The sequence below is a fragment of the Diplotaxodon limnothrissa genome, linkage group LG5 (genome assembly GCF_057381915.1).
Source record: "Diplotaxodon limnothrissa isolate DT_005_m linkage group LG5, D_limnothrissa_male_GT1.1, whole genome shotgun sequence".
In the NCBI taxonomy this organism is placed as follows: Eukaryota; Metazoa; Chordata; class Actinopteri; order Cichliformes; family Cichlidae; genus Diplotaxodon; species Diplotaxodon limnothrissa.
In genome coordinates, this window is record NC_140600.1 from 5,736,626 (window position 1) to 5,808,714 (window position 72,089).

The window sequence follows — 72,089 nt, forward strand, 5'->3', positions numbered from 1 at the left end:
AATAAGACTAAAATGTGGAGCTGCTTCAGTGTTTCTGTCAGTTTGTGCAGATCTAGACTCATCAGTAATGTTTGTAGTGTGAGTGCATTTTAAAAACAATTTGTGCAAACTGCACTACGAGGTGGAATATTTGCAAAATCATGACTACTTTGTGATATTTTGTCTCAAAAATTAACCCTATGAAATTATCATTACCATTAGGATGAAATTATTGTGTCTCCAACATTTTAACGTTAGACATATAATTCTAACAGCCTCTGTAAACTAATATCCTGGCTTGCTCGAGGCTGCTGTTTTCTCTGACACCTTCAATCAAAAATAGAAATGCTGCTCTGAGACCGAGATAACTAATAGTGCTGCATGTTGTGCAGTTAGTTTCCAAAAAACGTTATTCATGGTTACATACAGTTTTAGACTGATGTGGGCCAAAGCCTAGCATAGCCTGTAACGTTATTGTGACGGACACATTTTATAAGTTAACTTGGCTTTAAGTGACTTACAGGTTTCTTTGAAAAACACTTTCTTATATCCAGGTTCTTCCTTTTTGCTGCCATCCTCCTCTCCTCCTTGCAGGTCCTCGCAGCGCAGGCTTGCCGCTGCTAAAACTAAACAGAGCTCCCTGAGAGGCACAGCCAATCACATTGCCCATATTTGTCACATGAGGTAGAACTCCAGTAATTTAACGCTTTCTGCACCGCTGGGTGAATGAGACGCTGACAGATCGTTTTTTTCTTTTTCTTTTTATCGATCAAATTATTGGTGGGGACATGTCCCTTCCGTCCATGCCAAATCTACGCCCTTGCTTTATATACTGAAAATGATATCTTAAATTTAGATGAATAATTGTGAAATTACATCACAGGTGAAATTCTTTACAGCTTTACATCGGTTGTACAGTTCCATTGTTTTGTTTTGTTTTTTAAATTCTATCGCAATAGAGCCCAAATGCCTTTGTTTTTACTTTGGGGACAGTGGCTCTGTAGCTTCTGGATAAACAAACTACCAGACTACAAAATGCAAATTGAGGGGTGCTCGTGGTCACGTGACGCAATTGGACCGTTCCCCATGACCAACGTGTCAGGTTGCTAAGTTAGCTAGTAAGCTAGCTGCACTTAGCTGACCAAATGATGTGGCTCGAAGAAGAAGATGCCGCTTTGCGACGTGCCAGCGATAAGACTGTTAGCTGGAAGAGATGAATCGACTATGTCAAAAATTGTAAAGACAGCTACGTACTCGGACGACAGGCAAACAACGGTAAGCTGGGCCTTTTCTAGTCACTGTGCTGGCTTCAGCTAATACAGCAGAGTAAGCTAATCAGCTAGCGGTAAGTCCTCATCTTGCAGCATCAGCACCACCGGGCCAGCGTTACCCAACTCTCCGGAGTCCGTCCTGGCCAAAACAACAGTGTGTCTCACACAAATTCTGATACATGTAAGATAGTGCTTGTGATGTTTAAGCCAATCGCATCGTTCATAACTATAATATTAATGTAACCATTAAGAGCCAAGCGTTAATTGTTAACGCTGATAGCGGGACCGAGGAAATCGGAGCTATAACCTCAGCAACCGCTGACAGCATGCTGTTTGTACGGGGACAAATCTGCGTTTTATATCAGGGTGCTAACAGCAATGGGGGCAGGAGGTAGATGATGAGCTCAGCAGGTCAGCGTAAAGATTCTCTTGAAAGCTTAGGAAGGCAGCATGTTCACGTTGGTGTGGAAAAAAAGAAACTTGTCAGTGTGCTGCTATGTTTGCTCAGACGGTTATTATTATTACAGAATGTAGTTCTCTGTTTAAATGTGCTCACTCCGGTAAATCTTTCTTCATTTTAATGCCAGGCTCATCTAATAGCCGGTATTTCTTCAGTGTTAAAAGAGTGAAATGTATGTTGTTATCAGGAGGTGGAGTAGGTGGTGGTTCAGTCCTTGGCTCCCCCAGTCTGCATGCCAAATATCCTTGGGCAAGATACTAACCCCAAGTTGCTCTGTGATGCATCTATCGGAGTATGAATGTATGTGAATGTTAGCTAGAAAGCACTTAAGTTGTTTTAAGTTAACTGTTACTTTAGGAGTGTTTGCATTCATAAATAATAATAAAAAAAATAGAGCTTTTGAAAAGGTTTCCCGGTTTCTTCTTTTTCCTTACCTACATTTTACATATAAACCATCTCAGCAGGAGGAAAAGGAAAAGTTTCACATGTTAAAATATAAATGGTCATTCAAAATCTAGCGATAGGTCTGGGTCGCTAAAGAATGACATCTGGTCCAGATCTGGAACAATGTCTGCCTACTCTAGAGTTGGCCTGTGCTCTAAAGTAACGTCTGTGACTAAAATTAATAAATGATAATAATAATGATTCATAATAATCCTTAAAACAGATAGTACAGCAGCACTTAAGTTGAGGCTACAAAAATTGCAAACTGGATAATAGCAAACCATCGATTTGCTCTGCTCATATACTTTATTGAAGATCTTTTTCTAAATCTGTGCCACATAATGGTTCATTCCTGTGAACAACTTTATAACAAGCACATTGTATTTCAGCAGCGTGGTATTGAGCTGTAATTTCATGCATGATATGGTCCATCCTATCACAGCTGACAGGGTAAAATGCAGGTTACACCCTTGCCAGTCAGTCGCGTGGCTAACAGATGGGCAGCCATTCACACTCACACCTACAGACAGTTTCAAATCACCAGTTAGCCTACATTATAATGCCAAAAGTATTCGCTTGTCTGCCTTCACACAGATATGAGCTTGACTGCCATCCCACTCTTAATCCATAGGGTTTAATATGATGTTGGTCCGCCCATTGCAGCTATAACAGCTGGTAAGGCAATCCTTACCAGAAGAGTTGAAGCTGTGTTTACGTGTGGGAATTTGTAACCATTCTTCCCGAAGCACATTTGTGAGGTCTGACAGTGATTTTGGATGAGAAAGTCACCTCTGTAGTTCATGCCAAAGGTGTCCTGTCGGGTTGAAGTAGGGCTCTGTGCAGGCCAGTTCAGTTGTTCCACACCAAACTAACTTATCATGTCTTTATGGCCCTTGTTTTGTTCACTGGTGCACAGTAATGTTGGAACAAGAAGGAGCCATTCCCAAACTGTTCTCACAAATATCATCCAAAATTTCTTGCTATAGCATTAATAGATTATTTTCACTAGAACGAAGCTGAGCTCAACTTCTGAAAAACAACCCCACACCGTAATCCCCCTTCCTAACTTAACACTTGGCACAATGCTGTCAGACAAGTACTGTTCTCCTGGCAACCATCAAATCCAGATTCATCCATTGAATTTGTTACTCCAGAGAAAGCATCTCCACTCTTCTAGAGTCCAGTGGTGGCTTGGTGTACACCACAGCATCTGATGCTTTGCATTGGTTGGTGATGTAAAGCATGGATGCAGCTGCTCAGCCATGGAAGCCTATTCCATGAAGCGCTCTAAGCACTGTTCTCGAGCTAATCTGAAGGCCACATAAAGTTTGGAGGTCTTAGGTGTATTGACTCAGCAGAAGGCTGTGGACCTGTGCACACTATGTGACTCAGCATCTGCTAACCCCACGCTGTGATTTTACATGGCCTACTACTTTGTGGCTGAGTTGTTGTCATTCCCAGTCACTTCCATAATGCCAATAACAGCTGACTGTAGACTATTTAGTAGTGAGGAAATTTCAAAGCTGGTTCATCCTGTCACAGTACCGTGCTGAAGTTCACTGAGCTCATGAGAGTGACATATTCTTTCACAGATGTTTGTAGAAGCAGCCTGCATGCATAGATGCTTGATTTTATGCGCCTGTGGACATGGAAGTGATTGGAACACCTAAATTTAGGTGATTTAGGTTGAGTGAATACATTTCACAATATAGTGTAGCATGCTTGTCCTTGGACTGTGAGAGGAAGCAGGAGACAACCCAACATGCATGGAGAGCACACTCAAACTTCACATTTAAACTAGGATCTCAGCACAGCGACGAGAGAGAGGGGGCCAGGCTATGCAACCGGATTTGTTAATCACCAGTTGTTAGCCAGCGCACTAGAAAAGACGAATATATGAACGGAGACACAGAGTTGTGCTATATTCTTATGGAGGCTGTTTACTCTGCTGGCTGACTTGTTTCCAGATTAGTCACATTACCGTAACTGAAACATGGTGTGAGGAAAACCATTTAATGGGCCATATTTCTTTATTAGCACTCAGTGGAAGCGACTGTCACATCCCACACTCATTAGCTGGTAACGCTCAGCTTTCACACACTGGGTCATGTCCACCAACACACCAGCTTCCCAGAGGAGCTTATGGATACGGCACAAATGCGTGAGGCGTTTTGGCTGATTTGTGTCTAATACTCTGTTGAGTGAAGAGATTTATTCACAGTGGCTTCGTTAGATCAGTTTCACATAACTGTTAATATTTGATACACATGCGTCACGTTGGTCATGAAGAACAGCTTCTCACTCACCAGCTTGTTATCGAGAGCTTCCTATAAACAAAGCCAAGCAGTGTCAGGCTCCAGCCCAGCAGAGTCTTGAACTGATTGGATAGGCTACCTATCCAAAACACAGGCTGAAGGTGGAAGCACTTCAGCCTGTGTCATACTGAAAAGACAGGCTATAACTTTACACTGTCAATTATTCAGAGACGTTAGGAGTCTCAACAATAGTGTCCTAAACGTGGAATGCTTTCAAATGTGTTTAAAAAAAAAAAAAAAAACAACCCTGAAGGGATTGAAATCTCTTAAATGACAGAAGCGGCTGCCTGAATGTTTACTCTTCCTGTTTGCAGTACTAGTCAAATACTTATTTTTAGGCCTCACAAACACAGACTGCTGGATGCACCAGAGTTTTTACACTTTCAGTCTGCCTGTAGGGTGCATGTGTATTTGGTACTAGACATGAGTCGACGTGTTCACAAAGAATTGGTGGATGCATGAGTCTTGCGCTCAGTGACTGATAGAACTGTAAGACTGGTTAGATCACTCCTCAGTACCTTGTGATTTATTTTGCTGGAAAAATAAGAGCAAAATTTTCAGCATTCTGAAAAAACAGACAGGTTAGAATGATTTGAACATTTTGTTGGTGCACATTATGTTCACGAGATTGCTTGCTATTTTTTATTATGTGTTCAAAGCTGAGCTTGTGTTTTACAGCTTAGCACAGACTTGGTTGTTATCGTGCAGCCATCATTAGTACACACTTGTTGAGCTATTCACTCTTCTTTTATATAGATAGATAGATAGATAGATAGGTGTGTGTGTTTGTGTGGCAAAAAAGCAGGCCATTAAGGCCATTAGTAAATCTGGCCTGCAGCCTCGTTGCTCTTTGATTAAGCTCTCTGCATTAACTTCAGGGAGGAAGGAAAAGTCAAAGGTCAGGGAATCATTTGCCCATCAAAAAGTCAGCATGTGCGATACAGTGACCCTGCTCAATTTTTGATGGGTCTCACTGAGGCAGACAGCCTGAAAGGTGCAGAGTTTCACTCCTCCAGCAGTAGTTAGCACACGATGTTGAAGGCCTATTAGAGCTCTGGGTGTAACGTGAGAGATGGTTGGTCCCCAAAGTTAAATCGACACTCTGGAAGATTGGTGTGGCACAACTGTGATATCAGGCTACATGTTCAAGTAAGGTATTGGTGCTCTGAAAGAGGATGTGGTCACCTGAATAATTGATAAATGTGTCATCAGTCTTGTAAAACAGGAGAAATCGGAACTTATTGAAGTGGATTTGGAACAAATTATCATGCAGCGATTTTACTGCGTGCTCATCTTGTAGTCTTTGTGATTCTCATACTTTGTAATGCAGCAGCTGCTGCTGTTGTCCCCAGGCTGTATGCACCTGCTCCCAGAGGTGCAGTGGTCAGACCAACACACAATCTGCTGACACGGTGGCTCAGTTTGCACATTTCCCTCTCTCCCCTGGGCTCTCCTGCCAGGCAACGCTCTTATATCTCATCCGTGTGCACACCTTGTCACTGTTTGTGTTATCGGCACGAGAAAAGCTCCTGCTATGTTTTTTTTTCTCCTCCCACCTGCGTTTGACACAATGTTTATTCCCACCTTTCAGCCCGTGCCATGGCAGCAGGTGTCAGCATACTGAGTGACCTGCCTAACTCCATCGGTGGAGCCCGCAGTGGAGAGACCAGCACAGAGATGGAGGCAGGTAGGAGAGCTCTGCACCACACAAACAACACAGGAACAACACCTGCTTTTTATTTGGCAAGGAGATGGCACAGGACTGAGTTAGGAGTGAATTTCACATCTGGTTGGGTTTTCTTTAATGTAGGTTTACGGAGCATCAAGATAATCCTTATTTTATTCTCAGCTCTTATACGCAAAACAGATGAATGAAAATGTGTGTGGTGTACTGTATGTAACAGGTGGATGAAATGAGAGTGTGTTGTCTGACTATTCCAAAACTTGTTGAATGATTAGAGAGCCACTCAATTCATAATTGTCGATTCAAAGGTCACTTTGAGTTTCAAAAAACAAATATGGTGGTCGAAAACCTATGTTGGAGTCCAAAATCAGAGGCTGATGTAATGGTGGCTGGTTCCATCTTTTTAATACTGTCACTGTTGATAATGGGTTGGGAGTATGTAGAGGCAAATATATTGGGAAGTGAAGTTACGTTCCTGTCTCATTGTGTGTCAAATTGTGAGTTTACAAGCCTGGGGATTTTCACAGTGTGTACCAGCAATCTTTTTTCCAATATACACTATGTGAAGTAAAGTACTGGACAAGCAACAGGTTACATCTACAGGAGCTGCTCTGCCGTGGAAACCCACGCCATGAAGCTCCCAACATGCTGATGTTAATGCCAGAGGAGGTTTGGAACTTTGCATTTACTGAGTGTTGGCAACTTTCATGCACTATGCACCTCAGCACTTGGTGAGACTACTCTTTAAACTTTACGGGATTTTTCCCTGCAAAGTTGAGCAGCTGTGGGTCGTAAACAATTAAATCCTGCAATAAAACCACTTGGAACCCCTAGAAGAGAAGACATTTCACAGACTGACTTGTTCCAACTGTGACATCCTTTTTATGCTACTGTGCTTGAATTTGGTTTATTCTAAAGAGCTCACTATTCTTCCACAGATGTTTGTAAAGACAGACTGCATGCCTAGGTGTTTGATTTCACACACCTGTGGTACTGGGACTGTGGGCCAAACTCTTGTCCATGTCATGTAAGTTTGTGGTGTGTGATTTCTAAACTCAGTGAGTAAGGAGGCAGTGTTAGTAATGTCAGGGCTGCAGATGTGCAGACCCCAAATCATCATCAGATTTATAACACGTGTTACCTGGAGAGGTACGTTTTCACTGAGCCAAGAAAGAAGAAGAAAGTTATATAGGGTCCGAGTGAGAAGGCACAAGACAGACAGCTTTCCAAAGCGATTCCACTGCTGTGACAACCGTTTAATAAATATCTAAAAAGTGATGCGCAGGCTGAAAAAACAGAGGTTCCTAATAGTGAATCACTAACTCAATCACTCAAGTTAAAAGTCTAATTCTCCAGTATCCATATGATAGTACCAAGAAATATAAATGCAATTTATATATTGATTAATATGAATGTTTGTCTGAATGTTTTTGGCTTTCTGTGATAGTTTTAGTACTGTCAGATGTCTGCCTGGTTGCACTGACTGAAAGACTGTAAGACAGACTGATCTGTGAAATATTACAGTAGGAAGTATGAAGGTGGCAGATTTTCAGCCGGTGTTGTTGAGGCTCTGTCCCTTGCAGCTAGTGAAAGCAGCTCTCACTTTTTTGTCAGCCAGCCGTCCTGCTGCTCCCATACACTCACAGAGCCCACAGTATCACTTCACCTTTTGGATGCAGTTTAGTGGTAGACTAGCTGATGAACTGTAGCGCAGCCTTCAACCACAGCTTGTTGTCTTCATTTTAACCAGTGCATTCACGTTGTTACAGCAGTTGAGTTTGTGTTTGATTTGTTGATGCAAAGACATAATTGCTCTTGTATGTGTGTTACATGTGTGTTATATATATATATACAAGAGACATGCATGTATATGTCTCTTGCATTGCTTTAGATTAATATAATGTGGGAAATATGATTCGGGCCAATAACAAGGATTTCATTTAAGCTATCCTGTGTATAATTGACGATTACATTACGTTAATATGAATAGGAACTCACCTGGCTCTCCAGTACAGTTTTCTGCTGAATATATTTGGATCCAGTGCACTTGGTTAATAATGATCCAATCAAAAGCAGAAAAAGGTGTGCCATTGTACCTGCTGACCAGTGCCGTGTGTTCGTGGCTACTGTAGATGTACAGCTTTAAAAACCAAACAAGTGTGACATTTTACAAGCAGCCTGCCTGCCTCAGATCTGTGACATGGTGTGTGTGCGCACTGTGTGAGAACAACATAAGCCCCTGTCCCACCTCCCACTGACGACTTTGGAGATGGTTGTCATGGTGACACTTCAAATGCTACTGATGAACTGATCAGCAATGGGCGATTGTTGAGCCATGATTCATCATGGGCACAGAAGTGCTGAGCCAGGAGCCTTTGTTAGCACAGAGGCGCTGGCTGTGGTGTGCAGGCAGCAGCACTATAGGATGCAGCAGCATCAAGCACGCCGCTCCTTCGCCGGTGAGATGTTGGCCAGAGTGAAGTGGCATGACCGCAGGCGCTCTGCCTCGGACATCCTGCTGAGGGTTCTGCAGCGGCAGTGCAGATCTGCCCTGGAGTTCCTCTCCTCCTCCTCCTCCCACACGGTCATGGTGGCTGTCAGCATGAACCAGCCTCAGTCCGTCACCCAGTGCAAGACCAGCAGATGTAACCACACTGAAGAAAATGAGAAATGTTGCAATTTCTATGATATCTTCTTCTGCAAATGAAGAATTTCCTTATGTTTCTTTTTGTACCATTAGCCAATACAAGGGTCCCTACTGCAAAGTACACCAAGATGGGTGAGACCCTGAGGCATGTCATCCCCGGTCACATGCAGTGCTCCATGGCCTGTGGAGGGAAAGCCTGCAAATATGAGAACCCCTCTCGCTGGAGTGATGAGGAGCAAGCCATCAAGGGACTCTACTCATCCTGGTATGTCGATATCTTAGAGTGTCCATGTAGTTTAAAGTGGGCAGATGTACAGATGTACTGTTCCTCTAGTGGAATGTTAAATAGCCGCATTTAATAGCCATATTAAATGGCCATTAACATGGCCACAATTTCAAATAATGAGGGCAGTGTATGTTTAAGTAAACCCTGTGAGGGTTGTCATCTCAGCCACACAGCTCTGACTCTTAGCAGGGCAACCAATCAAAAGGAAGTAGAGTTAAAGGGAGAAGAAGCTAAAACAACTTGTGTCAGGCATAGAATAAAGTGAGGGACTGCACCAAACGTTCAGTATTAGATACTGAATAGTTTTTAGTATTGATATTGACCATCTTGCTGTTTTTACTTGTTCAACCTTTCATCTTCTCTTATTACAGGATTACTGACAACTTGCTAGCTATGGCAAGGCCTTCCACTGAGATCATAGAGAAATATAACATAATTGAACAATTTCAAAGGTCCATTCTATTTCTTTCACATCTCATTTAAAATGAACATCGTTATAAACAGAAGAACTGTGAGACATAGAACAGCTCTGTGTGTCTGTGTTGACTTGTTTTGTGGACTGCTGTGCTCAGGTGTGGTTTGAAAACCGTTATTAACCTGCAGCGACCTGGAGAACATGCCAGCTGTGGAAACCCACTGGAGCAAGAGAGCGGCTTCACTTACCGACCTGAAACTTTCATGGAGGCAGGCAGTAAGTTCTCATATCTACTTATTGCTTATACACTGAACTGCCCCAAACATGGCCAAAAACGGTGTGCACGAGTAGTTGTGTGACTAGGTAATACCCTTTTATAATCATGGTGGAATAGCTTGTTTGACGGCCTCATTTCTAAAACTCTTAATGTCCACCACACTTAACTTTGCAGCTGGGCTTCATTCATGAGGTTAGCAAGGTTTGGCTAAACAAGTTGCAAATATAAATTCCATTCCTTCAGCAGATAATGTATAGTTCAGTTAAAACATGTGCAAAAAAACTGTACAAAAGCACAAAAAAAGAACAATTACAGTTATTCACTGTTATCATACAACACTGTGAAAAATTCTTATGCCACCCCTCATTCCTCTGTGCTCTGCTTCCACGTAACCAGACATTCTTTGTCAAGTTTTTTAAGCAGTCTTGAGCAATTATTGTATAGTTTTTTTTTTTAATGTGCTAAGCACATGTGCACCTTTATAGAGCTGTTGTAATCTTGTTATACTGTGTATAATGACAATGAAGGCTTTCAGTTCAGTTCAATTCAATTCAGTAGTCGACCAGACCTACTGAAGGTCTTTTAAAGACTTTTCAATTTCCGTCCAGTGCTTGTACCTAGGGCTGGGCCATATTATACCGTTCACAATAAATGACAATAAAGTTTCTGATTCTGAAAAAAAAAAAAAAAAAAAAAAAAATGATCGGGGACCATTCTTAATTTCGTTGTTCTCATGACAATGACAATAAAGTTTCAGGCGACTGTCCCACTCTGCCTGAAGTCCTCCACCATAGTCCCCTTGCCTAAGAAGCCCCACATCACCGGCCTGAATGACTACAGACCGGTGGCACTCACCCCAGTGGTAATGAAATGCTTTGAGAAGCTGGTCCGCAGACACATCACAGCAGCCCTGCCCCGCAGCCTGGATCCACACCAGTTTGCCTACAGAGCAAACCGGTCCACGGAAGACGCTGTAGCCACAGCACTCCATGCTGCATTAACTCACCTGGAAGAGCATGGTAGCTATGTGCGGATGCTCTTCGTGGATTACTGCTCAGCTTTTAACACCATCCTTCCACACAAACTGGTGGCCAAGCTACAAGACCTGGGGCTTCCATACAGCACCTGCATGTGGATCAATAGCTTCCTCTCGGGCCGTAGACAGAGAGTCAGAGTTGGCCATCACACATCCTCAGCCCTGAGTCTCAGCACTGGCTCACCCCAGGGCTGTGTGCTCAGTCCACTGCTCTACTCTCTCTACACACACGACTGCACTCCTCGCCACCACAGCAACATCTTTGTGAAATTTGCAGATGACACCACAGTGGTGGGGCTCATTTCCAAGGAAGACGAGTCTACGTACAGAGACGAGGTGGAGCAGCTGACGTCATGGTGTAAGGCCAATAACCTCCTCCTCAACACTTCAAAAACCAAAGAACTCATAATAGACTTCAGAAGGAAAAAGGCAGAGATCCAACCACTATTCATAAATGGGGACTGTGTAGAAAGGGTGGCAAGCTTCCGCTTCCTGGGAGTCAATATAGAGGAGAACCTTTCCTGGAGTGTGAACACCTCCGAGCTGCTGAAAAAGGCCCAACAGAGACTGTACTTCCTGAGAATTCTCAGGAGGAATAACATCACACAGAGACTGCTGGTGTCCTTCTACAGAGCCACCATTGAGAGTGTTCTAACTTACTGCATATGCATCTGGTACACTAGCTGCACAGGGGCTCAGAGGAAAGCACTCCAAGGGATCATTAACACCGCCCAAAAGATCACTGGCTGCCCTCTCCCCACACTGGAAGTTCTACACAATGCCCACTGTTTTAAAAAGGCCCAAAACATCATAAAAGACACCTCACATCCTGGCCACTCCCTGTTCGAACTGTTGCCCTCAGGCAGACGGTACAGGGCAATCAGAGCAAGGACTAATAGACTCAAACACAGCTGTTATCCAACTGCAATAACACATCTGAATACTACAAAAAAAATGTCCATCACGCCACTCTTGTGTTAATCTATGCACGGTCTGAAGCATGTGTGTGGGAATGTATGTGAATGTTTTACTGTTATATCTTATTAGTATTTTAAGTATTCTATCTATTTTATTTATTGAATTTTATTGTTTTATTTATATTTTGATATTGCTAGGGATGATGCAATGATCGGGGACCATTCTTAATTTCGTTGTTCTCATGACAATGACAATAAAGTTTCTGATTCTGATAATGTTAGGCAACGATAGGAAAATGAAATATCGCGATAGAATATGAGTAAAACGCGCATGCGCAGTGCCTTTGTTTTCATACGCACATGGCCGATTGTTGAGTGAAACAGATGAACCAGAATTGGTTTGTAAAAATGGTGCAACTTCAGTGATGTGGAACTGGTTTGGTGTTTGTCCGTCAGATACACAACAAAGCACATTTTTTTGCAGAACATGCAAGCGGCCGTCGTTATTGTCGTATTTGTCGGACTAAGATGCTCTTAAATCTGGGAGTAATCTGGGTCCTAAACTCCGTATGCAACACTGCAGCATCACTTAGAGTTAAAAACTGTCTAAATTCTTTCATCTTTAATAAAACGATCAGCATTGCTGCTTTACCAGGGGTAACTATGAAGTTTAACTTCCAGGCATCCATGAAAACATAATTTATTACATTTAACGGAGTTAGAAGTTAGCAGGAAGCTAGCGGAAGTTAGCTCGCTAGTTTCGCTAGTTACCTAAACATGATATAGCATGTTCTGACTGAGAGATTTCTGAAAAAATTCAAACGTACAGCTCTGCTATCACTTCCAACATAAATGAAGATAGGAAACTAAACAGCAGTGACGTTTGTAGGGTTACTGAAGTTGGGCTAGTTGGTATATAATGATGTGCTACGTGATCGCTAGCGACACAGCTATGTTAGCATAACATAAACAGTGAAGCTGGAGGACGAACACTAACACTTTTCCACTTATAAAAGTTAACGTGAAGGTTCCTCATGGTTAGAGACAAATGCAATCGCATGGCAGGATGCTGTAAACGGACCAAACTTCAGTCAGGAGAACAACTGAGATAATCCATCCACAATACGAGGTTAGTCATTAATATACTGCAACAACATGGGAATAGAGCAGCTGCCAGAGAATTCAACATTAATGAATCAATGGTACAGAAGTGGAGGAAGCAAGAAGAAGGAGTTTAATAAAGTTTGATTTATCTGACTGTTTTGTTTCGCTTAATGTGCCTTATAATCCTGTGCACCTTATTGTCCGAAAAATACGTGCTGCACACTGCAGTTTAATGTTGCAAAGCACCTCTTTTTAACTTCAGTGGATATTATACATGGTTATGCTCAGGATATGTCAGCCCATTTCTACTGGAAATGCCTTTTGGTTAAACTTTTAGCAAGGAATTTGCATTTGCACTGTTACATTTTTATAAAGCTTTAATGTACATAAAAACCAGCTTCTTAAGTGAAAATAAATGGAAGGTTGTCTTTTTGCGCTAGTAATGTTGTGGAGTTGTATTTTGTCTCGCATCAATTATATCGTCAGTTATATCGTTATCACAAATTTTCAAATATATATCGTGATAAATATTTTTGGCCATATCGCCCTGCTCTACTTGTACTTCATCATTTATTTGTTAAGCCACTCAACACTGACTTATGAACGTTAACTTTGTATTATTGTACGGGCTTTACCTTACAATATAAAGCACCTTAAGGCAACTGTTGTTGTGATTTGGTGCTACATTATATAAATAAAATTGAATTGAGTTGAATCAATTTTTCAAGCATAAAAAGCCCCCAAACTCAAGGGATGTGTGTTGTGTCTACACATATAAGACAACTTGGCAAAGAAATAATCTTTTTTAAACTTTAATGTTTAGGTACATTGTTACTAGTCTGAAAAATTTCAAAGGTATTATGTTTGACGTCATCAGATAGGATTTTACAACCAACAAATTGCTTCCCAAAGAGTGACTGGCTGAAAACTTGGCATATCTCAGCATAGTGTGCAGTGTGTCCTTACATTTTATTTAAGAAACTGGATAAGTGGAGGACAAAAGAGAACATGTCAGGCCTAAAAGAAATATGTATACAGCAGATGAACAGTGTGTGAGAGTCATGCCTTTAAACAATAGGAAAAAATCTAGAAACCTGAGAGATTGGTCTGTTCGCAAAAGACCCAAAAGAACTGACCTCAGTGGAATGGTAGCCATGTTTTTTTTTTTTCAAGAAGTCATTTTATGGAATGGCACAAGTTGAGGTTAAAACATGCCAAAAATGGAAATCTTTGTTTGAAATGATTGTCACCAGACAGAGGAGGTCAGGACGAAGGTATAACAATGATTATCTACAGCCATCTAAAGCACGGTGGAGGCTCAGTCATGGTTTTGGGGCTGCAATTTAGCCTGTGGTGTTGGGGATCAAAATGAATGTAGAAGACTACAGTCATATTTTGATCCACCATGCAAAAGTGTCTGATTGGCAACAGCTTTATTTTTCAACATGACAGTGATTCCAAAGACCTGCCAATGCAGTAAAAGCGTAACTGGATAGAAAAACACACAGCGGATTACTATCAGTGGTGGATTGGCCCGATGTGTTAAAGGCCTTTCAAGCTCAGAATTGTTCAGACTTTGTTTTTGCCTTTGGGCTGCAACGATTCTTCGAGTAATTTGAATGATTCCATTATAAAAAAACCTCGACACAAGGTCTGTGCTTTCATGTGTTGTTTAGTGCACGGCTCTGTAGCGTGTTGATGTGTTAGACGGTGTAAACGCCAGTGTTTTATTAGCTAAAAACAGACCTGCAATACAAACGTATTTAGGAGCAGCGTGTGGGCAAGAAGTCTGACATGAAGTTAGGGGTGGGCGGTATAAACGGTATACGGTAGAAACGATATGAATTTGGCCAATGGTAGAGATTTTGACACTATCACGATAGCGCATGTTGATGGTGACATCAAGCTTCGCCTTTTTCGGTCAAAAGCATCGCAGCAGCAGCTGCAAACAATATCATCTGCAAATTATGCCGTGCGAAGGTAATAGCGATGAGACGAAACACGTTTTGGAATATGAGAAAAGCCAAAAACTGCACTTCCTCTTCTCTCGCAGCTTCTCTATTCCCACGTTGTTGCAGTATATTAATGACTAACTGGATTTCTCAGTTGTTCTCTTGACTGAAGTTTGATCCATTTACAGCATCCTGCCATGCAATTGCATTTGTCCCATCGGGAACCCTCACGTTAACTTTCATCGAGTGGAAAAAAGTTAGTGTTCATCCTCCAGCTTCACTGTGGTTATATTATGCTAACATAGCTGTGTAGCTAGTGAATTTAGACAGTTTTTAAATCTCAGTGATGCCACAGTGTTCGTTTGACTTTGGGACCTGAAGCGTACGGAGTTTTGGACCCAGATTCCTCCGCAAGGCTCCTGACTATGGTAGCCATAATGCTCCGACAATCCATCAAGCGGTGTGGCTTTGTAGCTTACCAAAATCGTATTTTGAGCGTCGTGTACCACATAAAATGAGTTTGAAGGTCAGTAAGCACAACCAGAATTCATAAATAAGGCGCACTGTCGATTTTTGAGAAAATTAAAGGATTTTAACTGCGCCTTATAGTGCGGAAAATATGGTATACACAAGAAAAGAATATATCGAGATATATATTGTTACCGCACATGTTTCAGATTATACTGCGATATGGATTTTAGGCCATATCCCCCCCCCCCCCCCCCACGTTAAGCCCACTCAGGGCCCAGTTTGAAACAAAGACACAAAGGCAGCAGTGACGATGACGCTGGCACAGTTTACACAAGAGTGAAGAGGCGGAGCGGTTACTGAGACGGTTTGTTTTTTTTATGATGTTGTACGCAGTCAAACAATTTCTAGAATGGAAGCCAAAGAGAAGTTAATTCTGGAAGACCTTTTTATTAATAAGACAAAAGTATTTCTTATCTGATTAATTGATAGATTACTCGATAACTAAAATTATTGTTAGCTGCAGCCCTAATAAATAAATATATACTGTATTTCAATATGATACTAATACTGTTTGTTCTCATTTTAATAAGTTGCTGCACCTTCAAGGGGTGGCTCAAGACGTGGTAAATGGACTGGTTCTTAATTAGAGCTTTTATCGCCCATTTGCACTTTTTTCTGTATAAGTGCTTTCAGTCTAACATTCACAGTCCAACGGATGCATCGAAGAGCAGCTTGGCGTTAGTGTCTAGCCCAAGGATATTTGGCATGCAGACTGGAGCAGAAAGGAATTGAACCACCAACCTTCTGATTAGTAGGTGACCTGTCCTGCCTCCTGAGCTGCAGTGTTCAGATAGACTATTGCAACATTACACTGTTATTGTGTCACTGACAGCTTAATATACTCCTGGTTCTGTTTAAACTGTCCGTCTTTTAAAGAGCTGTTTCTCATACACCACTGACGTGTGTATCAGTAGCTTTTTGATTGGATCCTTCTGGAAGTGGCCCTAACAGCAGATTTACTTGGCACCAACAGCTATTGAAAACGTTGTGAGGATGTAGAATGAAAAGTGACAGATGTGGGGTTTTTCTTAATGAATCAATGGTTCGGCCCTGATTAGGTAGATTTGTAGATTCTTAAGAGGGGAGACCATTCTTAACATAGAAGATCATGTGACCAGATAGTAATAATGGAAAAAGTATACATTTAGTTTTCTTGAGCCTGAGTTATGGTACAAGGTATGCAGTTAGTGGAGCAGGTGACAGGCTAAGGTAGATTTAACATTTCCCTCAGTACCATCTGTGTTGTGTTTTGCCTACATGCAGTCCCTAGTAACCAAGTAATTGCAGGGGGATTGATTTCATTCCTCCTTCTTCCTAATAGGCTCTCCTGGGATTCTGACAATGTCACCTCATCAAAACGTGCATTTTGCGTACCCCAATGTTTTATTTGACAGTCTGTAAAAAGTCTCAAGTCTAAACACTTGGCTTTAATCTTAATATTGGTCTTTGTCGTGCAACGTTTTTCACTCCTTGAGAAGCAAATCTTATGAAAAGTGCCAAAGCAACAATCGTGTGAGTCTGTTAATCACCTGATCACGTATCATGTTAACATTTTCCCTTTGTGTCAAAGATCTTTACAGAGATGTTGGAAGTGGCGGCTGTAAACTAGTCTTTGAGGTGTGTTTCTAAAATGATTGATAGTTCCTGTATTTTGTATAGAAAATATGCATCATTCAGTGTAAGACTAAGGCTCCTTTATGTGTTTTGAATCGCTTTTCAGCAACAACTAGTTCAAGTTCAACAAGTTATTAAAAATCCACCAAGCTTTAATCAGTGGTTTATATTTAACCAAATAATAATGGAAGGAGAGCCTTTCCATAGAATGGATTGATCCTCTAACAACACATTATTCTGGGAGTTGAATTTAAATGGTAGCAGTAAGTATATTTTCGAGGAAACACAGTTTTATCTTGGGGTAATAAAATGTGCTTAATGTATTACAAAACTGTATTACGCTGTCAATATTTATCTAACAAAACCCAAGCACAAAAGCTGAAGCAGTGGTTGACAAACTTGAGTACACCATGAATCAGTAGCTTAGAAACACCTTTACCAACAGTAATAGTTTCGTGTAGGGCTTCATTAGTCTTTCATGTCTTTTTTTTTTTTTTTAGCTCACTTTTCTTTACAACATTGCTTCAGTTCATTGTGGTTTGCAGGCATTGCTTTATATGTGGCTTTCTTCATGTCTTATTGCAGCGTCTCAATTGGGTTCTGGTGTGGACTTTGACTGGGCCATTGCAACACTTGAATTCTCGGGACACAGTCTAAAACGCTGATATACAGAGCAGTTCATAATTGGTTCAATGCCTTCAAGATGCCCATGTCTTGTGGTTGCAAAATCAGCTCAAGTGATTGAAGTTTGTGCCAAACATGTTTATGGTCAAACATGTCCACTCAAGACATTTCCTGAAAAAGGTGTCAAAACTATTACAGCATTCCGCTTTTAGAGTTTACGCTTCAACCCAGGTAGCTCTGGAGGAATGTTAGGGGAAAATCACGCTCTGCTTTGGTGCAGAAAATGCAACAATGACTGAGGAAGTTATTCAGAACTAATTATATTCATCCTAAACACAAGTAACAAAATAATTTATTCATCTAAAAAATAATTTCTATAATACATTGCTGTTTATAACACTTACAATCTTATTCATGCACAAGATTGATTTATTCCAAGTTACTTCAAGTTGTATGTTTTACAACTCTATTATTGAACCTGGCTGACTGCGCCAGTCACACTAGACTGGAGACCAGTTGGTAAATACTTGGGAACCACTAGTTGTAAGAGAAAAATTTCTGTTTCTCGAGCAGTTGACAGTTGCTGGCAGTTGCTGGGAAATGGATTGTTGAAGTCCCATTCACACAAACCTGAAGACCAGGCTGTGACCCCTCTGATAACCAACAGTTGCTAGGGTGTGTATTCTGTGAATGGTGCCTGGAGGTTGCTGGAAGAGGTTTACAGTGCTGGATCTTGTTTTCCGATAATTTGAATGGAAGATGCCTACTACCTTGCAAACACTCACAAACTACCAAGTGGTAGTGTGAGTGTAGCACAAACTGGAAATGGCGACCATTCAACTTCAAAGTAAAATATGCACCTTTTAAAATGTATTTGTTGCAGTGGTGCAATACTTTACTTTGAAGGTGAACATTCTCTGTTTTTTGTTTGTCATACTGTTTCACTACTGCTCGGAGAGAAAATTGCATTTGCAGACAAGTCAGTGGCTTTGTTGCGACTCATGGTGACGACAGTAGTCTGCTAGCAACCAAAGCAATCACAAGGTTTTTGGTGCAGTACCTACTAGGAAGTCCAGGAAACCTCCAGCAACCACTTAAGAACCAGTCAGAGAATTCACATTTAGATTAGATTAGATTAGATAGAACTTTATTAATCCCTCGGGTGGGTTCCTCTGGGAAATTCGATTTCCAAAAAAGCACAGCACCGACAGAAGTTAGAGTTACAGAATATTATATATATATATATATACACACACACACACACACACACACACACACACACACACACACACACACACACACACACACACAGAGAGACAATATAAATAAAATATACGAAGGGGATAAATAGAATAAATAGGAATAAAAATAAAAATACAAGTGAATTGCACATTTCAAGTATTGAGTCTATTGCACCGTTGACTATTTACAAAAGTATTGCACAAAAGGTATTGCACAGTGAGGTGAAGAGGCACTACAGCTTATTTCTTCCTGGAGACCAGAAATTGCCAGGGGATTGCTGGCTAATCTCTAGGCCTGTGGGACTGAGACCTTGTTTAATTAGCAAGCTAGTTTTGGAGGGAAAGAAAAAACAAGTAAAACTACCACCAACTTGTCATTGCTGCTCTTGTTTATTAGATTATCTTAACTGATTTAGGGTGCAATGTTTGCATCTCTCGGCTGGTCTGGGAACACCTTGGTGTTGCTCCGGACAAGCTAGAGGAGGTGAGTGGGGAGAGGGAGGTCTGGGCTTCTCTGCTTAGGCTGGTGCCCCCGTGACCTGGCTCCGGATAAGCAGAAGAAGATGGATGGATGTTTGTGACCATGTACTGCACAAACAATTAAAAACTCCTTTTGATTCTAATCTCTGGCTTTTTATCTTTCAGTATATTATTACAATTTTGGATGGAAAGATTATGGTGTGGCATCTCTGACTACAATCCTTGACATGGTAAAAGTCATGTCATTTGCTGTCCAAGAAGGGAAGATGGCTGTCCACTGCCATGCTGGCCTTGGAAGAACAGGTTTGCAACACGAGCAGTCTGGAATCGCTCAAATCTGCATTTGTACTTTATAAATATATCAGTTTTTTAATTTGTATTTTGCATCATTCAGGTGTGTTGTTGGCTTGTTATTTGGTCTTTACAACTCGTATGAACGCTGACCAAGCCATCCTGTTTGTGCGAGCCAAAAGACCCAACTCCATCCAAACCAGAGGCCAGCTTCTCTGTGTCAGGGAGTTTGCCCAGTTCCTTGTTCCTCTTCGAAGTGTCTTCTCCTGCGCTGAACCCAAAGCAGGTGCTGTTACTTTGTCCCAGTATCTCACCCGTCAACGACACCTGCTACATGGCTACGAGGCTCGGCAGATGAAGAACGTGCCAAAGATTGTCCAGCTGGTGTGCAGGCTGCTAATTGACATCGCAGCCAACAGACAGGTGGTGATTGAGGAGGAATGGTTGGAGATTCCCGACCTCACGGCTGAGGTAGAGAAGACGGTGTCCCAGCAGGCCCTTCAACAGCTTGGGAAGGAAATGAAAGGGAAAGGGATTCCCCTTCTATGTAGTTCATCCCATCCTCTTAGTCCAGCACTGATACAGCCTAGACTTGCTAACGATCAGCCTCTAATTAGTGACAATGAGCTTGACCCCTTGTGGAGGCAGCAGAATGGAGAGAGCCCCCAGCGATCTTCTCTGTGCGAAAACAGGAGCTACAGCGATTCTGTTCTTCACAAGCTGGGGCAATGCCAGCATCCTTTAGGAAATCTGAAGAACAACCAACCAATCAACTGCCTGATCAAACATTCCTTGTCTCACAGCAGCCTTACTGCCTGTAACCCTTCCAGATTTTGCAACCTCTCTACTCAGAACATTTTTAAGAACAATCAGAACTCCAGTATAGAAACAAAGGAAGACCTTGGATCTCCCATTTTAAAAAGACCGCTCCGTGAAGGCCATCAGAGTTTGCCTTTAGATTTCTCTGAGGACAGTAGAAGATCCCACTGCAATGCCACACTGCCTGCCTTAGCAGTCAAGAGCAAACTGGTAGCTGGTAAGGAGAATGTGTCAATGGGTGGAAGTGCAGATGACTTCTCAGAGGTTCCTTTCATCACCCTCCAGTCTGAGTTCTCACCAGAGAGCAGGTGCCTCGTGGTGGCAAAAGCTCTGGCCCTGGAACTGACAGACAAGGATCTCACCTCCAAGGTGTCAGTGTGGCAGGTGAGCCCCACCTAACTTGTGCAGGGACTATTACACTTACTTTCCAGCCAGATTTCCAACCTGCTTAACCAGATTTTCTAAACATTACAATCTCAAATTGTAAATTGCACCACCTTAAGTGCAACTTTGGACTGTCTCATAGTCGATACGCTCTCCGGCTAAATTCTTACTTTTCATGCAATTGCTAGAAAAGCTATCTATGACTCTTCATAAGGGAAGGATGATAGATTAGCAACCTTCCAGGATTAGCCTGTTATTTTTAGCAGCGGGAGGAAGAGAGTACCTTTGACCAATAGGGTTTTGAAAAGAGTGCTCTGTCTTTACAGCTTTGGGCTTACCCATCTTTGTGTTGACTGCTAGGTCTACTGTGTGACCTCAAACCATAATTGTTTTTAATGACATCCACAGCTTGTTGCTTTGTGTTTGAACAGAGGTCATGCTAGGATTAGCCAAAACAGTGATAATACATACATGTGACCGACTAGATTCCAGGACCTCGAGGCACCAGTGCTAACCATTGTACTGTGCTGCTCTAATTTTGTCATGCTAGCAAACAGGAACTTCCATTCATGTGATTTTTGTCAGTAATAATGTTAGCAAGCAAGATAAAGGTAGCTAGCTAGGTATAGCTTAGATGTGCTCCCAGAATCTAGCTAATAAACTAAATTAAAAATGGGCAGCTCAGTTAAATAATCAGATTAAGATCACAGTGGTATTTGCTCCATGTGTAGTTTTAGTGTGTTAGCAGACCTACCAGTTTTAGCTTACATTTGCCAAAAAAAGACAGCTCTGGGTCTCATGTATCATAGATTGTCTTGCAGTGTATTTAGAATCACACTGTCGTTACCATAGGAGATGCGTGTTGAGTTAATCTAGTTCTCATTTTTTTTATAAAAAAAACTGTTGTACATAGTTTAACTTGAACCTGGAACTGTGTTCTTACTGGCACTTCATTTCAGTCATTTCATTGTCAGTCTGTTTTGTGTTGTGCAGATGGAGCTGAACTCCAGAGAGGGAACATGGGAGAGGCTGTGCAAGGAGAGAGACCCTCTGGTCCTATCTAGTCTGATGTGGTCATGGGTGGAGCAGCTTAAGGATCCAGTCATCAGCAGTGAGGATATAAAAGCCCTCACTGAAAGGAATGTAAACCCACAGAACGCCCTCGATTCACTGGAAAAGGTAGACTGTGTCAAATATCTTCCAAGCATTGCTGTCTAAACCAAACAGGGATAGCAGACTTTGTTAAACAGCTGAATGACGTGAAAGGTTGCACTGCATATTAAAAGAAAATATTTCTTTTAACTTTGAAAAATCAAAGCTACTGTAGTGAAATGTACACAAGAAAACATGGAGCATGAAATTGGCTTAATTAGTTTTTTTAATGTCTTGAAATCCCAACAAAGAAAGTTCTGAATTGGTTTTAAAAAAGTTTGTAAAAAAAATGGCCCAGTCTGTTAATGGAACTATTGTCCTTCTGTTCAAGACCCTTTGACTCAGTAATGGGCTTGAAGAATTAGTCCCATGATGCCTTTAATTAAGCTGATAATGTAATTTTGCTTAACATCAATACTAGATATTCAAAAAAGTCTGCAGTAAGGCTCAGGAGTAGTATTTGACTTCCACTGGGTGGTGTATGTCAATAAGTCAGTAAGTGAGGAGGACAATGAAAATGTATTGTTTGTCTAACTTGTTTAAATTGTGAGGCTGTTTGGAACAAGTGTAACTCAAGTTATTTTGTTATAGCTACAATTATAGCTACAATTTACAGATGTCCCCTAAACCCATCACATGTAAGCAATCGTTAAGTTGTTGCTCTCAAATGGCGACACCTACAAAAACAGTGCCAAATTAGTTCATCTTAACTTGCATTCATAAAACTACTTAACTACAAACACGGTTGAAGCTACTGGAATTTCACTCACAAAAGTGAAGCACAAACTAATCTGATCATAGTATTTTTCAGATAACTGCATTGGACGTGCTCCACGAGGCACCAACAACACAAACAAAGTTGTGTCTCCCTGTTTGCTGAGTCTTGAACTTTCGGTCACTTCCCCGAGTCGTGACCATAGGTGAAGGATGGGGCGCAGATCATCAAGTAAATCGAGAGCTTCACTTTTAGACTCTCTTTTCACCACGACAGACCGGTGCAGCGTCCGCACCACTGCAGCCGCAGCACCAGTTCTTCTATCGATCTCCTCTTCCCTTCCCTCTCACTCGTGAACAAGACCCTGAGGAAACTTAAACTCCTCGACTTGGGGCATTAACTTGTCCCTGACCCAGAGTGAGCACTCCCCACTTTTCCATCTGAGGACCATTGCCTCAAGCTTGGAGGTGCTGATTCTCATTCCTGCCACTTCACACCCGGCTGTGAACCACTCCAGTGTGAGTAGGAGGTCATCCTTCTAGAACCACATCGTCTGCGAAAAGCAGAGACAAATTTCTGAGACCACCTAAGTGGAAACATTCTGCCACGAGGCTATGCATAGAAATTCTGTCCATAAAAATTAGTAACGGAATCAGTGACAAAGGGCAGCCCTGGCAGAGTCTAACCCCCAGCCAGTCCGACTTATTACCAGTGTTCTGACAAACCATCCTACTTTGGCAAAATGTCCTACCGTAAGTAGTTTATGCACATTTGTGCTGTCACAGAGTAATTCCAGCACCAGTTTAAGTAGGTATGACGGTTTGCCACTTAACTTTGCTCATCAGATTATGCTTGTAGCTCATTTTCATACAGCCAGGATGGTTTGCCACTTCATTTTACCCGTTAAAGTATGCTTGTAGGTGACATTCACAAAGGTAGCATGGTTTGGCACTTAATTTTACCCGTCAGAGTATTTTTCTAGCTGATATTCACAAAGGTAGGACGGTTCGCCACTTAATTTCATGTTGTGCGCATGCGCTGAAACAACGGGTAGGATGGTTTGCCAGGTTGATGGATTTCCAGAACACCGGCTGTGTGAACCAAGATCTTGCCATGGTTGTTTAACGACCGTGACAACGGGCCAGACACCCCATACTCCTGAAGAAGAATACTCCACAGAATACTCTGAGGGACATAGTTGAACACCTCGAAGTCCACAAAATACATGTAGACTGGCGCCGGTTTAGCTCAGTTGGATGAGCAGGTGACCATATGCCGCATGGATGAGAGCGGCCGATCTGGGTTTGAGTCTGACCCGTGGCCCTTTGCCGCATGTCTTCCACTATCTCTTTCCTGTCAGTCTTCACTTTATCTGTCTAATAAAGCCAGAAAGAGGCCAAATAAAAAGGATGTTAAAATGCCATTAAATAGCAAATTTAGAGGCCGTTTTAAAAAACCAGGGTTGACATCTATGGATAGTTTCCACCTTAGTAACAAGATGGTGGGTTTTTTATAACTCACCATTCATAGGATGCTTCATCTCAGCTAGTTCAGTTACTGAACAGGGCCGCTCCACTATATTATAGTCTCTAATGGAATAAACGGACTGGTAAGGTCATTGCAGGGAATAATTGGGTATTAGCAGATATGTGTGTCTGTACATTGCACTTGGTTTTTGGATGTAGCTTGCTAACCAATCTTGCTAAGATTCAGATTCATCCCTCGCAGATTAGCGACAATTTAACTGCTATCCTGACACACCCAGTGTCTCACCCAGCACTATGTGATCCTGTAATGTGACACAGTATGGTCTCCTTCCTTTTGATAGGGTCACCGGCTCACTTTGCTGTGCATCCTCGACTGTGCTGCTCATCTCCTGCCAGTGCCTAAAGAATTGGAGACCAGTTTTCTTAACCAAACCATTAAAGTGTTTACTAAGGTGAGCTTTAACAAACAGCATGTATTGAACATGTTTACTTAAGTGTTTACTGGGCATGATGCAGTGCAGTTTGCTTTGCAGATGGACCCTGGCTCAGAGGAGAACAAGTCTCTGTATGCAACACTGAAAGCAATCCTGACTCTCATTCTTCACGAGCTGCATGACAAAGCTGTTCAGGAGAATGAAGCCTCCTGATTGGCATTGCCCCAATCAGCCTGCCGAGAAGAAGACTCCCAAACGAGGTTCCACTTTTATTTGTGGGCATTACTGCATTAGAAGCCACCTCTTGCACCCGACGCTGCTGAGATCTGCCAGTCATGTAGTGTTTGAAGCTAAGTGTTTTTTCATTCTGTTTCCTTTGAAGCTTGTAATTGACTCTGAGTACTGCTACTCTGTGTTAATGTGCCACTGTGCTCACTCTGAACGTTTTGTTGGTTACCTGTTCTTTGTCTGAGACTAGATCTTGCTTTATTATCTAACTCATAGCTGTTAGGGACATGATGAAGAAACATTTCATTACATGAATGTAATGTTATTTAAATGTGTGACTCAGCTCTCTGGGTTCTTGGTGGGGAGGGGTTATTTAAACCAAAATATGTTTTACACTGTGCACATGCTGCAATGTGTCTTATTTATTCAGATGTTCTTTTTTGAAATGCACAAGTCGATAGAATTGCTATAACCTGATAAGTTGCTTTGTTGCTGTAGAATGTAAGGCGTTCTCTTAGTGTTAAACTGTGGCTGTTACAGCAGTGCAAACTCACCAGGCCACAGTGCGTTTTCTTTTTCAATCAATTTTATGTACTTAATACTGTTTACCAAAAAAATCCTCCGTGTATTGTTGTGTCATTCATTCATTTGTAAAACATCAATCTGCCTCAACTCCTGCATTTAGCACTCTGCCTCGACTCACATGGCCTCTGTTTGGACTCATTTTGTGTAATTTTGACTCGCGCGTGTGTGTGTGTGTGTGTGTGTGTGTGTGTGGCTATTGACAAAAATCTTCCACCTCATCGCTTATATACGGACAAAATTCAGTGTAGATGCAAGCTGAGGGTGATATACTAATGGTACTGTAGTAATACGAAGAACATGACACGTTGGGCTGTGGAGGATTTTCAACAAGCACTATTTTTTCATTGTTCCAACGGGTTACTTGGAGAAATAAAGATAACTGACTGAGTCTTGTTTGAGTGTTTGTTTGTTTTTTACTGGGGGTGGGTGTTGTGTTCCCCAAATTGCTCCTGGGCTGGTTTTTGACTTACTGGAAGAGGCTGCTGCCTGTGGGGAGTACTTTTACAATGGCAAGTGAGCTTGGTTTTCTAGCAAGAAGTTTCACTGTTTTTCGCTACACCAATAAATAGTTTAATGTTGAGGCTAAACATGTACAACATTTTAAAAAACTATACTATAAATCAGAAAAAAACCCCTCAAAATTAAATTTGTTAGTGGCAAGCAGAAGATCAGTCAGCCTTGACTTAAAGCAAGTGTCGGAGCATCTGGGAGGGTGAGACGTTGTAGGAGTTAAGTAACTCCTAAAGATGGCAGTAATGTAACATTAAGGATTCTACTGTTAAACCCTCGAAGAAGACGTAGCAGCTTCACGAACCACGAAGAAGAAGCAGTCAGAGGGTGGCGGATTCTTTCGACATGGCAGGTAGGTGGGTATAATTTGTTAATTATACATTTTGGATACACATTTCTTAGTAGTTGGGGTAGTATTCTTTCAAGCATACATGTAAAGACTCGGTAGTGCTGCAGAGGCCGCTGCCGCACTTTAGCCTGGCGTTTGCCTTTTGGGACTTCCATGCTGGAACGTGCTGCTAGCTGCTAGCCCGACAGGGTTAGCTAGCCATTAGTAAGGAGTGGTTATTATCGGGCGCAGAATGAAGAGTACGGGGGCGACTGGAGCGCTTCACGCGTCTCTTCTTATTAAGCACTGAGCGGGACTTTACCAGCGAGGGAAATGGGCATATGGGATCTTGTGCTTCTTCTGTTTCTGCTAAACATTAAGCCTCTACACTGGGCAGCTTTGACTGTATTTTAAGAGCAAACACTGGGCAGGGAGCAGTTTCATGTTGGGAAGAGGTACTTCCTTTCTAATGGACACGTTAAGCTCTTCAGGGTTAAAGGGTCTTTGCGTGTAAAATCATTTGACTGTAGTAGTCAATGCCCTCATTTATGAGGCTATTCATTCTTCAAGCAAACAAGAGTTTAAAAAAGACCCTTATTGTGTTTTCCTAGCTGTCTTTAATCATATTTAATATGGGTATTTCAGTTTACATCATAGTGTAATATGTGCATGTAAGCCCTCTAAACAAAAGCTAGGGCTTTGGACTGATCTAACTGCTCAGGTTCACAGTTTTCTCGTTGGATCTTTATGATGTCGCTGAGCTTGGAGCTCTCTAATATGGTCATCTCAGGCACGTGCTTGCCCCACCCACCTGCTGCAGATGAGGTGAGGTGCTGCACCAAGGCCTGAACAGTGTGTGGGACAGACACAGCTGTCTGGTCTGCCTGCTGTCTGGAAAATTATGAGTGCTGTTTATCTGACTTCTAATTTTTTTTTCTTTTCCCCTGGCTCAAGTCTTTGGGAGGCAGATGTAAGCAGGGTTGGCCTAAATGTAGTTAATGCAATGAGTCTGTGATGATGAAGCAATTTTAAGTATTCATTTCTGAAGGCCAGAACCTCATTCATCATATTTATGGAGCACGCGTTCACAATAGCCATCTCAAATTGCTTTATATTTTAAGATCTAGCCTACAATATGGGAGAGAGCCTCATCGATCAGGAGATCCCCTATGAACAAGAACTTGATGACAGAGGAAAGAAAAACGCCCTTTGAACAGGAAGAGACCTCTGACAGAACCAGTCTCAGAGGGGAAGCCCTCTGCTCTGACTGGGTGTGAGGTTTGGGGAAACTCTGAGTAAGTACACCCTGAGTTAACGAAAACTCTGGGTTTTCGGTTTCACAAAGCGAGTTTAGATTAATTCTGAGTGAGTTACTATGACGACACACTCCGTGAAGCTAACCTGCCCCCTAGCAGGTTTACTTCAACTAACCCTGACGTTCTCCGCCTCTTTGTCAGAAACCTGACTGTAGGAAGTGTCAGACATGGCGTGCTCCTTCCTTGAAGAGCCAGTAGATGTTGAAGCCCAAATTCTCCGCAGAGCTCTCCGCCGGGAGAGAATGATTAGAGCGCGTTTGGACATTTTATCATTTCCTGATGATTTCCTGTGTGAACGTTACCGTTTTTCAGCACAATCTATAATTTATTTGAATAACATCCTCAGGCCTAATATTGCTCATGTGACACATCGCGGACATCCTCTCAGTTCTGTACATATTATTTGTATTGCACTTCGGTTTTTTGCAAACGGGAGCTTTCTGTATAATATTGGTGACGCTGAGCACGTTTCCAAGGCTACCGTCTGTCGGGCAGTCAGGAATGTTACAGTTGCACTGAAACGTCTCCTGTACTCGTTTGTGGTGTTCCCCGGTCATAGACCCACAAGATTTATCAAAGAGGGATGCCACAAAATTGCAGGTATCAGGATGAACGAAACTTAATTCATGATGTGGTGATATTTGAACTACTACTTAAATTTTACATTTATTCTCACGGTTCCCAGGCGTGATTGGCTGTATAGATGGCACTCACATTCCAATCATTGCTCCTTCAGTAAATGAAGGAGACTATGTGAACAGGAAGTCTTTCCACAGCATTAATGTGCAGGTACATAGTTCCCTGTAGCATTTCAAACTAACAAATTATTTCGTTATAGTAATGGATGCTAATTTGTGTTCTCTGCACTGTGAAGATCATATGTGATGCTGCCAACATTATCACAAATGTGGAAGCCAACTGCTCAGCCTCTGTGAGTGGTGGTGGTGGAGGACCCCCACCTGTTTTTCGGGCCTCCGCTTTTTTTTCTGTTGGCTATAACGGGTCACATTTGAGCATACAGAGTAAGCAAATATGTACTTGTAATGTGCTCAGATAATTTCAATAAGTGCTTACAGAGGGGAAATTAATGTAGCCACTAACTGCAATTGATTTACATGGGACAAACAGACCAAGCACTATGGCTCATAATACAATTACACCTTACCTGTTTGGACTATATTTTTATATTTCATTTTTACTTGCTGCCAGGAACGTTTGGGGCCTGTTGGGTTGCACCTGCGCTCACATCACATCACAAAATAAAATGTATGAAATAAAAAATAAAATAAAATATAATAAAATAACGTGTTAAATGGGTGGAAATCCCTCGATCAATGTTTAAATTAACACTCACGCATTGACTCTGTCGGCTTTGTTTTGCCATGCATGCTCCCTTTCTTTTGCAGCTGAGGCTGTTACTTTTTTTCCGCAAAATTTGCATGTTATCGGCATATGCTGCCATCAGAATTTCGGCCTCAAGCGCTGTAAAATACATTGACTGCGCCTTCTTTCCCTCCGTCTCCATGGTGACTCGCTTAATCTGTGCTCCACTAATCAGGGCTTGATGTATCCTCGTGCGCGCGCTTAACTTGGGGTTAAAGCAACTCCGCGTTGACTGAACTAATTGTTATCAGCCTTTCTGAAACCGAATATTCCGAGTTGGACAGTTCGGGGTTACTCAACCCTGAGTATCGTTTTTCACTCTGAGTTTTCTAAACCGGCTTCCTGAAATAGGGCCCTGAAAAGCAAAACCGATACGGAGGTGCCTTAAACCTGGAATGTCTTACATGACCAACAGGAGTCCTGACTTGTTTGGTTGCAAACATTCACTTCAGTCCAGTTTTAATTATATACCACCAGTTCATAACAACAGTCACCTCAACATTCTTTATATTGGAAAGTAACAATATCAGAAAGAAATCCCGACAATCACAAGACCCCTATAAGAGCAAGCACTTGGTGACAGTGGTAAGGAAAAACTCCTTTTCAACAGGAAGAAACCTCCGGCATGAAGAGGACATTGACTTTGCTGATGGGTGTCGATCTTGTCCTACTGTGAGGTTGAGAATATTGAGAAACTCACAGACTCTGCTCATTCATTGGCTAAAGACTTGTGAGCAAACTCTCGCCTACTTGTCGACGTGGAAACTATAAGGCTGGAGCTATAATGGCTTGCTTAGACGCATGCATTCAGTTGTGCATACCTGGAATTAGTCCTTCCCATTTCTCTTTGTTCAAGTCTGTTTGGAGTAGCCTAAAGGACACATGATTAGTCAGTGTGTTGAAATGCAGTGCGTCATGCATGTCACTCAGATAGTTGTGAACACAGAAACTGTAACCTCTGGGGAACTCTGCTGTTAGAGTCGTTGTACTGTAGGGACACACAGTGTCCCTCAGTTTCTTAGTCATATCCATCATCCTGTCCCCTCCCATTCTCCTTGGGTGATGTCATGGTACCGGTATCCAACTTTCGTGTACTGTCGACGTGTCTTTGGGCTGTAAAATGCCTTCCACCTTACAGGCGCTGCCTGTTTGTGATGAGGTTGATCAACACGCACAGTAAAGCAATGCAAGTCATTGGTAAAGATGTTTGTAATCCCAAGCAGTTTCTAAGTATTTTATCATGCGCGTGTTAGACTCGACCCTAAAGAATGCTGAAGGTTTGTTGTTGTTTTTGCAGTTTAAGATACAATGTCCCCAAAACACTGTCATAATATCCACAACCTTCACTTTAATCAGCTGTGCACACACAGTTTGATAGGCTGGCACAGGACATGTGGCTCAGGGTGAAAGAGAAAACAAAGCGCGGTAAAGAACATTTGTAATCTCTCTTTGAAAAATGTAATTAGATTGTGACTAATTTTTCTTACAGTTGTTAGTTAATCTGAACCTGCAATAATGTATAATACCAGCAGTGTTTCACTGTGAGGCAGTATAAACTAAATAAATCCCAGAAGTGTAATAAACTAGGAAAAACAGTTAAAGACAGCAGTGCATTTTCAGCATTAAAAATTTCCTCAGAGGAAAACTGCTCGTCTCCTTTTTTGTCAACACTCACCTCGCTGTTTAACTTTATTGGAATTGTCATCAAAGAAGCTGACTGGGGTCTTGCATTGGGATAACACACTGGCATTTGTATCTACTGATTACCCAGTTCTAACCCAGTACCAGTGTTGGTGAAGCTGCAGTCCTCGCTCTGCAGCAGAGACTCAGAATGTTATTTGCAGAGGTCCACAGAAAGGTTATTGTCACAGGTGTAACATGAACGTTTGCTGTTAGCTTTCTGTGTTAGCTCTTCCACTAACAACTGGTCTGCTGCTGCTGAAGAAAAACAGAAATGAATTAAACAGATCAGCCTGTCGGCGTAGATACCTCATCAACTTTTTGTCTCTCTTTCAAATTTTTAACTCGTGTATCCTCAGCCCTGCATTCAGTGTGAGCTCTGTGTGGTGGCTGGTCAGTTGAAATGTACAGTGCGAGCAAGTTCAGAACTCCTGTCCGTTTACTCACAGAGTACAGGCTCCCCCTGGAATGTTGTGGCAACATCCCATAATGAACAGTTGATTGTTATTATAAACAAGCAGGGACTGAAATTAACCAAATGGTGTGTTGGCACAGCTTGACCTCCACCATGTTAGTTTGCAGTCTCCATCTACATCAGAGGTGGGGAACTCCAGGCCTCGAGGGCCGGTGTCCTGCAGGCTTTAGATGTCCTTGATCTGACACAGCTGATTTAAATGGCTAAATGACCTCCTCCACATCTCTTGAAGTTCTCCAGAGGCCTGTTAATGAACTAATCATGTGATTCAGGTGTGCTGACCCCGGGTGAGATCTAAAACCTGCAGGACACCGGCCCTTGAGGCCTGCAGTTGCCCACCCCTGATCTACATGAAGTGTTCTGGATGGGCTACAGCAGGGGTGGGCAATCTCAGTCCACGAGGGCTGGTGTCCTGCAGGTTTTAGATCTCACCCTGGGTCAGTGATTAGTTCATTAACAGGCCTCTGGAGAACTTCAAGAGATGTGGAGGAGGTCATTTAGCCATTTAAATCAGCTGTGTCGGATCAAGGACACATCTAAAGCCTGCAGGACACCGGCCCTCGTGGACTGAGATTGCCCCCCCTGGGCTACAGTGTGACCTCAGTTTTTGGTCCAGTATAATGATGGAATGGTTCACTCTGTGTGTTTTGTTATCTTTATCAGTCTGTTGGTGACTGTCATTGTTCACAAAACTCTGCATTTTGGAGTCTGTTTGTTGGCTCAGTGGACTTGGTCTGCAGGTGGATGTCCTGCAAGTGTTCACATTGATGCCAATTCAGCACTCAGCTCGAGGGAAGGTACTGAAACATTACCTTCTGTTAAAGGTTACTAAGCTGTGCATTTGAATCCAATCTGAACGTTGTGATGTGGTCACATGTGGCACCATGAACAGGCAGGCAGATGTAGAGCCACCGTCCAGCTGCGCAGGACACTTGCAGTTCAGTGGGCAGATGGTATACTCGGCTTTCTTTCACTGCAGCCTCTGGTGTTTGTCTCCTCACCGTGCTCTCTGTCTCCACAGGCTTCACTGCTTCACATCTCTGGGATCAGTCGGGTCCTTGTTAAAGCCAACAGCATGTGCACAGTGGGATGAGGTAGTAGGTTGTATAGTTTTAGGGTCATACCCACACTGGGAGATAACTATTCAACCTACTGTCTTTCCCAAAGTGCCAAGCAGACATCTCAATGGTCCCTGTGTGGATTCCGGAGGTCTTCTCCCTCAGCGGTGTGTTCGTGGATTCAGATGTTGCTCTGTATTCTGCTGCTCGTCCAGTGTGAGGTAGTAGATTGTGTAGTTTTAGGATAGTGATTTTGCCCTCTTTAGGAGATAACTATACAATCTATTGCCTTCCCTGAAGAGTGGACTCTCTCAAGCTCTCCTTCATCTGTGGAATAATTTTCATAATGTAAGAGTTTTTGTGTTATCGTATTTATGAGGTGTTAACATATATACTCATATTTATATGTTAACACCTCGTATTCCTTATGTTCTTATAACTCTGTTTTTATTCTTGGTTCATTTCTTGTTGCAGACTGCAGTTTGGGTTCTGTCCTGTGTATGTCCTTAATGTATTACAGAGCTGACAAAACTGACTTTAAAAAATGATAATAATGTTGAACAGTGTTGTGTATCTGTATTGTTTGTGACCTGAGCAGCAGAATGATGAACTAGGACTGTATTTCCACACCTATAAAAGGGATCTGTTTTCCGGATACGTTTTTTTTCCTGTTGCTTCTTTTTAATACGCTCTGATATGTTGGACGCTGGACTGTGGATTGATGTATAAATTCGTAACTTTGTTTTGTTTGTGTTTCTTGAGCTTCCCAATAAAATCTGACCCAGTAATTAAAACAAAGTGGAGTGCTGTGCTATGAATGTACATGAAGGAACTAATCTAAAGGTCCTTAAGGTAATATTTAAAAGACAAAAGGGGAAAAAACACTTCACCTGCAGTTTCAGTGACAGGGAGGGCCTAGAGCCTCTCCCACCTACCACAGGGCGAGAGGCCCTACACCTTGGACAGGTCGCCAGTCTGTCGCAGGGCTAACACAGGCAGGCAGCCATTCACACTCACATTGACACCTAAGAGCAATTTAGATTCGCCAGTTAACCTACGCTTCTTTTACACTTTGTGCAAATTCCTGCTGAAGCGTTTCCCCCGTCCTATCTTTTCCCCAGTTTTGCAGTGATGTGCTGACTCCAGCTTCTTTTAATGGAAATCCAAGGATCCCTTTTAGATTTGGGGATAGGGTGCATCTTGGCATCATTATTCCAAAATATTTCTGCTATTTGGAGTTGTGATGATGGAGAATTCTGTGCAAAATGTCCATAATTCTTCAGCTGGGTTAAGATCTGGTGACTTGGAAGCCCAAACAATCTGATTAGAATGACTGTTGTGCTGTTCAAACCATTTACTGAGCACTACTGCCCTAAAAATATAATCACACACACAGCATAACACAGCCACTGGTTCTGTTTACTGTACAGTCAATAAAAAATCTCATCTGGTCAGAGGAGACTTAGTTGGTTGATGCACATTCAGTTTATAGCAAACACATTTCCTTAATGATTAATTATCTGAATAAATAAATATTTGATTTTATCATTTTGCACATTTCAGTTGAATTTTACTCAAAGTTTTCTCTTCAAGTTTCTTGAGGGTGTAGGGTAGTGTTTTGGGTTTTTTCTTTGTTACGTGTTTGTAGTTAGGAAATCTCTGCACACTAACGATGAAGGCAGCATTTCCCACCATTGTGTGTGCTGTTGTTTACTTGGAGGTAGAAGTGCGAAAACAGCTTTTTGTTCAATGTTAGGTTCACATGTGTGCCAGCAGATGGCGCTAGAGCGCTTTGACGGCTCCACACCAGATGTGCTTGTAATGACAGTTTTTAAACAAATAAAACATTTTATGGCTTAAGTTATGTTTCTAGGCTTGTTTTTCCCCCATGACACAGAAACTGCACGACAAGCCAAAGACTTTTTATTTAAATCTTTTTTTTTCCCCAGTTTTGAAGTTTGAATTTCCAACTGAATTTGCTTTTTAACTGTTTCAAAATATTTAGTTTGACGATCAGACTTCAACTCAAATGCTCCATTATTCTCTGGTGGGTAAAATTCTCTGCTTATTTACTAAGTAAAAGCAGCCTCGAAAACACATAATATAAATGCGCTGTTACAAGCATCCAAAATGACAAACGTTCAAATATAAAGTTCCTCGGTACTCAGAAAAGTGTTCTTGATGTTTGAACCTTACTGTGCAGAACGTTACATGCTCACAGTTTAACAATCTCACTTTAACACCTCAGACTCATATTTACATTGTATCCACTATTTATCCGCTTGTGCAATGAAAATAATTGAAGGTTTAACTGATGAACAGATATGTGTGCCATCTAATGAATTTCTGGCTTTGTATGGATTTTTTTCCCCCAAAGAAATCCAGTACTTATAGTACCACAAATTTTAAAACTGGGGGGAAAATAACATCCTAAAACCACTGTTATACTGAGCCTAAGCACTTAATTCAAGTAAATAACTAAAGTAATGAAATTCATTCGGGGGTCCTTGGCTGTGTAGCACTGACTCAAGGGGGACTGACTGCTCTTTAGCAGTCTCTATTAATGACCAATGTTAAAATAATGTTCAGTCAAAATATTTACCTTTCAGCTTTAATGAATTAAAAGTTGCACACGGACCTGAAATACTCATGTAAATACATTTGCCGCAAAACTGTTCATAATGTAATAAAGACACTGACAGCTGACTGACTGAGAATTGGGGTCTAAAAAACGCAAAACCAGCTCAACAAAATGTGAGCAACGACAAAGAACAAAGTGAGAAACTGCAAAAAAAGACACAACGAAAACACAACAGATGAAAAGAAATTCAAACATGCAAAACGGCTACAAAATACAAACATAATTTCATATCGTTTTCAATCATTCATATTCATATTATGATTGTAAGATGATGCCGTTTGACTTCAGATAAAGACGCAAAAAACCCTACAAAATGACTCAAAATGAGCACAAAGACACAAATGACATCACAAGTCTAAAATGACTGTACACATAAAACAACTACAACTAGATACAGCATCTTGGAAAACACACAACATGACTACAAATAGCTCCAAAACAAGACAAACAAACAAACAAACAAACAAAAACCCTAACGTAATAATAATAATAATAATAAAAACACTACTGCCAAGAGACAAAAACCTTTAAAGAGACTCAAAATGTCCACAGTGACACTAAATAACTGCAGGTGCAAAAAAATGACTACCAAGACACACAATCAACTACAAAAACACAAAATGACCGCAAAGACACGCACACATATTACGCACAGCTAAAGATGACAAAGGAATATAAATACTATATATATATATAAGTCTGACAGAGTGAGCCCCGTAATCCGTTCATTTGGGCTGAGGTGTGTGTGTGTGTGTGTGTGTGTGTGTGTGTGTCGGTGGGAGGGGCTTTTATTTTACTGCTAAATAAAAAGTAACGGTGCCCGGCCGGCTGCCAGTCTGCGGTGTCGCGGGTGACCTGTGGTTTAGGATGAGCCGCCGCGTGTGAGTGTAAGGACGTGACGGCTCCGCGTGTTTACCACACGGGTCTGCGGGAGCCGCAGCGTGTACCTGCAGGCTGTGTGAGAGCGTGTGTGAGCGGCTCGGAGGCAGATCTTCCACAGAACACGCCCTAGTAGAAAAGGTAGACACACACACCCACGGCGAGAGAGAGACGCACACAAACACACTCACACTGAGCCTGATCACCGAGGAGCCGAGCTGCCTTACCTGTACACAACAGCCCCAATGCTCCCCTGCAGGCTGCCACCTCCAGCGCACTGTCACCAGATGAGAGCAGGGCGCGTTTACTTCCACACACTCTGGACTTATCGTATATTTACGCGCGGGGCTCTGAACACCTGGAGAGCCTGCGGGACTCAGCAGGAGGAGTAAAGCTGGGTGTTGTTGCAACAGCGGAGCGTTCATCCACCGGCAGGGCTGAGTACCATGAACAGGAATACGCGGCGCTGGATTTTCCATTTTTTCCTGTGCCTCGGGATAGTGTATCTGAAAATCGGGTGAGTGCTCAGGTGTATTTGTTCTGTTGTTCGTGTCTCAGATCAAAAGGGAGATTCTCCAGACACACACACACACCGGGGTCTGCTGGGTGCTGGGGTCTTTTATGGTTTCAGTGTGTACATGTGTTGTTACAGAATCCCACGCACCTGCCCCCCCTGCATCCACTCACACGTGGTGTTCTCAGAAAGAGCCGCAGAAGGGAAACGCCACATTTCTAACCTGTCACCTTCATCGCAGGGGGCTGTCGTCGGTGGTGGCGCTGGGAGCGAGCATCATCTGTAACAAGATCCCCGGCTTGGCCCCGCGTCAGAGGACTATCTGTCAGAGTCGACCCGACGCGATCATAGTGATCGGGGAAGGAGTTCAGATGGGAATCAATGAGTGTCAGTTTCAGTTCAGGCACGGCCGCTGGAACTGCTCAGCCCTGGGGGAGAGGACCGTGTTCGGGAAAGAACTCAGAGTGGGTATGTAGTTGTACACGCTGTACCTCAGTGACGCGCTCAGTTTAGGAGTAGAGGCTGATTCAGGGGGGCGGTTGGCTTTTGTCTTTCAGTGGCATATAAATAGAATAATACTAAATATAATTATAATGCCATCATAACACTACTGAATGTTGTATCTATATCTGAATAATACTCATATTCTAATTTCCTAAAGCACTTCTGTAAAAATAATTGATCTTTGCCTGCTTTAAAGGGTTCCATCTCTCTTGTCACCTGGTTCAGGTGGACTTTTAGTAGAAATAGTTTGTCACTATTATTATTATTAACATCACATTAATGTTAAGATTTTCTGCAGATATTGAAATAAATGTTTGTGTCTCTGAGCCCCACTTTTGTCTTCTCTTTCCCCTCTGTCGATCAAGACAGGTGGCTGCCTCTCGCCCAGAAGTGTCTTTCTGTCAAAAGGGAGTTCTTCCTCCCACCTGTCACCAAGTGCTTCTCACAGGGCGATCAAGTTGGGGTTTTCTCTCTTTCTATTCATCCCCCCCCCCCCCCCAAAAAAAAATGCTGGTGGCAGATGACTCCCCCTCTGTGAGCCTGGTTCTATTGTGAGCCTGGTTCTACTGGAGTTCTTCCTCACAGGGAATTGCTTGAATGTTGAGGTTCTCTCTCTATTATTGTAGAGACTTACCTGAACATTTAAAGTGCCTGGAGGCTGTTGCTGTTGTGAACTTGCACCAGAGATTTTAGCATGATAATTAAACAACAAGTTTACATGTCTGTAAGCTTTGTTCTTTTGTGGTCGGCTTTAGCGCCGGAGGTAGAGCAGGTCATCTGCTGTTTGGAAGGTTGGTGGTTCGATCCCTGGCTCCTCCTGTCTGTGTGTTAAAGTATCCACAAGTTGCTCCTGATGTCTCCATCTGAGTGCGAATGTCATTTATAGAGTGCTCAAGTAGAAAGGCACAATATAAGAACCAGTCCATTTACATAGTGAGAACCCTTTAAAACAGATATGTGAATAAATGTCAACTAATAAAATAATTATTACACAATATTTTCTTTAGCTTGTGTGTTATCTTTAGTACATTTCCAGTATCATTCTAGCAGATACAGGGGAAGTAAGCTGGATACTGATTGTTTTATATTGCTTTTAATTCTCCAAAAACATTTGGAGGAGACATTCCTCCGAGGTACTCGAACTCTGACACTTGGACAGATGTCTGTAAGTTTGAAGCCCAGGCGCACTGCGTCTGCTCTCAGTGGGAAAATAAGCCCCTGATTTGATCCTGTGTGTGGAACAAAGCTGGAGGCGATGCTCGCTCCAGAGACAGCACTGTGGATAAATGAGTTTTTAACAGGCCGGTATTCTGCTGTCCTGTCCTTTAAGTTCAGCCTGTCATCTCAGACGGAGAGCTGAGGGTGTCGTTTTTCATGTTGTGTGTATTATAGCTCACGCTGAGCTGTGGTTGCTGCGTTGTGCATGACATACTGGTTTGAATGAGTGCACCAACCCATTTTCTTTGACCACTTATTTAATGTGATGCATTTGACGGCTGCAAGATACACATACCTACATGCTCTCTTCTTCTTTTTTTATCCACTGTCAGTGCGACTGCCTTCATGTATGTTCATAAAATACACCCCTCTCCCCCACCCACACCTCCCAAAGCTTCAAGTTCAGACAAGTACTTACTTCTAGGTTTACAAATTTACCTCCCGGTTCTGCAGCTTTGGCAAAAGACGCTGTATGTAGAATGATTTTTAGTTCAGTGCTTCAGGGCAGAGCAGCACTCTTTATCATCAGATTAAAGTCAGCGAGTAAAGATGAGTGCAGATCTTTTCAGAAAAGCACAACTGCAAAAGGCTGCTTGGGTCCGGCTCCCCAACACCTTGTCTATGTGAATCTATTGTTTTGTTTCAGTGAGCTGGAATGCTGATAACTGACAGAATACACCAATTTGGGATCATTGTTGGCAGCAATGCAGGAGGGTACAGTAGTTTGGCATTAGATTCAAGCATCCTCCCCACCCACCAAGTTGGCTGCTTGATGTAGAGAGTGAGTACGGGCTTCTCCTTTCTTGGCTGCACGGGCAAGCGATTGGACAGAAGAAAATATCTCTAGATCACAAATGTAAAGCCAGGATGTTGCTTTCTGTGATGTCCCATCTACTTTGAGATGGTCCTAGACTGATAGTGAGAATCAGGACTCATTGTGCATGTGCTCCAGCAAGCTTCAACAGCTGCACAGAAGTGTGTGTGTGTGTGTGTGTGTGTGTGTGTGTGTGTGTGTGTGCGTGCATATAAAGACAAGCTGTGCAATGTCGGAAAAGTCTCTGTGGCAGTTCAATCTCTTAACATCCACTAGCTCATTTGGGACAGGTCCAGGGGGACAAGTATGTGGTTAGGAAAATCAACCAAGTTAAACCTGGAGTAGAGTCAATGACAACGAATGTGCTGGCAAATGTCACTCAGGGCTTCAGTGGAAAGAAAACAAAACAGGAACCCTGAAATGAACATCAGAACGAGGCAGACAAGATCTACTACACAGTTTTATTTACATAAAACAAGTGACTAGGGTTAGGGCGACGAGGATCAGCTTTAAGTTAAACTACATGTTAGGGTGAGGCACTGAAACTGACTTGTTAGAGCTAGAATTAAGCATTAGAACTGCAGAAAGGTATCGCAGAAGGAGAAGTGGTTACAGTTAGACAAGTGTTACAATATGACAGAAGCAAAACCCAGCTCCTGATGAGAGTTGGGTTGTTGGGTTGTTCTGGGACAAAATGTTACCTTTCAAATAAAGTCTCATACATTACATCACTACATATAGTGATTTTCTTTTAAAGGTATCCCATCTGCTTGTCCCATATAGGTCAAAATGCCTCTAAATAATACCCCTAACCTGGGACGGGTCACCTGGCAGAGGTTAAGAAGTTAGTAGTTGAATATGATGACTTTATTGGCCATTTCTGGATGCTTTCCCATGTGCTCAGAAATGATCTCCGCCTTTAATTAAAAAACTACAGCTGAAGAACTTGGATTTATGGAGTGGAAATCCATCCACGTAGGGAGGTTGTGCATGCCTCTCAGATTCCCCTCCGCAGGGTGGATCCTGGAGAGATGGCGGCTGGGACAAGGGCCAAAGCCGATGCCCGAGCTTTTAATCTCTGATCTGCCTCTACTGTTTCATTATGCTCATCTGATCAGTGAATTAGTGTAATTACTCCTGCACTTACAGTAGTATCCCACCTAACCATACTTCATTACACATTCAATACAAGTTGCTTGAAAATACCTTCCTTTATTAAAGGTGTTCACTATTAGAGCTGTTAGAGGTACGCTTCCTGCTGAAGTTTATCTGCTTAAAGAGAGCTTGATTAATGAAGGGGACTTGGCTCGGCTTGTGTATTTCATGATTTGGTTTGAGGCAACTATGAAAGGTATGTAAGGAGGTTTGACAGTGCCTGAAATAGTGAATCCTGTTGTCTGTGATAGTGATTAGAAATGTCTTTCCTCTTTATCGCAGGCAGTAAGGAGGCTGCTTTCACCTACGCTATCATAGCCGCAGGGGTCGCCCATGCAGTCACAGCGGCCTGCACCCAGGGGAGCCTGAGTGGCTGCGGTTGTGACAAGGAGAAACAGGGTTTCTACAACCAGCAGGAGGGCTGGAAGTGGGGTGGCTGTTCTGCGGACATCCACTATGGACTGAGTTTCTCCAAGGTGTTTGTGGATGCGCGGGAGATCAAGCAGAGCGCCAGGACACTCATGAATTTACACAACAATGAAGTGGGACGCAAGGTAGGTTTATACATCGTCACCACCTGACGGCAAGCGTTCTGACAGAGCTTCATGCACGGTTGTAATAAAGCCATGCAAACGGTATATCACAATGTGCAAGACAATGTAGGCAAATCAGAAATGACATACACACCGTCTCACATGCTGTTAATGGGGTACAGCCTGGACATGACAGCAGTCTGCAGGCAATCCGATTTCAAACAGCCCACATTTGCTCCCCTAATACCTCAGGCCAACTGATGTTAAGTTTAAAGTTTGTGTCACTCCCTGCATGGATCTCATGGGGGTTCAGCTTTTAAGCGAAGCAACCTGAGATCAGTGTTGACAGCAGCACTGAAACCTGATTCAGCAGCATGGCTTGATTGTAATGTAACTACTAACAGTTGTAATGTGGATTGCTCACACTATAACTGATATCAGATCCAGCACTCTTTACAACCAACACATGTAATTAGGCAAACGCTTCCATATCCGCACCTACAGGCAGTTCAGAGTTTGTAGTTCTTTGTTAAAAAGACAAAAATCTGAAAATGCTAACATGGTGTTGTAGTGTGTACAGAGAAAATGTAACTTTGCCAATTAAACAAGAAGAATAGCAAGAAGAAACAACAATGTGGGCTTTATTAGGGAAACTGTAAATGAGACTTTTTTGACTTTTTTCTCTGATTAAACTGGAGAAAAAAAATCAGAGAAAGTATCTGAAAGTGATGAAACTCAAACAACAGTTGCACACAGAGTGGTGGATGAGGTAAATGTTAGAATTTGTTATACCCACAGCAGCGAGAGCAGCAAGTTTTAGTTGTTTGAGTATACTTGAGTCAAAGATAGCACCCACTCAGTTTAATAATGATTGCTCAACAAGGCACATACCTGTCTTCTTTTTGCATGTTCTACATTCTTCATGTGTCTTTTCCAATATAATGTCTATGGAGAAAATGCTGTTTTGCCCACATTTTGAGTTCTATTACCTTCATTTGTGTTACCTGCAAGCGGCGCACAGAGGTCTCCCAAAACTGTGAAAGCAGTTTGACATCTGCTTAAAACTGAAATCTGTTGTTATCTATTGTGTTTTTAACACTGTGTCCAAAACACCAGAATGTTCTCATGGAAACAAGGGTTTTAATGATTATTTCTTTAATCTTTATTGGTTTTCTGTCGTAAGCTTCAGTGAGCTCTACAAACACATTCATCTTAGAAATAGAATTAACGGTTTGGCATTAAAAATGGTGAACCTCATCCCCTTATTTACCCATACAGTACTTTCCTTCCATGCATACACAAATTTATCTGTCACACACATCTGCATCGAGGGTTATTTCTATCTTGGACACTTTAACATGCAAAGTGGAGGATAACAACACAACATTTCAATGAATGGACAACCTGCCCCACTGTAAAATATAGTACTGGTTCCTACTGTTTAGTCTTTGTTAAAATCTTAATGGCTCATATCAACATGAAGGTAAAAAACGGTTGTTTTTTTTACATAGAAATTTCATTATCAGGAGCCACTGAGGGCATCGTGTGGTCATTGCAAAACTAGTGCAAATATCATTTTGAGAACACGAACTCATGAAGTAATAGTGTTTTCAAAGAAACAAATTAGGGTAAACCCAAGACGACCATATTATTATTATTATTATTATTATTATTGTTAATTTATTTCAAACATGTAAACAATATACAGGTACATTTAGTAAAGAAAATAAGAGAGAGAGAAAAAAATACTATACAAAAGTCAATACATTTCAACATAGCTACCGTCCTGATTCATTTACATGTTGAAAGGGAGTGGGAAGAATTACACACTTATTTAATCCCACCCCTTTGCCAGAAGTTAGCAGTTAATATTTTGTCATCTTTCTTACTGATATAATCTGTAATAAAACAGTGAACAGATTTCTGATATAAAATCACATCATGAAATTTTTTAAATAGAGACATTCACTTAATTTCAATATTTTCCCTTTCTTTATAGTTCGAGAAGATCATATTTTTTAACTCTTTTTGAACTGTTTTATGTTTGGACGTTGCTTTAATTCCGTATTCAAACTGTTCCACAGTTTCACTCCATGCACAGAAACACAAAAGCTTTTTCTTGTAGTACGTACCTTCCCTGTTTTGAAGTTACAAAAACCCCTTAAATTGTAACTTCCTTCTTTCAAAAAAACATACTCTGAATATTACCTGGCAGTTCTTTAGTTTTTGCTTTGAATAGAATTTGTGCTGTTTGGAATTTCACTAGTTCGGCAATTTTCAATATTTCAGACTGCAAAATTGTGAGTTTGTATGTTCCTATAACCTGCTCTGTGGATGATTCGAACTGCTTTTTTGATATGGAAGAGCATTACCCCGATGCTGATATCATTAGCAGCAGACAGCAGTAAGGAGCCAGACGACCGACTGATCAATAGAAAAGACTGTCCTCAAAACTGAACCACAAGAAAACAGTCCATTGAAAAAGCACTGGAAGGCATCAAAGGCACATCCTGCTCCTACTATTAAAGTGGACATGAAAGTCTGCATGCTTTAACCTTAATTTACACCACGGAGTCCAACTCTAAAAACAATGTCACAGATTTAACACTGTCCATGAAGCTAGATTTAAAAATTTTTATGGTGTTTAGAGCATGTGTAGTGCCATCTTGTCAAGTACGGACAATTCAATTCAATTTTCAATATTTATACAGTGCAAATAACAACGACAGTCACTTCAAGGTGCTTTATATTGTAAGGTAGACCCTACAATAATCCATACAGAGAAAACCCAACAATCATATGACCCCCTATGAGCAAGCACTTTGGCGACAGTGGGAAGGAAAAACCCCCTTTAACAGGAAGAAACCTCCAGCAGAACCAGGCTCAGGGAGGGGCGGGGTCATCTGCTGCGACCGGTTAGGGAGAGAGAAGGAAGACAGGATAAAAGACATGCTGTGGAAGAGAGACAGAGATTAACAACAAGTATCTAGAAAACAAGAAATTGCTGTCAGTAGGTTGGTTGGTTACTACTAATACTGCTACACCAGTTTATGTTAGCTAACTAGTGACAGAAACAATTATTAATTGGAAAGTAAGTAAGTAAGCTTCTTCACTGTTGGCTAGCTGCACTGAAATGGGAGAATCCTGCTGGGCTTTGTTGAACACTTTATAGATCAGGGTCTTTGATTATTTCTTGTTGGGCCAGACAAATATAGAAAACCATTACATCATGTCAGACCTGAAATCTGATTTTAAAAAAGAGAACTTGTAAGCTTAATATTTCCATTTTTATCAAATGCCACTGAAGAATCCTTACCTTTAAACATAAGCTTCGTTTCTTCCTCCATCTCTGAGTGAAGTTATCTTGCACTGTATTCTTTTCCTTGGAAATAAAGCAGCCATACTTTTAGCTAGCAGATGCACTGTGGGACAACCTGCACACAACATTTTGTGTGTTCGTTGAGGTGATGGAAACATTGTATTTGATGTTAATGTTTCTCCTTTTATGCTCACACCTATTCAGTAGCACTTGCTAGACGCTATACCATGAATTGTGTTCATCTGCATCAAAAGCACTGTTCTATAGCACCATAAATGATGAACAAATTAGGGCAGTGCCTGCTGAGTGCCTGTTTAAATTAAACTTATACTTAAAATTGTCTCCAGTACAGCGCTTATGAAGTAAATTAGTAAATAATAGTTATAGAGTAAGATAAATGTTTTTGTTTAAGGCTGTGAGCATGATTATTTCAATTTAATTCAATTTTACTGTATTGATTACACATTCAGATGACCTCCTATGACACTGCACTTGGAGACAGCGGGAAAGAAAAACTCCTTTCAACACAAAGAAACCTCCTGTAGAACCAGGCTAAGGGAGGCGAGCCTTCTGGTGTGTTGGGGGAGAAGATAGGACAAAAGACACACTGTGGAAGAGAGCCAGATAACTAATGATTAAACACAATAGTTGCGTAGAAGCACATTGAGAGTGTTTATACAGCTAAGCAACAGCAACTAAGGGGTGATTCAGGGTCTAGCCCTAACTATAAGCTTTATTCAAAAGGAACGTTTTAGCCTAATCTTAAAAGTAGAGGGGGTGCCTGTCTCCAAAATGCAAATTGGGAGCTGGTTTCACAGAAGGGCCTGAAAGCTGGAGGCTCTGCCTCCCACTCTATTTAGGAAAACTCTAGAAACCACAATTAAACCAGCGATCTGAAGCAAGGAGCTCTATTGATAGAATAGGTAGTGCCAGATTATTCAAGACCTTTCTTTTGAGGAAGGCGATTTTAAATTCAGTTTTGCTAGTGAACAGATCCTAATATTGGAGAAATATCAGTGTCAGTATTCTCACTACAGCATGCTGTAAGCAGTCCTAAATATTTGTTTGTTGCACAATGGAGGACATAGTCTGGTCAAAAATGACTCAGAGATTCCTCACAGTGTTACTGGAGCCCAGGGTAATGCCATCAGAATATGTCTCTGTTTAGACAATATGTTTCTGAGATTTTTAATGCAAAGCACAATAACTTCCGTTTATATTTAGATGCAAGAAATCAGAGGTCATCCAGGTCTTTATGCTTTTAAGACATGTCTGTAGTTTAACTAGATGGGTAGATAAAGCTGGGCATCATCTGCATAACAATGAAAAAGTAGCTATGCTGTTCTAATAACACTGCCTAAGGGAAGCATGTATAATGTAAACTGAATGAGTCCTAGCACAGAACCCTGTGGAACTCCATAATTAAGTTAATGTATGAAGAAGACTCCACATTTATATGAAGAAATTGTAGTCTATTAGACATTATTCAAACCACTGCATCACAGTACTTTTGATACCTATGTTTATGCTCTAATCTCTCTAATACAATATTGTGGTCAGTGTTATTGAAGGCTGACACGTCAACCATAGAAATGAGTGGATATTAGTATACTATTAACTAAGACAGCTGTTTAAAGTGATGACTTTTTACGTAGTGGTTTAATTAAAGCCTGCACTACATAGTCCATTAAGACAGATAAAGACTGAAGCATTAATAAATGGTAGAGCTTCTTTGAACAGTAGTAATGGGATCTAATAGACAGGTTGATGGTTTGGCGGATGTAATTATTCTGTTGAAAATTTGGGCATTTCAAGTCTTTGGAGACTGATTGACCTTTGAAGAATTTCAAGGAACATTAGTTCAACGCTGGCCTTACTATTCAGCCTGAGAGGTTGCTGCTTGCTCTGGTATCTCAACTGTTGAATAGCCTGCATTAATTTTTTATATAAATGCTGATGGTTCAGCCAGAATAAATCCTACTGAATTTTGTTATGCCCTGACTATGTCCACACATGGATGGTCATTGAAATTTTGTCAAGATAAAATATATGCTCCTTTATTTAATCTCTAACTTTTCTGAAACCGGTAATACGAACTCCAAGATGTTTAGGAAATATTTGCATTTTCAACAAGCTAAGGTTTTATAATGACCACAACATTGTGCAAATGCATCATTATGGAGGATGCTCTTGAGATTTCTCTAGTGTAGTTGATTTTAGACCTGTGGTTGGACACACAGGCAAATTAAAAATGTATCAGGACCTATTTAGCTTCAAACTTTTTTTTTTCTTGCAGTTTAATGGCATTTTGGTACTAGAATAGTATTAAAAGCTAATAGATGAAGAGATATGAAGAAAGTTAATTGTAGTCAAACAAAAATAAAAAGGAAATCCTGCTCAGTCTTTTATGCAGTTCAACTGAATCAAATATTCGTTTCTGTTCAATGACATGCATCAGATCATGTAACTGACCATGAGATGAGATTATTTTAGGATGTGTATAGAGTTGATGAAAACCTAATTTCTATGTATTAAAGACAGAAATAGCAGTTCCTGCAGACCCTTACCTTACATGCATCAAATGAAAAATCTAAGCAAATCTTTGTCAAAATTTCTCTGTGTGCACAGCTTTACTTTAGAGGAATGCATCTAAAATGTTGTTTGCAGAAGGCTGTGCGAAGTCTCTCGGGATGAGGCTTCATATTTTAGGCCTGACATCAGTCACAATGTGATACAGTGCGTGGATCTCTTAATATACACTTACTAAACTGATACCTCTGTAATTATTGTAGGAAAGCTTTCATGTTTAATTGGAGATAATGTCAGTCTGTGTGACTTGAGTGCCAACCTTCCAATTTCTTGAGAAGAATAAACAAGAGTGTAAAAGGTGCCACAGGAGGCTTACGGGGCTTCTGTTAGACAAACAATGGCATCTTCACTGGGATTTCACTTCACTGAACTCCATGAATTAAATGTTTGCCGGGTCTCGGGGGCATGACCACACTAAGCTGTATGCATCCAAGGCTTTTGACAATTACCCCACGAGACTCCAGAAAGTCTGAGGCCACATCAGAGTAGAATAATTAAAAAGCAGGGTGAGGCTTCTCTAATGCATGCAAGGGTTCCCACTCAGTGAGGAGGAAGAAGGGTAAGTTGATGTCATTCAGCCAGAAGCACAGACAGAGTCCCCTGGCTGTAGTAACAAATACACTGAAAGGTTCCACTCCTAAACTGTAATTCAATTCATTTCAACGACTACGGATACTCAAGATTGTCTTTTGAAGCTCATCCTGACTCGTAAAAATGGCACATGTATTGCTGGTAGCTATAGACTGACATACTGTAGCAGCTCTGAGATCCCTGGAATGCTTGTATTCATTTGGAATGCTAGAAAATGTTTGTCTCAACCTGTTGAAGCGTTAGACTCCCCCGCCCCACCGACTCATTATGGAAATACAGCAACAAACAGTCTACCGAAATTGTATAAGATGACAAAAATTATGCACACTTCTTTTATCAGGAGGCATGCATTAGTTATAAAATAACAATTTTTCAATGGCTTAAGTTTGAAAAGATTGCTTCATCTGAGCTTTTCCTCTATAGGTCCTGGAGAAGAGCATGCACCTAGAGTGCAAGTGTCATGGGGTTTCTGGATCCTGCACCACGAAGACATGTTGGACGACACTCCCCAAATTCCGTCAGCTGGGATACATGCTCAAAGACAAGTACAACCACGCTGTTCACGTGGAGCCTGTGCGCGCCAGGCGGAACAAGCGCCCCGCCTTCCTGAAGATCAAGAAACCACACTCCTACCGCAAGCCCAAGGACATGGAGCTAGTCTACATCGAGAGGTCTCCCAACTACTGCGAGGCTGACCCTCTGACCGGAAGCATGGGGACGCAGGGCCGTCTGTGTAACAAAACAGCTCAGCAGCCCAACAGCTGTGACCTGATGTGCTGTGGTCGGGGATACAACACACATCAGTACTCGCGTGTTTGGCAGTGCAACTGCAAGTTCCTGTGGTGCTGCTATGTCAAGTGCAACACGTGCAGTGAGAGGACAGAAGTGTATACCTGTAAATAGATATGTTTACTGGACATTCCTTTGTGTTGTTCGTGGGTTTCAGTATCTGTGGAGAGACTGCCTTGCTGCCCTTGTGTTACAGCAATCACAGCTTTTTCATTCAACTTTGTCGATTATAATGATGCCAATGGACATCTGCCACGACACTGGACTTGAGCTATCAGCTTCACAAATGTTCTTTTTGTGTTTTAAATTGATTGACATTTTGTGCTGCATGCTTAACGTTTTCACAGGCCGTACTGGTCTACTGGCATGACTCACCTTAAACAGTAGGCCTAACAGGTTTTTATTTTATTTTATTTTTCTTTTGTTAATCGACTAATAATTTATTTGATGAGAAAACTACTGATCATTTCGAAGATTCACTGCAACTAAATCTAGTAAAGGTTTGGTGGTGTAGATTCCGGTTTTTAGAAAAGAAAAAAGAAACGGGCACTTAAGGTTTTTCTTTGTTACTTTTTTTTGAAGACTTAAACACTGGATATAAAAACTCAAACAGTCTGAACTAACCAATAGTGAATATTTGGGAAACTACAGCAGAACATTAAACTACTGATTATGGGTCAAGTATGATAGTATTGTTTTCTACTTGTTCTCTGTCCCATTTCCTCTTCACTTTGCTGCTAGTTGTCTGGAAAGGTGTGGTCGAGCAGCCACATTTGTAGTTAACCCCAGGAGCAAATGCAAGCTTCCAGATCTAAATCCCCATGTTGCTGGTTAATAGAAAATATTTTGTAAGAGTTTATTTTTATATAAATATTTCTTTATTTATTTCCCATCTTTGTTTAAGATGTGTTTTCCCTTTATGTTAGTAACTGTGTGTGTTACTGATTTCAGGAAATGACCCACTACAATTTAAATATAAGTCCTGCACACTTGCTAACACGTTTATTTAGTCACAACATTTTGGTCTGACTGACCTTCAGGAGGTACATTGTATGTCTGTATATTCACACACACACGCACACGCGCACACACACACACACACACACACACACACACACACACACACACACACACACACACACACACACACACACACACACGTGTGTGTGTATTCATATCCTTGCGGGGACATCTCATTGACGTAATGCTTTCCCTGACCACTTACCCTAACCATGAAAAATGAATGCCTAACCCTAACCTTTACCCTAAACCTAACCATACTGTAACCCTGACACTAAAACCACATTTTGAGTCTTCAATCCTCTGGGGATGGGCATTTTGGTCCCCAAGTATACAAGTAAAGTAAACTTCCGACTTTTGGTCCCCACAAAGACATCTAAACAGGTACACACACACACTGCTGTGAAAAAGTATTTGTCCACTTTCAGATTTTGTTTCGGGTCAGCTAACAAATTGTAATCTTAGACAAAGAAAAATTATGATTTGATTTATTATAGGTAAAAAAAAATCTGACTCTGTGTGAAAAGTCAGTGTTAATGATTTAACAATAAGAAAGAGACTGGGCAAGGCACGTCTCAGATTTGCCAAAAATGCCCTGATGATCTCCAAGACTTGGGTTAGGGTAGGGAAAATATCCTGTGGAATATTACTCTGTTTGAGCTCTGTTACTTTTTGTGTAAAAATAAATGTAGCATCATACCAGCAGACAGACAGGGTGGTGGTAGTGTGATGGTCTGGAACAGTGTGAATTCTGCTCTCTACCAGAAAATCCTGAAGGATAATGTCCGGCCATCAGTCCATGCCCTGAACTGCAAGCACATTTGAGTTATGAAGCAGGACAATGACAAAGAGTGGGCCAAAATTCCTCCCCAGTAATGCGAAAGACTCATTGGCAGTTATCGCAAATGCTTGATTGCAGTTCTTACAGCCAAGGGTGGCACAACCAGTTATTAGGTTTAGGGGGCAATTACCTTGTCACACAAGGCAAGGTAGGTTTAGATAACCTTTTCTTTCCCTCAATAAATTAAAACACAACTTAAAAATTGTTTGTCTAATATTGTTTAATGTATGAAACATTTAAATGTGACAAATATGCAGAAAACTAAGAAGTCAAGAAAGAGGCAAATACTTTTTTCACCCCACTGCATATAATAATCACTTAATGGATGACACTTCCCATGTGTATATGCCATTATTCAGATAAAAAACCATTAGTCTGACATGTTTCAAAGCTAATCATAACACATATACAACTACTCTCCTCTACAGAAACATCCGCACAGATGGAAATGGTACAATGGCTAATCGTTGTTGAATGAGTTATCTTTAAATTGTTGTGGCAATTTTCCCTCGATGCACCTGTTAACCATTCAAATGTACAGAGGTTTTTTGAACTATGAAATCATTCACTGAAACACTGTTTTAAAGATGTGCCTTTATCCTTGTTAGCACAATATAATTCTTTTACACTGAAATGTGTGTTCAGGAAAATGCTAATATTACCTTCAGGATAGGTGTTCCATGAATGTTTCTTTTGTCTGTATTATTAAAAAAAATACCATTACAGTTTCATCTTATCTGAACTTTACAAGCTTCTTTATTCCTTAATTAAGCAGGCCTAGATAAGGGTCGCTGATTCCCTGGCTGGTCGTTAGGGGAAAATGCGTACACTGCAACCAGTTGTGAATGGATGCTAGAGGTTGCTGGCAGTCACTAAGGCGAACGTGATCAAAAAGACGTATACAGTGTTGCACTGAAAGCCTCCTCACCATTGCTTTGGTCGCTAGCAGGTTGCTATGGTCACTAGTAGTCACATGGAAGACTAAGTTGTCTTCAAACACTCATCATTTACTCTAGAAAAAGTGTGACACAGACCTCCAATGGAGACTATTCACCTTAAAAGTAAAAAGTTCTCGACGTTTTTGTATTAGCATAACCTTTTCCACTTCTAGTTTTAGCTATACCTTCTCAATTGTTTAAAGTTTTGTAAGTGCTTGCAGACAAATCATGCAAACTATGGGAGACCATGGCAGTCTACTAGTGACCAAAGCAATCACAAGGAAGTTTTTGGTGCAGCACTTTCTTTGCAACCAATTTCACATGGTGATATCAAGCAACCTCGGGCAACCATTCACCACTCAGTTGGTTACTTAGACTTTTTCCACTTGCAGCTAGAAGTTGTCAGGGGGTTACTGGCCCCAAGACCTGTGTGACTGATGCCTTAGTTACCTAGCTAGGTAGCTTGTTTAGCTAACCCTTTAGCTAAATAAATCAAACACAGATTTTGTTAGCATGCAACATCAATCAACTATGAAATGCCTGTGGCACAGATTCTAGTTTTGTGTTATCGTTCAGCTTCATTATAAGTTATATTATAAATTCCTATTCATTTTCTCCATTGAAGTTTCAGAAACTCCGTGTAAAATCCGTTTTGAACGTATCCAGCCAACTATCAGGTGAATCATGACCATAAAAAGAATTTTGATCTGCATCAAAAAGAAAAAGAAAAACAAAAAGGTCAAAGGTAAAAAACCTTTTCAAAGTAAAGAAATTACAACTACTGCCAGTCCCAAATTCCACAGCTTCTAGCCTTCCTAAATCAGCCTTCTTGAATTTAATTTTTTTAGCTACTATAGTGTTGCAGAACAATATTTTATACTAATAAGTTTTAAATATTTATAGTTTGTGATGTGTGTAGAGTAAGTGCAGTCTATGTACTGTGCTACACTCATGGCTGTACACGGTTTCTGAACCAGATTGCAACAAGTTTAAACATCTATGGTAATAGTAACTCCACCAATCAGAGACATTGAGTTTAGAATATACGATTATAGATAAAATGGTTCTTTTCCAAAGCATCGCCAATAAAACAAGTCTTTGTTAAAACAAGGCTTCTGCGTATACGATTGTTTCACAATGTCACAGCTTGTATTAAGTTTACTTTGGATGGTAACAACATAATTACAACACGCAACCATAATCAATTTTTACTTGAGGAAAATCACTCTTGAGCTCAATATGTCATACTCCCATCTTTTTATGAGAAACTACATTTCACTTGCAAAACAATTTAAAATAAAATTTGGCTTCTGGAAATTGTGTAATTAGATTTGTTCAAGTTTCATCACATGAGATTTGATTCAGTTACAAAAATCGCATGTTATTAAAATGATCTGTATCAGAGTTCATGGGTGACTTCATGTAAAACCGTGCTTCTCAGCTCTTGTCATGGTTTATTTGGGTAAATTAATGTCTCAGAATTATCAGCAGGAATTCATTTTATGTTTAATGCACATATTTCAAGCTTTGCGGTTACTGTGAGGATAGTTTGGAGCAAAGTGGGTGTTACTGACAGCCGTGGTGCCGTGCAGAGGGTGTCACAGCAGCGTTGTTCCTCAGTGAGCAGTGGGAGTGTGGAGCTGCTGGCTGATAGATCACTCTGACATCTGCTTCATTCAGCCCTCAACAACGTTGCTACAACAACCAAACCGTGCCCCACAAAAATGTTCCTCCTCTCATCGAGAGGCCAGGCTGCCATTAACAAAATGGTAACCATGAAAATCCCAGATAAAATCTGCATGCTGTTTATTTTCTGGAAATGGCAAAAGGGGAAGAAAGTGGGGAGGGGGCTTTACAATTGGCAAGAGGATGATGTCAAGAAGGATTTCAATCTGAGCAACAGAAAAGATCTTAACTCCATGAATAATTGGCACAAAACATTCCTCAGCTAAACATTGCCTCAATAGTGTGACGCTTTCAAAAGGCAGCTGGCCAAACAGCCTTGGTTAGAGTAACACAGAGGCTCTGTCACTAAGAGCTCAACAACACTGTCCAAGTGTCTCACACAGCACAGCCTTGTTCAAATTTCAGTTTTGATAATAATATGACTTCCATCTAATTCTGTGAACATACAGCAGACACAAAAGAGGAGTTGAGGAACTGAAACCTAAGTATAGTTATTGTGTTTGCATCTGTGAAGGAGTTTGACTATTCCTCCCTTTCCTTCAGATTTTATGTGTATCCCTTAAATATTTGTTTCCACTTCTGTTAATGCCACTTATACTTTGTCTCAGGACATGGTACGTCTTAAATGAGGAACTGTGCTAACTATTGTGGTAACGTGTAGTATCCTGACCAACTAGCAAGAAGCCAGTAACTACACTTTTATTGTCACTCTACTATAAATAGCACCAAGCCAAAACGGGCAAACTATAAAAGGTTTGATCTTCAAATCACAGGGAATATGGACCATTTAGAGTTTCCAACACCACACATTCTGTAATATCCACGTCAACATGACAATTTCTCATCATTTCTCTCATCTAGATGCCCATGCTGAATGTGCTGCATAAAAGTTTTACTGGTTTGAGGTGTCAACTAATGAGAAAAATGTTAAATATGAGGACTTATTAACTTCTATAACTAGAAAATTTGCTTAAAGGCTCAGCAGACTGCATTGTTTGCGTGTGGCTGTATGGTATGTTAGGTAAGTTTTCTGTGAAAAAAAATCACAGAAAAATCTACAACTTCAAAAACATGAACTTGTTTTTAAGGTCAGCTGTTGCAATGCCAGCTTTTCTAGCACAGCACAGCTTTTGGGTGTTGAGATGATTTTACTCTTTACTATGTGGCAAATGAACAAATTCAGCTCTAAATGGAAGATAAAGAGCTACTACTGGAAGTTTTGAGCCGTATCGTGCTTGAATTGAAGATTCCCACAAAGCATTTTACAATCACCTCCTCAACAGACTATTGAAAGCTACTTGTTATTACTCATTAGCAGAGATGGGCTGTGATCACATTACTTTTTTCAAGCAACGAGTAATGTCTATTGCAAAAAAGTAATTCGATTACTGTTACTTTCCCATAAGCACGCTACGTTACTAAACCGTGATTTTGTTTGCAAGAGTGTCTCATGACAATGACGTACGAGCGTGTGACGTCCGTGGCAGCAACAGACGTGTGCAGATCAACGATGAATAATATGGAGAGCGGGAGAGAGTACGACCGTGCAGCGTTTAAAGCTTGGAAGTACTCACATTACTTTGAGTTTGATTTTGTAAAAAATTACAAAAACATTAGCGTCTGCTGTTCACTCTGTGTGGGAAGAAAATATCTTTCTACCGTGAAAACTTAAACTTCAAATCTGAGCGAGCACCGAGCACGCTGCCACGGGAATGTGACATTCACTGAGAAACCCCCGGATCCTCCCACTGACATGAACGCTGTGGCACCGGGCAAACCTCCACCCGCCCCACTCCTGCTAAACAGGTGACAACAGATTTAAGAGCGACAGGACTCAGTGCTGCTGAATCTTTGATTTATTTTTTGCTGTTTTACTTGCATCTATTTGAAAGAGTGTAAACACAAAACTTTATTTTATTTTATAAGCTGGAATCTGCAGAAACGGTTTAAATGTTAAACACATTTCTTCCAGTCAGAGACTGCTGCATATAATTAAATTTTTGCTTGATGCAATGTGCATGAAGTTAAAAGATTAAAACTAATAAAACAAGTTTTAAAAACAGACTTTTTCATTTGATTCAGTTTTATATGATGGATTATGCAGAAAAAAATAGAATTGGGCTGAAAGATCTGCTGCTTTATTACTTATTCAGTTTGTGTATCAAGTTTTTAGAAAGTAACTAAGTAACTAAGTAACTAATTACCTTTGAAAATATGTAATCAGTAAAGTAACATGATTACTGTCTTAAGGAAGTAATCAGTAATTAGTAATTAATTACTATTTTCAAGTTTATTGACAAACACTGCTTATTAGTCATTACTAACATCATTTCTAAACTGATTTGCTTGTGAAAAATGATCAAACAAAAGCAGAATACGTCCACATCATTGAGCTCCGTTTTTCACATTTTTGGGAAACATTTTAACCAAGTAGCATCTCTGGGGTTCAAACATGAAGCCAAGTTCCTCAAGTGCCCACCTGAAGAGTGAGTCAGTTCCGACTACAGTCTCATATTAATTTCATCTGCAGGCTGAAAGTTAGCAGTGTGTTGATTGACAACGATGCTGACACTGGCAGCTGTCTAGCAGCCGTCATCTCTCCTAGTTTTCTATTAGTCCATTCTATCAGCTAGCTCTAATTAACTCTGTGCACTGTAGCCTTACTGTTTATGGATGTACTTTTTAACTGAGCTTGTTAGCCTCAGCTGATAGCATAGCATGCTACTGTCTCTTGTAAATATGCCCATACTTACATATGGCAGTATTTACAAACTGTTAGGTGTTGCCTTTCTATTATTTTTGCTTCAAACTTTTTTGCAGCCAGGATAATGGGATTTTGGGATTTTTACCTATAGCAGATGGCGTGTATTAGCAAAATGCACAATAAAAAATGATTTCATGCTGTTTATTGGCTTCAGTTTTCACTTTACGTGACATAATCTCGAAACTAACCTTAAATCAAACGATGCATATTCAAAGAGAAAATGCACGACGGCCCGTTTCAACCTTTACAAGCCAAGAGCAGCTCACAGATCACTGGAGCATTAACGAACTGTTTCATGGTGTTGTTCCTATAAACAGTGTTACGTCACTGCCACGGTTCCAGGTATTTAATGCCTGTGCTTGTTAAAGGGGTCTGTGTCTGCCGGTGCCAGTCTTGCTGTGTGCAGTGCACCTGTGAACACCTGCACTATGATCGTCTGAGATTTATGACTGCCTTTCTAAACTGGTTGTCATTCTGCCCCTGCCTCCATTCGGTAGCTGTTCCTGGAGCTCCTCGTCTTAGGTTCCTCAGAGATTCTCAGAGCTGTAACCCAGAATTTATATTTATATTTTCAATAAAGGTCTTTCAGCATGACAAGCTCGCACTTAATAGCAGGTGGTTATGCCTGACTTGTGCAGGAGTCTTTGTCAGAATGTTGATTATTTAAGACAGGGGCTGCTTAATAACTATCATTACAGCAATGCCTTGAGAGCGAGGGCCAATCAGGGTCCAAACAGCAAGCTCTTCTGCCAACAATGACGTTGACGTTGAGGAATGAAGAAACAAGGTGCACATACTTTGGAAAATCAAAGGGTGTTAGGAAATTTTTAATTTTAGGATGCATAAATCAAACATTTCACTTTAAACGCTGCATCTATAATAAATCAGAACCTGCCTTAGAAGAGATCAAATAATGAATGATGTGTTATTTGTTGGTTAAAGCGGTCCACAGTTGAATCATGCCGTTTAATGATAACTGTATAGCCCTGAGCTAAAACTTTATGGTGTGGCTGTAAAATGTTTTTATTGTTAAAATGTCTTCATCGTTCAAGAAAACTCAACAAAACGGCTTCGAAAACATATCACGTTTCATTCTTGGTCATTTGAATATAAAATCAAACTCAACTTTGTCTATTTTTATCTGATGCAGGCTGTGATAAGACCACGACTGTCATGTTGGAGTGTGTAGGTGAGATCCCAAATGCAGTCATGCAGAGGCAGACTTCAACTAATAAAAAGTGAGCAGTTTTAAAGCCCACAAATCAAACTCCAACAAAGAGACAGAACACACACCATCGAAACACAAAAGTGATAAAAACTGTGGAGTTTAACCAGGAACAACAACAAAGCAGAGACGGGCCGGCGTATGACGTGACAAAGGACAGAGGCTGACAGAAGGTAATCAGGGAATTACACACAAGGGGGTGATGAGGATTAAGTGAAAGGGATTACACAGGTGAGCTCAATCAGGGTAAACACGAGGTAGGAGTAAAACTGAGGCACACAAGTGAAATTACAGGAAACAAGGCTTCAAAGTAAAGTTGAAAATAACCGAAAGACGCTTGTAAACAGAGAGGCGAGAACTCACAGTGAAACGCCAAGAGGGACAAGGAAACATGGAGAACAATGTTGCAAAAAATGCGCCACAAAGAGCAAAGATAAGGGAGGAAATCCAAAAAGCATGATTTTGATTTATGTCAAAAGTTGGAACTGGGAGTGAGTGTCACTGCTGAGTTGAGCATGTTTCAATACCAAAGTTGGAAAAACAGGATTGGTTTTGCTCCTTAGCAAGATTCAATAATAGAACTGTGGGGATTCTACTATTAATACTTCAGTTCAGTTTTTCACTTATGTAGCACCAAATCACTGAAGGCACTTTATAAAGATTTAGAATCCCAAAAATCAGATGAACCCCTATGAACAAGCACTTGGCGACAGTGGGAAGGAAAAACTTCCCTTTTAACAGAAAGAAACCTCCAAGAGAACCAGCCTCAGGGAGGGGCGGGGCCATCTGCTGTGACCGGTTGAGGTCCCACGCTGTGGGAGAGAGCCAGAGATTCATAATAATGAATGATGAAATGCAGAGAGGTGTATAAACACACATAGTGGACGCTCCAAGTAGCCTAGGCCCTGTTGCAGTGTAACTAAGGGAGAATTCAGGGTCACCTGATCCAGCCCTAACTATATGTTTTATCAAAAGGGAAAGGGTTAAGCCTGATTTTGAAACTAGAAGGTGTCTGTCTTCTCAATCCAAATTGGGAACTGGTTCCAGAGAAGAGGGGCCTAAAAGCTGAAGGCTCTGCCTCCCATTCTACTTTTAAATACCACTGGAATTTAGAATAAGCCACAGTCTGAGAGCAACGTGCTGTATTGGGGTGATGTGGTACTATGAGGCCTGTAAGAGAAGATTATTCAAGACCTTGTATGTGTTGAAAGCATTTTCAACTTTGATCCAGGGTTTGATAGAGAGACAAAGAAGAGAACTGAGAGAAGAGAACGTCTTTCTAGTGCCTCTCAGATATACCGTACATATACAGCACAATAACTTGTTCTGTGTCTAAAAACACCAACTGCAGCATATTAATGGATGGAGCCTGGCAAACAACAGTGGCAGTACAGATTAAAAGTTTGACAGGTTTACTTGTGTTTATATTGACTGCCACCATCTTGGATTGTGTGTGTGTGTGTGTGTGTGTGTGTGTGTGTGTACATACTTGGAACAAAGTTATGCCAACATTTTCAGCTTTTTCCAGTCCAAACAGAAATCAGAGTGTGGCAGAGGTAAAGATCTCCTGCCATTAGCACTGAGACCTCATGCTATTATACTATGGTTTTGCACATGAAGCCATGCTGGAGGTCCCAGGCCTCCCTTTGTCTCCTTCAGTTATTGACAGGCAGCTTTATCCCACAGCCAAAGGAAATAACATCAAGATGCAGTTAATTGCATTTTTTTCTCTCCTGCAGGCCTTTCTACCCCATGTGTGGCGTATACCTAAAATTACACTCCATGTATGAAGAGGATTATAAATGATTGTCACGCTTGTGTTAGCTTGCAGTTCATACCAATTTGTGCAGTGTATAGAAGAGTATCGTGCTGTTATTAGAGCTTTCAGCATGAAGGGGTGGGGGGGACTAAATTATGAGTTGTCCATACAAAGGTTTACATCAGACGCTGCACCCTGGGCTCCTTTGACTGTAAAAATGTGCGAGGAATGTAGTAATAATACATGGTGAGCACCTTATGCACTGACAGTACACGGGAGGTACTGTATGTCCCTGTGGCCATGCTTACATGAAAACCAAATAAGCAAGCCTCAGCTACACAAACGACTTCCTGCTTCACACCCATCGGGCTATAATTTTTCCCAAATAAGAGGATGTAAAAACTTCTCAGAGCATACTGAGGCATGAAATTATGAGACAACTCTGATGTTTAAAGCCTGAAGGAGGTGGAGGTTGAACTGAGAACTAAGGCAAATGCTGCAGCTTTAGTTTACTCCAAAAGCACTTCTGATTAAGCAAAGGAAAATCATTCTTTGCAGAGGCAGTGGGTATGCTTTAGGTGGCACATAAATTCCTGTGTAGAATCTGCTCGTTTGCGATGGTTTCATCACCTCGTGCAATTCACAGGTGATTTGGACTAAGGAATGTGGTGGTGATCCTGCACTGAGAGGGCGGCTGGGGAAAGCTGAAAACAGTTGTGACAGTCATGCTAAAATAAGTTTGAGTAATGAACAACCTGATGACAGACTAACACTGTATCAGTATACGCAAAACAACTGAGTCCTCGTTAAATGACTTGAGAGATGAATGAGAGGGATTTCTGGAAACATTTATACCACAATAACAGAGCTGGTAGTGAAGCTAAAACCAGTGGTGTGTTCTCTGTACACGTCCAAGTTACTGTTCTTGACCGCTGACTGGTAGATTTGATCATACTTGTAAGTTTGTTGATGTTTAAGCACTCTAGTAGTTACATATTCTAGTAGGATTAATCTTACCCTATTCTGAGGTCAGTGACTTCAATAAACTTGGCAGTTATCAGTTTCACCTTCAGTATTTTAAGTTATGTGAGCAGTTTGAGTTGACATTTAATCTAAAACCTGTTATGATTTACACCTCATAGCTTTTTATTCTATATAGCTTTGATACATCTATGTACATTTTTAGATCTAAACTGCAATGTATTGTAAATAGAGTATAGGAGTTAATAACAGTATGTGTTTTTTGTCACGAGCTGGTGGAGACCAAAACAGTGCTTTAACGATAAAATACCAGACTTATTGTGTCGACAGACACATAAAACGCTTGTTTTGTTCCATATCAATTGGAACTTTTGCATTTAGCACCATTAATGAGAAAGCAAATCAGAGTGTAATAGATTTTTAAAGAAGCAGCTGTTTGTACCCATTTACACTCACATTTAAACTCCAAATATCTGCCCAGAAGTAGAATTTATGTATGTATCTAATGTATATATATATATATATATATATATATATATATAATAACAACTGTGAAGTAAAAAGGCGTACTCATCTCACCATAGTACACAGCTGTCTGTGGTCACCACCTCTCACATCATCAGGAGATGAGCAGCTGTACCTGACACACAGGTGCATCTTAGGCTCCTGTATCAGACATCATTATATTGCCTAGCAACCGTCTAGCAATAGGCTAAAATGATCCATTGTCACACTTAATTTTTCCGCATTAACATCTCCAAGACGTTAGTTACATGTGATATGGCACCATCAGGTTGCTTGGCAACAGTTTTTTAGCCTTTATATTTTGCAGCCTTTTTGCACTCTATTACACCTTTAAAAAAAAGCATCCTGTCATTTTAATTTAATGTCATGAGAACAACATCTCATTCATATCCACAAAAGCTGAATTATGCATAACTAGGTCTTTTGTTTATTTTGACAGCAAATGTTGAATTAACTTTAGTCAGTCTTTTAACTAAAACTAAATTTAGTTTTAGTCATAATAATTCTTTTAGTCATTCCCTCTTCCTCTTCCGCTGCCTTGAAGCCTTGAAATATGCAATTGTTCTAAAAAAAAAAAAAAAAAAAACCAACTCATTTTTTTAGACAGACTACAGCTAAATCACGCTTTACTGACAGTCATCCATATCATCCGTAAGATTCGCTAGTAACACTTTCCGAGCACAAACACTAGACCGGACTCCGCTATGACAGATCAAATTCTTCAGACCTAGAAGGCCTCTCAAAAATCAGGAACAGTTAAGAAATCTGAGCTTTGTTTTCCTCTGAGTGCTGAGTGTGCTTACACTACCTGTGCAGGACCTCGCCACATGTTATCTTTATGTCCAATCACCTGTCTGTTTTCGTCTGTGCATTGCTTCAGTTAGGAAACTATTCTGCTCACATTCATCAAGCACATATCTTTATGAGCTTCATGAGGAATTACTGAGATAAGACATGCTCATATTGTAAATGTGCAAGACTCTGGGGTTTGCACCAAACCTTCATGCTTCAGCTGCCTCAGAGATACAGTTCTTAATCACAGGAATCTTTTTCACATGCAGAACAGAAACTCCATTAAAAAAGTCTTTTGATTTGTCAGTTGTCAGGTTCACAGTAAGGTCATTATGATGGCACAGGCGTATAGGCTGTGGAAACTAGGAGATTAGTATAATAATGATGACTGCAAAGCTTAGTCATTTGTGCTGGCAACATTAGCCCTGGATTGGATCATTGAGCTCTCGACTGTGTTGCTTTAAAACAACAAGTTTCAACAAGTGACAAGACATGGGTTCTACAAAGGGAAAAAAAACCCTCGGCTCTCGTTTGAGCCAAATGTCATGTTTGGGAAGCCAAGACAGTCTTGACTACTAGTTGTCTGTGCACATTATGCAGTTTCATTGTGCATCTGGGTAACATATAAAAAGCCAGATTAAATGTCAGCTGTCAGGGTAATGATACTGTGGAGAAAACAATATCTGCAACATTACTGTACCTGTGAGTTCGGTGACCTTTCATCTCGCTGCAACCTCTGATGTTCAGACAAAGCTGGCACAGATAAAAAGGGAGACAGAGATCAAAAACATCTGAAGATCTATAATGCAATTATACTCTCTATACACTTTTTTTCCAAGTTGAAAGAGATTCCGTCATAGTTTCTACAGGCCTGTGTCCTTGGCACCTGCCGCACTGGTGGGATGGGTCCACAGCGAGTTATTGTTTAAAGAGCAATTACATAAATCTTTTAAGAAGAGTAGGAACCTGAGGCACTCTCCCTATTCAGCCCAACAGGAAGGTTTCTTTAAGGGGTGAATTTTTATTCTGCACTTGACAGAAAGCTGAAGTGTCAGTGCAAGAACATAATGAGTACCACTGTGGGAACGTGAGGTTGGTCATATTTGACATTCATGCACATTTGATCCAAAATTTATAGGAAATATTCTGGGGGGGGGGGGGGTGTTCAACTCTAGGGCAGATATTCTGATTATTCCAAAAATATCCTTCTGTTATTTTAGCAGTGTTAGATGACAGATCAGTGCAGCTCAAATGTGTTTGCAGCTACTTAGCTTTGACAGAGATGGCTTAAAGTTCCAGGTGTATATTTTTATTCTGAGGTAAAAACCTAATTATTTTTCTTTAGGCATCATGCACTCAGTTTAGCCTCTGTCAAAATCAGGACCAACAGGCATCACTTAAAATTATGTTCTCTGAGCTCAAAGCAGACCTTGATAGAAGTAAACGGGTGAGCCGTAGGCAGCAAAATCAAAACAAATCTATAAGAGTGATGACAGGAACACAAGGAGAAGCCAAATCAACAGTTTGATACAGTCTCGGGGAACAAAGAAGACATTGGTTACCTTGGCAACATTAAAAAAAGACATCTGGAGAAGACAGCAGCGGTGAATGATCACATGATCTTTTTAGTGGTTAAGAAAAAACTGCCAAATATAACAACACTGATTGGACTGTGACCCAAAACTACTACGAAAGCAAACCAGATGTGATGGGAAACAACTCCCTTTGAGCAAGCATCTGGTGAAAGTAGAAAAGAAAAAATTCCTTTTAACAGGAAGAAACCTTTGGTGGAACCAGGCTCAGGGCTAAGCAGTTGGGGGTAGCTGGAGGCGTGTTTCCATTGCTCCCTTAATCACACTGTGTTGCTGCAGCAGATGGATCTGTTGTAGCTGACCAGATGAAGCAGGTCACCGGTACCCTCTCTAGGGTTAGTATTAGGGTTGGGTTTTGTTTTAGATGTATGTTACACCAAGAAACTAAAATATGTTACTTTTCAAATGAAGACTCATATATTCACTGTGGAATTACTATTTTTATGACTTACGTTTCCATTTGGAATTTTAAAAAAACAACTAATCCCTAACCATGAATGTGTTGCTGGTGACCTGGTCATGGTTAAGAAGTTAACCATAGTTTATTTGTTGTACCCAGAATCTTCTCACAAACATTGGTATTGCACCTAAGAAAATTGAACAATGAACATGATATGGGGTTTTGCAGAATTGTTTCCAAGTTCTTGCCTGGTCATGAAGTTGTGTATTTTAAAAAGAGAAGGTCACATTTATCTTATAATTTAAGGTGACATATAAATGTGGCACTCGGGCAACCAACACTCGTGCTTTTTAAAAACAATAACTCTCATAAGGTTTTAATTAATGTTAGCTGCTGACTTACCTGCAGTGCTGACAGAATCATGACACTTCAAATGCACAGATTCTTGCTTTTACCCTGGCAGCTGTCAGCATCTCAGTGTCTAAATTCTCATGTGGTTTATGACTGTGTATATGTAAATAACATCACGTCTGGAATCAGTGAAGCTCTGCACCTGGTGGCTCTAAAAGTTCAAACAAACACATGTGGGATCTAAGTACATATTTCTCAGAATAAAAAAAATAAAGGCTATTTCTTCCTCCTGCTTCCTGAGATGTGCATTCTGCTTTCCCATGGCTGCCTCATGTTGCTTGTTGCTGTCCCCCTTCTGTCATTGTTTAGACAGCTTGAGGCCTCCTCAAGAAGGGAAAGTTCATATTTATGTTAAGGCTTTCAGACTGACCGTAAGCAGGAGTAGCTTTTGCGCAGACTCAGGCAGTCTGACACTGATACAAAATATTACTCAGGACTAGTAGGCAGGTTCAGACAGTGACCTTGACATGGAGCAGGTGAGCACTCTTGTGTCTCTTGTATCCTATAAGCTCTAACAGGCTGTGTCGTCAAATGTTCCAATTCTTCTGAAAAAGATACTCCATCTGTATTTAGGTCATGAATTTGTTCCAATGATGGCTAACTGCGAGAGTGGATCCCTGCTGCTGCCTGATTGGCTGAGAGTGTAGTTCAACATGAGGTCGGAGGCATCTGTTGGTGTCATCCTCCGCCCAGAAAAACACAGCTGGCCTGGCCAGTGATGTCAGGCTGAGGATGATAATTAAATAACTGATGCTGGCTGGGCTGATTGACAAGGAGCTAATATGCTGTGTGGAGACACAGGATGAGCCTGAAGAAAAGGCAAGATAACTGCACTGGAAAGCACTGACTACTCAGCGTTTCTAATTATAAGCTGCAGTGACCTCTTGGGATGTTTTGAGGATGACTGTGACACATACTACGAGTGGAACGTTTGGACACTCTTACTTATTCAACCATCTTTCTTTCTTTGTGTTTCTAAAACCATAAATCAAATCAAAATTTATTTATATAGCACATATTAAAACAACAGTGTTGACCATAGTGCTTCACAGTCAGTAAAAGCATGAGACAGTTAAAACAAACAATAAAAGAGGACAACAAACAATAGGTAACAACACAACAAGCTAGACCAGCCAACTAGACAAAATCAAAAGCCAAAGTAAAAAGATAAGTTTTAAGACGTGATTTAAAAGACTGGATCGACTCGGCAGTACGAATATGAACAGGGAGGTTATACCAGAGTCTGGGTGCCACGGATGCAAAGGCCCGGTCACCTCTCGACTTCATTCGAGTCCTAGGTTGTGCTAGGAGCCTGTGATTGGACGATCTAAGTGCTCTGTTGTGATTGTATGAGTGGAGTAGTTCAGAAAGATAGCTGGGCGCTAAATTATTCAGAATATTAAAAGTGAACAAAAGAATTTTAAAATCTATACGATATTTAACAGGGAGCCAATGTAGTTTGGCTAAAATTGGAGTTATGCGTTCATGGATTCTCATACCTGTTAAAAGACGCGCAGCTGCATTTTGAATTAACTGGAGCTGGCAAAGAGAGGAGTGTTGGAGGCCCGAGTAGAGGCAGTTACAGTAGACCAATCTGGATGTAATAAATGCGTGGATAAGCTTTTCAAGGTCCTTTAAAGGAAGGAACGGCTTTGCTTTGGAAATCTGACGGAACTGGTAAAAGGTGTTTTTTACCACAGTGGAGACCTGTTTCTCAAGTTTAAAAGAGCCATCCAGGAACACTCCGAGGTTTCTTACAGTGGGCGAGAGATGGCTAGCGAGAGGGCCTAGGGCATCAGCTAAGATAAGCTGAAAAAGTCACGTTTTAGATTCTCAAAGTAGCCACAGTTTCTGTAGATGGTAGCATGTACGCAATATACTATTAGGAGTTTTATACCCCTCCTGTAAGTTCTGTTGAACCTCTGCAGCACATCTTTCAGTGCTATCAAAATGATTTCCATTGTTTCCACATGCTGTTCTCCCTCAGGCATTATTTTAGAACTCACCAATAATCACAAAAGACAAAGTCATGAAAAGCAAACAAATACAATTCTCCCAACCTGATGTGCCATCTTCAGGCTTGGAATTTTTTTTTTAACTTGTCTAAATTGCTAGGTGATAGCTCAAGGCCCAACCATTACAGCCATCAGTGATCCAGCTAAGTAACATTAGACATTACCATTAGATAAGTTTGAAGAAGTTGATCATTAAGACCTGCCAAAGTGTTTCATGTCAGAGGTGAAATTGTAGATGTGTGGTTAGAACAAGAGGCCGTAGCATGTGTCAGAGAAATGAATGAAAAACAAGAAAAAATGATAAAAGATCTTTGAGCTTTTGAACTTTGATCACACCTCATATGAACCTATATATTTTCACCACCTTCTACATATCATCACTCATTAAACCCTTAGATAAAACTGGCTCTCAGGGCTCTCAGTGGTCCAGGAATTCGACAGGAAGTCAGGATGTTGTTCTAATTAGCGATTCTGATTGTGACCACTGTGACTGTGTGAAATGGAAAAACTTGGAATGATGGTATCCGTGTGTGTGGTTCTCTTTGAGAAGCACTGAGGAGGAACTATGATGGTATGGGTGATATTTCTGGTGACATGGTTAGCTACATGGTGTGACCATAGTCTGTGAGGGGTAACTAGTGATTGAAGTAACTCTGATGGTCACTAATTGTTATTTTTGTTTGACACATAGATGGAGCAGGCAGCTACATAGTCCTTGACATCTTTTTCTAAGGTTCACCACCAGAAGTGATGTTTGATTAGGGAAATACTGAATCCAGTATGGTACCTGGGTGGGTTCATCCTGTAGTGCCTGATTGATGGTGTCCTCGACTTCCCAGGTGATAGCTCCCACCTTGCAGGTGGCAAAGAGGATATTTTAGGGCTCTGGTAGTTTAGCATTGGTGGCGAACTGGTGGGACAAGTAATCATGCTTGACATAAAAATATATACTTTATTTATCCGGTAAGAAATTTCTTAATACTCTGCATTTAACCCATTCACTCAGTGGGCAGCTACCAATCCAGCAACCAAGGATCAGTGTGTGGAGATAGTACCTTGATCAGGGGTATCACTGGGTAGCCGTTTGATGGATTTGAACCCCTGACCTTCCAATCATGAGACAAACACTATCTGCTGAGCTATCATTGCCCCTAACTGAGCTAGCTCTGCCCCTGGAATTCCTGAAACCTGGACTGTATGAGATGATGAAGTGAACTAAATGCTACCAGCTGAAGATTTTTTGAGTGCCATGATTCCCACTCTGCAGTTTACTGCTTTTGTTAACATCTCGATACTAGGGGTGCAAAAGAGTTAGTAAAACCAAGTTAGTAAAAGTAAAAAGTGCTCGTAGTGCACCTGATGTTGAGAGAGAAAGCCAGATCAAGTGTAGCTTATTTGAACACTGGTCCCTAATTTCTGTGCCACACAATAGGCTTTAAGAGAGACACAATGGCTATTCTTCCCCCTGGAATAATCCAGTGCTCCTTTGGAATGCTTAACAGCCTCCTAGAAGCCATTCCCTGTTCGGCAAATAATCAGTACCAGGTAATAAAAGAGGCATTTGTCTGATATGTCAGCGGTGTGTGAGGCACCTAAAAGCAAAGAGATGGTGTGGCGAGATTGCATTCACTTTTTTCTCCCATAGGGGAAAGCTATACTATTATTACCAGTACCTACTGACACAATTACAGTACTTGGAATAAAATGTGGCAAAGACACGGTCAGATGATACCTGTGTGATCACAACCAACATAATTGACAGTTCCTGTGGCCCAATGCGTCTCTGGTTGCAGCTTTACATACAACAAAGGCTTGTCCTGTCTCTTATTCCTAACAGAAAGAATTATACAGAGGAATTTGACAGAATTTATTCAGTTTGCCTTCTTTTACAAGCAAAACTCTTTTTCCAAGTCCAAAAGATTTTTTTAATCATTTTTAGTTCTATGTGCTAATTGTAGTAGGGTTTCTCCAATTCACTTTGCAGAAAGCACCACTCAGTGAATCGGTATAGCGACATTGGTTGCAACGCGTTTTGTCTACCAAGGAAAAGCATGGGCTGGTAAAAATATGTGGTCGAAGTACTGGTTAGCTATCGATCTGCTTGTCCAACAGGATCAACAAGAACTATCAAGCCAAATTTTAAGATCAGCTATATGTCTACTGTCGATAACTATCATAACAAAAAGCTGCTGGTTATTATTTATTTATTTATTTATTGTCTATTCAGTCAGTCCTTATCTTAGCCGAATCTATTGAATCTCTACACCTGAATTTTTGCATTAACAAAAATGTATTAACAATGCTTATATCTGTATTAATGATAGCACTCAAAAATCTGCCTTCACTCTTCCTAAAGACCAGGATGAGCATGCATGAAAACTCTATAAAAATAGATTCTTCCTCACACACTAAGGTTGATAAATGAGTTCCTCATAAGTCTGTGCTGAGACCAAATATGTTTCCATTATACATGCTTCCCTTATCTAGCATTGTTACATGTTATAGCAAATATATGTGCTATATGTGTTATAGCACATATTTTCATTTGCTATGCAGATGATACTCATATCTATCCATGAAGCCAGATGATAGACACCAAATAGTTAAACTGCAAGCATTACATGGCCCTGCCCCTCCCTGAGCCTGGTTCTGTTGGAGGTTTCTTCCTGTTAAAACTGAGTTTTTTCTTTCTACTGCCCCTCACAGGGAGCCATCTGGTTGTTGGGGTTCATTGATATATAGATATAGTTCTTGTTTAAAAAAATCACAATTGTCAGTTCAAGGTATGAAATAATAGAGAGAAAAGTCTTGAATATTGAATACCTTGCCAATGTAAAAAAGTATTTAGTCAGCCACCGATTGTGCAAGTTCCCCCACCTAAAATGATGACAGAGGTCAGTAATTTGCACCAGAGGTACACTTCAACTGTGAGAGACAGAATGTGAAAGAAAAATCCATGAATCCACATGGTAGGATTTGTAAAGAATTTATTCGTAAATCAGGGTGGAAAATAAGTATTTGGTCAATAACAAAAATACAACTCAGTACTTTGTAACATAACCTTTGTTGGCAATAACAGAGGTCAAACGTTTACTATAGGTCTTTACCAGGTTTGCACACACAGTAGCTGGTATTTTGGCCCATTCCTCCATGCAGATCTTCTCGAGAGCAGTGATGTTTTGGGGCTGTCGCCGAGCAACACGGACTTTCAACTCCCGCCACAGATTTTCTATGGGGTTGAGGTCTGGAGACTGGCTAGGCCACTCCAGGACTTTCAAATGCTTCTTACGGAGCCACTCCTTTGTTGCCCGGGCGGTGTGTTTTGGATCATTGTCATGTTGGAAGACCCAGCCTCGTTTCATCTTCAAAGTTCTCACTGATGGAAGGAGGTTTTGGCTCAAAATCTCACGATACATGGCCCCATTCATTCTGTCCTTAACACGGATCAGTCGTCCTGTCCCCTTGGCAGAAAAACAGCCCCATAGCATGATGTTTCCACCCCCATGCTTCACAGTAGGTATGGTGTTCTTGGGATGCAACTCAGTATTCTTCTTCCTCCAAACACGACGAGTTGAGTTTATACCAAAAAGTTCTACTTTGGTTTCATCTGACCACATGACATTCTCCCAATCCTCTGCTGTATCATCCATGTGCTCTCTGGCAAACTTCAGACGGGCCTGGACATGCACTGGCTTCAGCAGCGGAACACGTCTGGCACTGCGGGATTTGATTCCCTGCCGTTGTAGTGTGTTACTGATGGTGACCTTTGTTACTTTGGTCCCAGCTCTCTGCAGGTCATTCACCAGGTCCCCCCGTGTGGTTCTGGGATCTTTGCTCACCGTTCTCATGATCATTTTGACCCCACGGGATGAGATCTTGCGTGGAGCCCCAGATCGAGGGAGATTATCAGTGGTCTTGTATGTCTTCCATTTTCTGATGATTGCTCCCACAGTTGATTTTTTCACACCAAGCTGCTTGCCTATTGTAGATTCACTCTTCCCAGTCTGGTGCAGGTCTACAATACTATTCCTGGTGTCCTTCAAAAGCTCTTTGGTCTTGGCCATGGCGGAGTTTGGAGTCTGACTGTTTGAGGCTGTGGACAGGTGTCTTTTATAGAGATGATGAGTTCAAACAGGTGCCATTCATACAGGTAACGAGTGGGGGACAGAAAAGCGTCTTACAGAAGATGTTACAGGTCTGTGAGAGCCAGAGATTTTCCTTGTTTGAGGTGACCAAATACTTATTTTCCACCCTGATTTACGAATAAATTCTTTACAAATCCTACCATGTGGATTCATGGATTTTTTTTTCACATTCTGTCTCTCACAGTTGAAGTGTACCTCTGGTGCAAATTACTGACCTCTGTCATCATTTTAAGTGGGGGAACTTGCACAATCGGTGGCTGACTAAATACTTATTTGCCCCACTGTATGTATATATATATATATATATATATATATATATATATTAGGGGTGCAACGATATTCGTATCGATATTGAACCGTTCGATACAGTGCTTTCGGTTCGGTACGCATATGTATCGAACAATACAACATTTGTAATTTATTTGATCAACTTTCCTTCTGACGATGCTGTCTGTGTTGAGCCCTCAGTGAATCTGCGTTCGACTACTCCGCCTAGGATGCACTGTCGAGCGCAGATCCACTGAGCGCTCAACACAGACAGCATAGTCAGAAGGAAGAGCGCAGGGCAAGCTAGCAAGACAGAAGTTAAGCTCTCCTTGCAACATGGACCTCCCCCACCCTCATTCAGATCTGGCGTTTGGAATTATTTTGGTTTTCATGTGACGTATGACCCTGAAGGTAAGCGAGTCATGGACTAAAGTAAAACAGTATGTTGGATGTGCCACGCAATGCTCAATTACATGGGTGGGAACTAGTGTGTTAGCGCAGTTAGCTCGTTAATGTGTTGGCCGTCTAGCCCCATGCACGGGGCGATCGGCGGTAGCTCATTAACGGAGATTTGCCGTGTTGTGGCGTTAAGGTCATTTCAACGAGATTAACCTGAAAGCACTAGTGGGAACACAATGAATATGACTGCACATTTACGCCGACATCATCCTAGTGCAAAGACAAAAACAACAAGCATGCTACTAACTTTAGCCGAGTCATTTAGACAGCTGTTAGCACATGATTCTCCTTATGCTGCTGAGAATATAGCCCAGAAGAAGCGGATAGTATAGCTTTTATTTTGGAAAGAGCCATTTCTCTGTAATAAACTCTCTTTTCCAAAGATGAGTGATTCCTCAATCAGATACAGGGCTTGCAATATTGCTAGTCCGACGTCCTGGAGCTAGCGATTTTTTCAGTCGGGCTACCAAAATCTATCTCTTCCCTGCCCGTCGGGCTATTGTAGGAAGGAAAAATATATGTCAATGCTTTTGCATTCTTTCAGAAATGTAGCTGGGTAATTATGTCATTGGCATCGGTGAGCCACTGTCAATATGTGACATATTGAAATCGCATTTGAATTTGCGCTTGTTTTCTTGCTTTCACTTTGCAATCGTGTGAACTGTGTATAGAGAGCGACAGCACTGATCTGTGAGTGATGATAATTTGTGCACCAATTCCTCTGACATCGTCTTATTAATCGTTAGCTTACTATGCAAACATGACAAGTGAAATCTCCCGCAGCAAGCTTAAACATGTGAGAGGTTGATCGCGCAGAGAATCGCTGAGCTTATGTGAGTCCGTGTGTAAAAGTAGCAGTATATATATTTTAGTTCTGCTGAGCCAAATAAGACAGGTCAGGGTGAAGAAGTGACAGCCAAAGAAAAGCTTACCACAAAACGGAGAAGTTATGACAAATCAGACTATAAGGCAAAAAGAAAGTGCAGCTTTATGGTTTCATGGACAAAAGAATTTCTGTGGCTGCAATATGATGAGCTAAATAACCAGGGCTGCACATAAGTGGTCCGCAGGTGCGCATTCGCTGTCAAAATAAAAAACACGTACAAGGGTTAGGGTTAAATTTAAAAACTGTACTTTTGAGTTAAAATATATATTTATAATTTTAATAAATGACAAATTAAAAAGGCATGAACATTTTTTTTGTATCGAAAAAATATCGAACCGTGACACCAAAGTATCGAACCGAACCGAACCGTGAATTTTGTGTATCGTTGCACCCCTAATATATATATATATATATATATATATATATATATATATATATATATATATATATATATATGTATGTATGTGTATGTATGTATATGTATATATCCCGGCCATTGCACCATCGAGCTAAGATCCTGTGGGACGTCCAGATACAGACGGACAAAATGGTGGTGGCTAACCAACTGGACATAGTGGTGGTAGACAAACAGAAGAAGACGGCCGTAGTGATCGATGTAGCGGTTCCGAATGACAGCAACATCAGAAAGAAGGAACACGAGAAGCTCGAGAAAATGTGGAGGGTGAAGGTAACAGTGGTCCCAGTGGTAATCGGAGCACTAGGCCAAACTAGGCGAGTGGCTCCGGCTGATCCCAGGAACAACCAGTGTTGGTCAAGTTACTTGAAAAAAGTAATCAGTAACTAATTACTGATTACTTCCCCAAAAAGTAATCCCGTTACTTTACTGATTACTTATTTTCAAAAGTAATTAATTACTTTTAAAAACACGATTTACAACCTGAATAGGTGATAAAGCGATAGATCTTTCAGCCCAATTCTACTTTTTCTGCATAATCCATCATACAAAATGTAATCAAATGGAAAAGTCTCTTTTTAAAACTTGTTTTATCAGTTTTAATCTTTTAACTTTATGCATCAAGCAAAAATTTAATTATGTGCAACATTCTCTGACTTGAATAAATGAGTTTAACTTCTAAACCTATTTTCTGCACATTCCAGCTCATAAAATAAAATATTTTTTGTGTTTACACTCAGTCTTTCAAATAGATGCAAGTAAAACACAGCAGAACATAAATAAAGTCAAAGACTCAGCGGTCCTGTTGCTCTATTTTCACCTGTAAAGCAGGACTGCGGTAGGCGGAGGTTTACCCTGGTGCAGGTGTGCCGCGGTCAATTGAAGAAACCGCGAGTTTCTCTGTGAGTTTCCCATTACGTCGTTGCGCACTCGGTGCTTGCTCGGAAGTTTAGGGGGTTTTTTCGCTGTAAAAAGAAGTTTTCTTCCCACGCACGATGGACGCTAATGTTTTTGTCACTTTTTATGGAATCAAACTCAAAGTAAGGTCAGTACTTCCACGCTTTAAACGCTGCACGCTCATACTCTCTCCCACACTTGTTATATGATCCACTGTTGATCTGCACACAGCTGTTGTCACTAACGTCGCACTCGCTTACGTCACTGTCGTGAGACATTCTCGCAAAAAAATCACGGTTTTAGTAACGCAGTAACGCAGTGTTCCTACGGGAAAGTAATGGTAATCTAATTACCGTTTTTGCAATAGTAATCCCTTACTTTACTCGTTACTCGAAAAAAGTAA

At 41.0% G+C, this 72,089-nt stretch overlaps 2 protein-coding genes across 2 annotated transcripts; both read left to right on the plus strand.

The window, feature by feature from the left end:
• Positions 1-1,068: 1,068 nt before the first annotated feature.
• ptpdc1a (protein tyrosine phosphatase domain containing 1a) lies at positions 1,069-24,884 on the plus strand. The gene is made up of 10 exons (XM_085353707.1): positions 1,069-1,254; positions 6,061-6,156; positions 8,894-9,065; positions 9,458-9,538; positions 9,659-9,777; positions 19,443-19,580; positions 19,672-20,771; positions 21,765-21,950; positions 24,467-24,577; positions 24,659-24,884. Exons 2-10 carry the CDS (start codon positions 6,069-6,071, stop codon positions 24,770-24,772), a joined length of 2,109 nt encoding a protein of 702 aa, XP_085209833.1. The 5' UTR covers positions 1,069-1,254; positions 6,061-6,068; the 3' UTR covers positions 24,773-24,884.
• An 11,204-nt stretch (positions 24,885-36,088) lies between these two features.
• wnt7aa (wingless-type MMTV integration site family, member 7Aa) lies at positions 36,089-47,782 on the plus strand. Its single transcript, XM_085353708.1, has 4 exons — positions 36,089-36,159; positions 36,398-36,624; positions 40,130-40,401; positions 47,303-47,782. The coding sequence occupies exons 1-4, from the start codon at positions 36,089-36,091 to the stop codon at positions 47,780-47,782; spliced, it is 1,050 nt and encodes a 349-aa protein (XP_085209834.1).
• The last annotated feature ends 24,307 nt before the right edge of the window (positions 47,783-72,089 follow it).

Coding starts and splice junctions, on each gene's coding strand:
- wnt7aa (XM_085353708.1), top strand. CDS start 36,089: ATGAACAGGAATACGCGGCGCTGGATTTTCCATTTTTTCCTGTGCCTC. Junction 36,625..40,129: donor CGGGAAAGAACTCAGAGTGG/GTATGTAGTTGT, acceptor TCTTTATCGCAG/GCAGTAAGGAGGCTGCTTTC. Junction 40,402..47,302: donor ACAATGAAGTGGGACGCAAG/GTAGGTTTATAC, acceptor TTTCCTCTATAG/GTCCTGGAGAAGAGCATGCA.
- ptpdc1a (XM_085353707.1), top strand. CDS start 6,069: ATGGCAGCAGGTGTCAGCATACTGAGTGACCTGCCTAACTCCATCGGT. Junction 9,539..9,658: donor ATAATTGAACAATTTCAAAG/GTCCATTCTATT, acceptor TGCTGTGCTCAG/GTGTGGTTTGAAAACCGTTA. Junction 21,951..24,466: donor CCCTCGATTCACTGGAAAAG/GTAGACTGTGTC, acceptor TCCTTTTGATAG/GGTCACCGGCTCACTTTGCT.